This window comes from Cupressus sempervirens, chromosome 4 (assembly GCF_028749045.1).
Source record: "Cupressus sempervirens isolate cs-2001-9-10 chromosome 4, ASM2874904v1, whole genome shotgun sequence".
Taxonomy (NCBI): Eukaryota; Viridiplantae; Streptophyta; class Pinopsida; order Cupressales; family Cupressaceae; genus Cupressus; species Cupressus sempervirens.
The window spans coordinates 716311434-716383522 of record NC_143121.1 but is presented as its reverse complement, the minus strand read 5'-3'; the positions used below and the strand labels follow the sequence as shown (position 1 = coordinate 716383522).

Here is a 72089-nt window from a genome sequence, read left to right as displayed (position 1 = left end):
TAGAGTCCAAGGTATTCTATAAAAGAAAAGAATATGTGATGTTGGATGAGTTTCTTCCAAGGAAGATCTCCATCAAATATTCTTAGTAGTCATTTGGTAGTGAGGAGAATACCTTTCATATGGAAATCAAATATTCCCCTTTTTATCCTTTGATCGATGTAGTTAAGATGTGGAAGATAAACTTTTTTGTTTCCTTGATTTCTCTATATAAAGCTCCTAATAAATCATAGGAGTTGATTATATTAGGATTTAGAAGACAACTAATAAGACGAGATGTGTCATTAATAAGACTGGTTGGTTCAAATTTGTTTTATTTTAAAATTCACATTCATGAAACAAATCTTTGGTATAAAAATAACAAGAGATAGAAAAAGATCATACGGTTACATTATCTCAAAGTGAGAAGTACATATAGTAGGTGTTCAAAAGATTTTATATTTAGGATTAGTTAGTACACTGTTACCATTTTTTGCCTCTCGCCAAAAATTTGAATTCGAATGCTTAACCCCACCCAATGGCTACTTCCCATCTTTTATATAATTTAAATGGCCTCAAAATATTGACAAAATAAAATGATAAAACCTTATGGTGTTTTCTTATTTCCTAAATATGTTTTCGCTGGCCTACACTTTTTGCACCGTCAAATCTCGCATAGATCTACGGTGGGTGCTTTCTCGCATTTTGAAAATGCATTACTTTTACGTAATGCAGGGAAGCCCCTTTGTGACATGTGGATCAGTGGGTCCTTTCATTTTGTGTGGGCCGCAGAAGGGAAGAGGGTTAGTCCAACTGGAAATTCTATTGGCACCCGCTTTCTCTCATTCTGAGCTTCGTCAAACTTTCTGACAATGTGAGCAAGCGTTGTGGTGACGCATGTCCGGATGATGTCACGGTGGATATTCATAGAGGTTTAGAAGGTACAGGTTATATATCACCATCAGATTCTCCAAGATCAATGGCTGGCGCATTCTCACAATATAGTGATGCGAGGACTTTAAGCAATGCAAGTATGCGCACTTGTGACACATGACTGATATGACGCCCTGGGCCCATCTTTTTCAGAGGGTGATAACTGCTCATCCTCAGTGGTAGTTTTCAGGTGAGTTGGAATGCAAAGAAGGTATCTCATTGGTCCATCTTGCTAAAGGTATACAGTCATATGAGTTTTTTTATCCACCGTCCGATGCAATGAGATCGAGAATCGATGCTTCCCCGCATTATAAAGATGCAGGGACGTTAAGAAATGTGGGCAAGTGCCTTGCTGCCACATGTCTCTATAGGACCTATTTCTTGTATGGGTCGCCAAGGTAGTGTTAGTTGTATGTCAGGGTGATGCTAGTTGGGGCTAGGTTAGGCTGAGATAGATATTGAAGTATTTCATGGGCCTAGAATTTTGAAGGGCAAGCGCAGTATACAGAGAATCTTTCTCAATCATTGATCTTCTGCAGATCAAAGATTAGCGCTTGCCTGCAATATGGAAGTGTATGAAGATTAAACATTGCAGGGAAGTGCCTAAATAGCACGTGTCCTAGCGAGCCTAGCCAAGGTATTAACAGTTAGCATTGATAGTTGGGGTTGGTAGTTACATTGCGGTCAGGGTTTGAGGAGGTGGCGCAATTAGTTAAAAGATATGGTCAACCACGTAGAGACTCTGCAGAGTGGCAAAACAAAGAAAAATCATTGGCCCATGTGGCTCATCCTAGTGATAGAGTTAGGTTGACCTGTTGACTTCACTGATTCACTAGCTAGAAACAAGGGAAATCGAGTTTTGTTGTGCGATCTCATCCTTGTGATCAATGCCAACCACTCTTGGATGAATGTTGAACTTAGTGAACACAGGAAAACACCCCATTTCCCTAGTTGATCCATCTACCTGACCAGGATAGTTTAATGGTGTCGTTTCTGTCTTCTTAGGGCCCTGTTTCAACAGAATATTAGATTTCATTGTACTTAGGTCTGCGTCAAGGTTGGATTTGCCCTAGATCTGCATGAATGTTCTCAATATGGCTTAATGGCAGTGGTTGTAAAATAATTTCAGTTGGAAAATATCTTAGTTATGCTTGAGCTATAAAGGAAAATTTTGTAGATTTTGAAAAGGTTGACTCTTATTTGACTTCTCTGATATTGTTCTACAATTTTCCCTTTTGCCTCTGAACTATATGAAATTCTACCTTATCTCCTTCAACCATTGATGTAAAGTGCAAGAACTATTTGCCTCTCATTGGTGTATTGTAGAGATCTACAATCTTGCATGACTGTATCTCTTTCGGCCTATGAATGATATATAAGTGAACCCTCTCTTTCCTTGTATCATTCATTTGGGTTTTCTGATCTCCATGTGATTGTTAGATTAAAGCAAGTTTGGATGTATATATCTTTTGGTGTCATGATGGTTCAATAGTGCATGTATAGGCAGAGATTGGTTTGAACACTCTATTTTGGTGCATCACCCCCTTAGGTTAGAGTAGGTAGATTTTCTTTTCATGCATGCCTTCTCCCTTTTCCTCTCCAAGAGTAGTTAGGTGCACCCTGATAGTAAAGGAAGTCGGCCTTCTTCAGAGACTCAACCTCACAATTTAAGTCCCATAGCTTCGAGGTTGTTTCCATGTTTCACAAGGTTGTCCTTAGGTAAAAACTTTGGACATGGGTGCAAACCTTTGTGACAACAGTTTTTGGAACGCTCAGTGGGACTCTATTCAGAAAATTTCAAGTCTACTAGTTTCAAAAGGAAGATTTTAAGATTAATACTGAAAAGATAGTACTGACTTCGGTGTTCAAGTCTTCAAGAAGCTCTTTTTTCAAGTACTTGGCAACTCTAAGCTTCAAATACATCTAGTTCTAGACCAAAGTTGCAGTAATTCATGCCCAAAGCTAAAACAAGGGCTTCTTCTAGAGGTAAATTTTAGTACCAAGAGCTTTCATTTTCAAATCCTAGAAGAAGGAACACTAGAGTCTCTTTATCACCAGTTAGGAGTGCAATAGCAACAAATACACCTACAAGATATATCTCTACTCCTCCTACTATTAGATCTCAACCTAGATTGACATTAGTACATATCAATAGATCACTTGTCTATATGGCACAACCTAGAGCCCATACTTTTGCCACCTTTAATGGTGGAAGTCCTCTTTTATTGGCTCAAAGACATGACATACCGATAGCTGCACTCAAAAGCATACTAGAATTTACTAGTGAAACTTCTATCTCTCCCTTAGAACACATTCAAGAAGTTGTAAATGTTTGTAATATCCATGGTATTACAGAGGATGATGTTGCAATTAGGCTTTTAGCCTCATCCTTGAAAGGAAAAGCACTACAGTGGTATAGAGGTTTGGCTCATGCTTCTATAATGGATTGGAATGGATTAGGAGCAAGACTATGTAAACACTTTGAGGACAAAAGTAACCATTTGTCACTTTTAGAATAGTTGACTACTATAAAAAGAGCACCCCATGAATGTATGACTGATTTTAACTATAGATTTCAAAAGACATGGGATAGAATACCTACTTCAATAAAACCTACCCTTGGTAATGCCTTCTTGCATTACCTCAGAGCTTTTAACAGTTGCATTGCCACTACAATCCAAACTATGGGAGGAGATACCTTGCCTAATGCCTATAACATAGCAATAAAGTCAGAAAAAATCCTAATACAAGGAGGTAAGCTAGCTCCAAGGCCTCCCATGCCTTTCTTTCCTGATGTTCCAAACCACCAATCGGCAATGGCTCCTCTTCCCACAGCTTCCACATCACAATCCCTTGCCCTAGTCCCTCAAGCTTCCACATCTTCAAATGGAATAGATGAGATCAAGGAGATGATGCAATCTATGATGTTGAACCTAGAGAAGAGATTACAGGCCCAAGAGAAGAACCTGGAGGATAGTTTCTTTGTGATGCAGAAAATGAGCAATTAGGTGGTGACTTTAGAAAGATAGCAAGCTCAAGGTAGTAAGGTTCATTAATTGTAGCATCAAACTATGAACAGTGGTAGGCCTCCAAATCAAATTTATGGGAACAATTATTTTGATCAAAATAGGCAGAGTAGTCATGCTTCAACCTCAAATGTAAACCAAAGTAGGGCCATAGTCCCTCAAAACAACATGGCCCAAGATTAGGATTTTTGTCCTTCCTGTAACTACTCCTATGCATGTTGCATGTGTCAAAAGGTTGAATCTTATTTGGCTTTGACCATCCAAGAGCCTGCAATAGGACAATCATACAAGGAGGACCAATTCAAAGATGCCTCATATATGCAAGGACAAGGTGATTTCTCCTTTATGAATCATCAAGTGGAGGAACATTGTAATGTAAACCAGGATTCCATTGCTCACAACACTAGGAGCAAAAGAAGAGCTATTAAAGATGCTACCCCTCCTCTTCCCAATCAGGCCTCAACTTCAAATGCAATACCTCATGAGCAAGCAGTAAATGATCAATCAAACACCCTTCAACAGCAAAGGCAAAATAATGGCAGAAAAGATGTAAGTGATCCTCAGGTTGCCCCATCTCAACCTCCTACAAGTGTAGCCCCCAAGGTTTCTACCAAAGTACCTACTGTGCCATTCAGTTTGGTAAAACAAATGAAGAAAAAAAATGTGAATATTTCCATGTGGGATGTTGTTGCTACTATACCCATGCAAAAGAGGTTGTTGTAGCAAGAATTGGAAAGTATTAAACCAAAGGATCAACCACCCAACTTGGAAAGTGCCACAAGCCTAGTACAACCATCAAGGGAGGAAGAAACAAGTAAAAATGTTAGACCCCCTCCATTATATGTCTCTCTAATTATATGGAATAAACTAGTCCACAATTGCATGATTGATTCAGAGGCTAGTAGTTCAGTGATGCCTAGGTGTGTTGCTGATGCTTTGGAAATGAAATATGAGCCCATTGTTAAGGATGTGTTATAGTTGGATGGTAGTACTATCAAGACTGTAGGGATCCTTAGGAATGTGGAAATGGCCCTACATGCATGCCTTGGTTGTATTGTAACTCAAGATACATCCGTCATTGAAGTCAAGCCACATTTTGCCATCTGTCTGTCGAGAGACTTCACTACCCAAATTGGTGGTTACATATCTTATGATTGGTCATATATGGTTTTTAGAACAAGATATGGGGCCAAAGCTTTGATCAGAGCAGAGCCTCTAGACCTCCATCATACTAAACCCTACACCCCTAATCTCATCAACATGAATTGCACTATCCTAGAAGTGGATGAGAATGACATAATGAATGAGCCTACTACTTCCCTAGCTGAGATACCTAATTTTCTCTTAGATGAATCGGCTAATGTGTATCAATTTGATCCTTTGTTAGAAACCCTTGAGATAGGCCTCAGTACATATTGTATATTAGAGAAAGATGCTCTAGTTCCCAATCTTGTGGAGACTAAAGAAGATGTGAGTGGGATATGGAGTATGTACTTTGATGGATCAAGGAATAAGAATGGATGAGGGGTTGGTATGATGTTGGTTTCTCCTACACAAGTAAGGTACGACTCCTTTAGGCTCCAGTTCAGTTGCATTAATAATGTGGCCGAGTGTGAATCCTTGATGTAGGGTCTCCTACTTGCTCAGAAAAGAGGAATTCAAGCCTTAAGTGTATATGGAGATAGTGAGTTGGTGGTTAATCAAGTGAGAAATTAGAATATCACCAAGAACGGTTAGCTCAAGTCTTATAAACATAGGCTATGGGATTTGCTTGAGGGTTTCAATGCATTTAATATTCAAAGCATCCCTAGAAAAGAAAATAGAAATACTAATAGGCTTGCAGCAATAGGTGTGTCTCATGATGTGTCAAGGAATCTTGAGGAGAAGAAGAAGCAACAAATTAGGATGGTAGTAAGGCCTGCCATCCTTGACAACAACATCCATTGGCAAGTGTTTGAATCTGATGAACAAATTGTAAGCTTCTTGCAGAATGAAGCAGAATTTTCAGATAGAAACCAGTCAAGACTGCAGGATCAGTATAGTGATCAAATCATTAACCTTAGTTCCAACAAGTTTCCTAAGGGTCTCATTACCTTAGAAAGTGTTTTTAATCCTAATGACCAAGCAAGAGGCAGAGTCATGAACCTAGATGCTGACGAGGATGATCACACCCCAGTCATGATTGCTGATGGAAAATTCTTAAACATGGGGAAGGTATATTCTGAGATTGAGCAAGAGAGTTTTATTCATCTATGTCAAGAATTTAATGATGTATTTGCTTGGACGTATGATGATTTATAGGGTTTTGACCCAAGGTTGTTTCAGCATACCATATATTTAATTGATAATGTCAAACCAGTAAGACAAAAATAGAGGCCAATGAGTCCTAAAATTGAACCCTTAATGAGAAAGGAACTATCCAAATTGATTGAGGCCAATATAATTTTCCCCATTAAGCACTCGTCATGGGTAGCAATCCTTGTCCCTGTTAAGAAGAAGAATGGAGAAATTAGATTTTGTGTGGATTTTAGGGACCGTAACCAAGCTTCCCTGAAAGATCACCATCCTCTCCCTTCCATGGAGCGAATTTTGTCCAAGGTCAATGGTTCAAAGAGGTTTTCATTTCTTGATGGATTTTCTGGATACAATCAAGTGCTGGTCAAAGAGTCTAATAGTTACAAGACTACATTCACTACCAAATGGGGTACCTATGATTATTGTAAGATGCCATTTGGGCTAACCAATGCAGATGCTACATTTCAAAAGGCAATGGAGATGGCCTTCAAAAACATGATTGAAAAGTTTGTATTAGTTTACCTTGATGATATCATAGTGTATTCAAAGAGTGTAGAAGATCATTTTGATCATTTAAGATAGGTGTTCTTAAGGTGTAGAGAGTTTGGGATATCCCTTAACCCAAGAAAGTGTGTCTTTACTACTAATCAAGGAAAATTATTAGGACACATTGTGTTTGGGGATGGTTTAACCATTGATCCAGAAAGAACAAAAGCAATACTTGCTCTCCCTCTTCCTAAACATAAGAAAGGGTTGCAAAGTTTCCTTGGTAAGATAAATTTTGTGAGAAGATTTATACCTAATCTTGCTACCATGGTAAAACCCCTTACAACTATGCTCAAGAAAAGTATGGTTTTTGCATGGACCAAGGAAGGGAAGGAAAGTTTTGAAGAGATCAAGGTAGCCATAGCCTCGGCCCCCACTCTCATTAATCCAAATTTTGAAAAGGATTTCATCCTTTATACCCTAGGTGGTGAGTCAAGTATTTCTGCTGTCTTGACTCAAACAAATGATAAAGATGAAGAGCAGCCCATAGCCTTCTTTATTGAAGGGCTTAAATAGTATGAAGACAAATACAACTATGTAGAGAAGTAAGCCCTTGTAGTCATTAGAGCTTTAAAGAAATTTAGACACCTCATGTCTCATAATAAAATTCATTTGCTAGTACCCCATGCTAGTGTAAACGATTTCCTTCTGAGTAAAGATATTAGTGAGAAGAGAGCTGGTTGGATTACTAAAGTAATGGAATATGATGTTGACATCTAGATCACCAAGCTAGTAAGAGGAAAGGGGTTGTGTAAACAGATGATATCATCTCAGGAATCAGATGAGGAAGTTGCTATGATACTAACAGAGCAACAAGAGACAAGAAATGATGACCCAAGGAATTGGATGGATGATATGAAGAATATCTTATTAGGCAATGGATATCCTCAAGGGTTAGATAGAACTAATAGGAGACAGTATAGATTAAAGTCAATCCTTTATGTCATAGTTGACAATATCCTTTTCAAGAGAGATTTTTATGGAGCTCTATTAAGATGCATTGACATAGACCAAGCTGAAAGAATGATCAGAGAACTTCATCATGGTCCTGATGGTGGTCACTTCTCAGCAAGGACAACTACAATGAAGGTCATGAGGGCTAGTTACTACCAGTCGTCCCTATTCCATGATTGTCATGGGTATGTGAGGAAATGTGAAAAATGTGCTTTCTTTTCTGGTAAGAAAAAGCTTGCATCTCTTCCTCTTCATCCCATTTAGGTGGACCAACCTTTTGCTCAGTGGGGATTGGATTTCATAGGCCCTATCAATCCTCCTAGTTCTGGTCACAGATGGATTTTAGCTGCTACAAACTACTTCACTAGATGGACAGAGGTAGTTGCATTGAAGGATGCCATAGAATCTTCAGTTGTTGAGTTCCTTGATAGAATTACGACCAGTTTGGTGCCCCTTCAACCATTATTTAAGATAATGCAAGATCTTTTGTAGGAGCTCAGATTTGTGCATGCGCAATTGACCATAATATCTACTTGAGCACATACTCAAACTAGTATCCTTAAGGCAATGGTTTACCTGAGTCATCCAACAAAAACCTGATTAAGATTATGAAAAGAACTATAGAGGATAACCAAAGGTGTTGGCATCAAAAGTTGAGGATTAGACTATGGGCTGACAGAATAACACCTAAGAGGTCAATAGGAAATTCACCATTTATGTTGGTATATGGCAGAGAGGCAAGGCTTTCAATTTCATTAGAATTCCCATCCCTAGAACTAGCTCATTAGCTAGAGCTAATTGAAGATGATGCCGTGACAATAAGAATGGTAGAGTTGATGGAGCTTGAGGGAAAAAGAGGTCAGGCCATGCAAACCTTAGAAACACATCAGTAGCAGGTGAAAAGGAGCTTTGACAAGAAGGCTAGGGTCAGAACCTTCAGGGAGGGTGATTTAGTTTTGAAATGGGGTGCAGACAAGACAAAACTAGGGAGGCACTCAAAGCTTGATTCACTGTGGAGTGGTCCCTATCTAGTTGTCAAATGCTTTTTAATTGAGCAGGCTTGATGGTGAAATTTTGCCTATCCCAGTCAATGGGATCTATCTCAAACCATGTTTCTAACAAGGCTTGAAGTTTCCTGTACATAGGTAGCTTAGTTTTCTTCCTATTGTTCCAGCTTTCTAAGAAGTGCACAAGCACATGTGTTTGGCAGAAGGTTTTCGGTCTCTGGTTTCAGTTGCAGAGGGCAAGTTTTCAAGAGTTTCAGTGTTTTGCTATTACAGAGGTAGGGTTAGGGTTTCACCATGCATTGATCTACAATTTTACGACTCTATAGCCCAATAGATGTATAAGGTCACTGGTCATACACATAGCAGGCTTACATCCCCTCTGAGTCGCCAGAAATGTTACCATTTTTTGCCTCCCACCAAAAATTTGAATTCGAATGCTTAACCCCACCCAATAGCTACTTCCCATCTTTTATATTATTTAAATGGCCTAGAAATATCGAAAAAATAAAATGATAAAACCTTATGGTGTTTTCTTATTTCCTAAATATGTTTCTATTGGCCTATACTTTCTGCGTCATTAGGTCTCGCACAAATATACGGTGGGTGCTTTCCCGCATCTTGAAAATGCACTACTTTTACGTAATGCAGGGAAGCCCCTTTGTGACACATGGATCGGTGGGTCCTTTCATTTCGTGTGGGCCATAGAAGGGAAGAAGGTTAGTCTAATTGGAAATTCTATTGGCACTCGCTTTCCCACATTCTGAGCTTCGTCAGACTTTTTGACAATGTGGGCAAGCGCCCTGGTGACGCGTGTCTAGATGATGTCATGGTGGATATTCATAAAGGTTTAGAAGGTATAGGTTATATATCATTGTCAGATTCCCCAAGATCAATGGCTAGCACATTCTCACAATATGGAGATGCGAGGACTTCAAGCAATGTGGGTATGCGCCCTTACAACATGCAACTGATGTGATGTCCTAGGCCCATCTTTTTCAGAGGGTGATGACTGCTCATCCTCGATGGCAGTTTTCAGGTGAGTTGGAATCCAAAGAAGGTATCTCATTAGTCTATCTTGTTGAAGGTATACAATCGTATGAGTTTTTTTAATCCACCATCTGATGCAATGAGATCGACGATCGACGCTTCCTCGCATTAAAAAGATGTAGGGATGTTAAGAAATGTGGGCAAGCACCTTCTTATATGGGTCACCAAGGTGGTGCCAGTTGTATGTCAGGGTGATGCTAGTTGGGGCCGAGTCAGGCTGAGATAGATATCGAAGTATTTCATGGGCCCAAAATTTTGAAGGGCAAGCGCAGTATACAGAGAATCTTTCCTGATCATTGATCTTCTGCAGATCGACGATCAACGCTTGCCCGCAATATGGAAGTGCATGAAGATTAAACATTGCGAGGAAGCACCTAAACAACACTTGTCCCAGTAGGCCTAGCCAAGCTACTAATAGTTAGCATTGACAGTTGGGGCTGGCAGTTACATCGTGGTCAATGTTTGAGGAGGTGGTGTAGTTAGTTAAAAGATATGGTCAACCGCATGGAGACTCTACGGAGTAGCAAAACAAAGGAAAATCATTGGCCCATGTGGCTCATCCTAGTGACAGAGTTAGGTTGACCTACTAACTTCGTTGATTCACTGGCTAGAAACAGGGGAAATCGAGTTTTGTTGCGCAATCTGATCCTTGTGATCAATGCCAACCACTCTTGGATGAATGTTGAACTCAGTGAATGCAAGAAAACACCCCATTTCCCTAGTTGATCCATCTATCTAGCCAGGATAGTTTAATGGCACCGTTTTTGTCTTCTCAGGGCCCTGTTTCAACAGAATATCAGATTTCATTGTACTTAGGTCTGCGCCAAGGTTGGATTTGCCCTAGATCTGCATGATTGTTCTTTGTAGGGCTTAATGGCAGTGGTTGTAAAGTAATTTCAGTTGGAAAATATCTTAGTTATGCCTGAGCTATAAAGGAAAATTTTGTAGATTTTGAAAAGGTCGACTCTTCTTTGACTTCTCTGATATTGTTCTGCAATTTCATGTGTAAATTCCCTTTTGCCTCTAAACTGTATGACATTCTACCTTATCTCCTTCAACCATTGATGTAAAGTGCCCTATTGGAAATAGACTATTTCTAATGTTCCATACTCTTCAACAATTAACAACTTGACATAGTAGTATATACAAGGCTAGATATTGTGCATGTAATGAGAGTTGTGAGCAAGTTAATGAACAATCTTGGAAAAGAGTTGCATCGTCTTAAATTGGAAGTACTCTAATTTAATGAAGGTTTAGAGCTTATTTAATGCGAGATCATCAATTTCCCTCTCTTTCATTTCTTCTTCCCTTTTTTGCCCCTTCCCCTAGGTGGAATTAGGGTAAAGCCTAATAGATCCTCTTTAAAAGCTCCTATTTTATGGTGATAAGCTCAAGGTAGGATCTATTTCACCTAGGATCTTTCTTTCCATCCACCTTTCTACTTGAAATCTAATCATAGCATTGAAATAGGGTTTCCTCATTATTTGAACATGATTAATGGGTTCCAAGATCTATTTTAGGGTCCCTAGATTACCCTCGGGGTTCGTACACCTGATAATCAGAGGTGCATTATGCCCCTAATGCACCAAGGATACACTACACCCCTAATGAGGCCCTATTTTGGCCCTTTTTCTCTAGGTTTCAGGTTCTATATTTTGGATAATTAGGTGTTACCTTCTATGAAAGTCAATTTGTGGGAATTAGTTAATTTTGATCTTTATATAAACCCCTCCATTTTCTCCATTCCTCATCCATTCTTTCAAAAAGAAATCAAAGTGTTCAAGCATCCAAACTCTAGCTCTCAAGCATGCAAGTTTCAAGTCTTCAAGTGCTCATTCAAGCATTCCTCCATTGAAAATCAAGGATTCAAGAATTCAAGCAATCGAAGGAGTTTATCTTCAAGATCCTTTGACATATCTTCTACATACTTTCATCTTCATCTTCTTGGTCTAAATCTGCTAGTGAAGTCAAACACATTGCAATTGATTCAAGAGATCCGACTTTGTAAGGTGAATTTGTACATTTAATTTGCATTCATTTTTTTTCAATTATTTCAATTAAAGGCTAATTCCTAAAATGGTTTGACCAAGGAAAACACCTCATCAACAACAAAACCCCATTTTTTGCAAGTTGCAGATATCAAATCACTAAGTAGGTTGTAGATTGAAGTACCTTTTTTGGCTTCTTCCAAATTGTGAAAAATAGAATCAATATTGGACATAGTTAATCAGGCTCACACTACACCCTTGATGCACCAGTTTTCCCCTGATGCACAAGCTTTCTGCTGACAAATTGTCAAAACATTTTTGTATTTCATCTATCACATAGTTTCAAACTTGGATCTAAAGGTTTCCTCTCATTTTGATCACTATAGAAAGTGCAAAATAAACTTCAAAGGTGAGTTCTTTTCCCCTTCTTTATCAAGTCAACATATCTATATCTAGCATATACACACATATTAAGGGTCCTTAAGGATTTTTACATATTTCTCCTATTTTTCTACATCTAATTATAATTAGTGATCCTTATTCATTTGGCCAGCACTAATCTCTCTAGATCTAATCCTCCAGAATTAGGATTGAAAGGTTTATCTTCCTTATCTACCTAGTTCTATATCACACACTTACACACACATGTAGGTTATGTGATGAACTTAAGGTTTTATATCCTTGATTTACATCTCCTACAACACATTTATTGATGAATCCAACAATGTCAATGACACAGGGAGGGGTGAATAGAACTAGGGCCAGAGGCTCGTCTAGCTATCCAAGCCACCTATTAGAGAGAGCACAATAGAAAACAACATACAATGCAAAAAACACCAAAGATAGAGGAACAAAATACCTTCATAGATTCATCAAAATATTAGATACATGCCTAGTTGTAAGGCCTTTTGGGTTACAACCAGCATTACAATTCAATTTCAATCTTCAATTGTTAAACTTGGCATCTCAGCTTGCTTATGCTCCTACTACGCTTCTATCTTCTAACCATTTTTTTTCTAAGACTCTACTAAAGACCCCTTTAAATACATGCATGGAAACAAGTGGGCCTATTGCAATTATAACAAAATAAACTCTCATATTAAATGCTAGAATAAGCCACAAGTCGGCTCAAATCATATGCCTATCACTAAATTAAATGCAAAGGTCAGATCCAACAAGAAACCACACACAGACAACTCGGCAAATGAAGAATCCAACAAAATGTTGCAACTCGAAAAACTTAGCAACACTTAGCAACCAAAGAGACTCAACAATACTCAACAACCAAAGGAACTCAACAACCAAAGGATAACTCAGCAACCAAAGAAAGCTCGGCAACCAAAGGATAACTCAAAAACCAAAGAAAGCTCAATGACCAAAGGATAACTCAGCAACCAAAGAAAGCTCGGTGACCAAAGGATAACTCAACAACAACTATAAACTTGGCAGGCATAGAGAACTCAACAACCACTATGATGTTCGACAATGCAAGGCATTGCAACTCGGCATCAATTAAGAAAGAAAATCATGTAGGATAGCAATACGACCCAGGATGCTCTTGCATCAGACAATGAGGGTTGGAGAAATGATTCTCCTGAATCATTGAGAAGTCACAACCTAAGTCAAATCCAACTTAGATTGAGAAATCTATCAAGTATCTTCACTAGGTTTGTTCCTCCATTTTACCAAATACTCATAGTAATCCTTTCCTCTTGTGCTCTTACCAACTTGTTGATCCAATATATGTTCAATCTTTTCAATCTGCTTCTTAGGATAATCATCTAATATAGCAAATTCATCATCTAATGAGTGATATTTATACAAACTAGCAACATTGAATATAGGAGATATATCCATGTCATTAGGTAACTCAACTTCATAAGCATTCCCACTGTCAAACTTCTTCAAGATCCTACAAGATCCAAACTTCTTCATTTTCAACTTATTGTATGTTCCAATAGGATATATTCCTTTCTTCAAATAAATCATCACCTCATAACCAACTTCAAAAATATGATGTCTTCTAGACTTATTAGCATTCTCCTTGTACTTCTAATTACTTTGTTCAAATTTCAATTTTACTTCTTTATGCAAAGACTCCATAAAATCAGCAAACTCTTCTCCTACATCACTTATCTTCTCTTCACCAACAATATCCCTTAAATCTTATACTCCTCTAGGCTTCATTCTAGTAACAATGTCAAATGGTGTCTTCCCTATACTCCTATTCATAGAATTATTATATGCAAACTCAGTTTGTGCTAATACCATTTTCCAATTATGTGATTCATTTCCAAATAAGCATCTCAACAATCTACCCAAACTTCTATTCACAACCTCTATCTATCCATATGTTTGTGGATAGAAAGTAGAACTAAACATTGACTCAATACCCATCTTCTTCCACAAAGTCTTCCAAAAATAACCAACAAACTTATTGTCTCTATCAGAAATAATACTTTTTGGTAATCCATGCAGTCTAATAATCTCTTTGAAGAAAATCTCAACAATATGCTCAGCATCTAATGTCTTCTTACAAGGTATAAAATGAGCCATATTAGAAAATCTATCCACAACAACAAATATAGAATCATATCCCTTCACTGTCTTAGGAAATCCAATAAAAAAATCCATACTAATGTCACTCCAAGGTTTCTCAGGAACAAAAATAGGTGTATACAAACCAGTATTCTGACTTACTCCTTTTGCAACTTGACAAACTCCACAACTCTTTACAAAATTTTGAACATCCTTGTACATCTGAGGCCAATAATAATTCTCTTTGAACAAACTCAATGTCTTATCAATTCCAAAATGTCCAACCAATCCACCACTATTTTTTCTTAATCAAATTCAATCTCATAGAACTCTTAGGAATACACAACTAAATAACCTTAAACAACATACCTTCTTGAATAAAATACTCATTAAAATTATTTGGTTGTTCTGTCAAACTAGGTGCTCTACACTCTCTCCACATCTCATAAAAATTAGGATCAGTATCATACAACTCCTCCATCTCATCAAAACCAAGAACTTTAACTTTCATCTTAGACAACAAAGAATGTCTTCTACTCAATGCATCAGCAACTCGATTAGTGACTCCACTCTTACACATAATCACAAATGTAAAACTCTATAAATACTCAACCCACTTCATATGTCTCTTATTCAACTTATGTTGACTTCCCAAGTATTGTAAAACTTTATGATTAGTATACAACAAAAACTCCTTAGGAATCAAATATTGTATCCACTTCTTCTCTTGATCATACACATAATACTTCCTTTTAGCATCATTTAACTTCTCACTAAAGAAAGCAACAGGTTTACCTCCTTGACTTAATAAAGCTCCTATTGCACTACCACTTGCATCACATTCAACTTGAAATACCTTATTGAAATTAGGCAAAGATAATACAAGTAACTCAGCAACCTTTTATTTCAAAGTCTCAAAATTGTTATCAGCTCCATGTGTCCACTTGAATTCCTTTTTATCTCCTCTTATTATCTCAGGCATAGCATTATAAACAGAATTGAAATTCCTTATAAACTTCTTGTAAAAACTAGCCAAACCATGAAATGATCTTACCTCACCCATATTCCCAGGTGTAGGCCACTCCAAAATTGCTTTAACCTTCTCAGGACCCATCTTCAAACCATCAACTGAAATATAAAATCCCAAATACGTAATCACTTCTTGCATAAAAGAATACTTCTTTAGATTAATCATCAACTTTTCCTCTTTCAATCTCAGCAATACTTGTCTAACATGCTCAAGATGTTCTTCCTTAGTCTTACTAAATATCAAAATATCATCCAAATAAACAATCACAAACCTACCTAAGAATCTCTTTAGAACCTCATTCATCAACCTCATAAAATTACTAGGTGCATTAGTCAAACCAAAAGGCATTACCAAAAATTCATACGAACCATCTTTTCTCTTGAAAGAAGTCTTCCATTCATCACCTTCTTTGATTCTGATTTGATGATAGCCACTCTTCAAATAAATCTTGGTAAAATACTTTGCTCCACTCAAACAATCTATTATGTCATCCATCCTTGGCATAGGAAACCTATATTTCTTGTGATCTTGTTAATAGCTCTATAATCAGTACACATTCTCCATTCCCCTTTCTTCTTAGGTGCTAATACAACAGATACATCACATGGACTCAAACTTTCTCTGATCAAACCTTTTTGCAACAACTTGTGCACTTTTCTGTTAAGTTCTTCATTTTCAATAGGTGTCCATCTATGTGGTGCTTTATCCAGAAAAATAGCTCCAGGAATCAGATCCATGCAATGACTTATACTTCTCATTAGAGGTAAACCATCAAGTATATCCTCTACAAAAACATCCTTATACTCATTCAACAATTTTGTAATTTCTACTTACACTTGGTCAACACTACTAGTTTTTGTTGTCACTCGGTTACTACCTTTTGTCACTCAGTTGCTACTGACTGGCACTCAGTTAACACTATTTTCTGATAATCGGTTTCTACTAGCACAACTCGATCTCCTAGGAATTATGGAAAAACATATTTGATTCTTCTTCATCTCCTTTTCAAATTGATTTCCATTAACAATGCAAATTCTCACAGTAGTACACTTAACCTCATCTGGACTTTCAATCAAAGGCAACAATATTTTCTTTTTTCCATTTACCCAAAGAGTATATTGATTTAATCTTCCATCATGTGTAGCATATCTATCATATTGCCAAGGTCTACCCAATAGAATATGACAACAATCCATAGGCATAATATCACACAAAACTTCATCAAAGTAATGTCCAATCTTGAACTTTACAATACATTGTTCACTTACCAATATCTTATGCTCATCTTTGATCCATGAAACATGATAAGGTTTTGGATGTTCCAACCTCTGCAACTGCAACTTTGTAACCAATTCTTCTGATGCCAAATTTGTAGAACTTCCACTATCAATGATCACCTTGCAACATTTTCCAGCAATCTTACATTTGGTCTTGAAAAGACTTCTCCTTAGGACAAGTTCCTCATCACTTCACTTATTACGTAAGGTTCTTCTCACCATTAGATTTTCTCCAACCTCAGGTCCACTTGGTGAACCCTCAATGTCTCCTTGAATCATAACATTTATGTTACCTTGCCCACTTTCAGAGGATCTACACTCAAAAGATCTATGCCCTTCTTTATCACATCTGAAACAATTACCACAAAAACAACCTCTAGAATAAGAATTACCTCTTCCTCGGTAAGAACTAGTACCTCCTAAGTAGAAATCACCAACTTTCCACTTAGTCTTTCCTTTATCATCATTCTTCCATTCAGATTTTCCCTTATCTTGCACAAAACTGTCAAATCTGCCACCTTCTCCATAAGATCTACCTCTAGTACCTCTTTGGAATCTACCACCTCTACCTCTTTGTCTTTGTTTATGCTTCTTTTCCAAGATCTCCTTAGCTTTCAAGGCATATTGATATGCTTCTTCCACACTTCCCAATTTCACAAAACTTATCTCATCTTGAATTCCAGATCTTAATCCATTTATGTATCTTGCAATTTTATCAACATCATCATCCACATATCTAGATCTAATGTCCAATCTATAGAATTCCTTAGTATACTCCTTCAGAGTCATGTCTCTTTGTCTCAAATTTTGCATCTTTCTCAACAAACTAACTTGGTAATTAGCATGAAGAAACTTGTTTTTTCCGTTGTTCACCATCTTTTTCCAAGTCTTGATATTTTCCTTTCCTCTCCTTTGTTTATCAATTTGGAAATTCTCCCACCATAGTGAGGCATGACCCTTCAACCAAGTAAATACAATCTTCACCTTCCTATTATTAGGAGTGTTTTCATACTCAAAGAACTTTTCCATTTCAGAGATCTAATCTGACACAACATTGGTATCCAACTTTCCATTATAAGGAAAAACTTTTATAGTGGGCTTTGAATTTTCCCTAGACAACACTCTCAACAACCTCACCTCATCTTGATCTTCTTCAGGTTCTAGATTAGGGTTTGGTGTCGCTACTTCATCATCACTCACATCATCAAGATGTGCTCCTCTTTTTTAGGCTGTCTCTACAATATCTAATGTAGTTTCAATCTATCTCAATGTATCCAATACAACATTGCCAACATTTCCTCTACCTCAAACCATCTTGACAATTAGGTTCCTGCAAGATTATAACCCTCTACAAGTTATGGGTCAAATCCTCAAATATTCAACCCTAGAACCAAATTCCTTAGGGTTTTACATGATCCAATCTCCACAAGTATGAACCTCTGTTCTAATACCACTTGACACTGGGAGGGCTGAATAGAACTAGGGCTAGAGGCTCACCTAGATATCCAAGCCACCTACCTAAGTGAACACAATGAAAAATAACACACAATGCAAAAAACACCAAAGATAGAGAAGCAAAATGCCTTCATAGATTCATCAAAATATCAGATGCATGCCCAACTATAAGGCCTTTTGGGTTACGACCAACAATACAATTCAATTTCAATCTTAAATGATCAAACTTCACATCTCAACTTGCTTCTGCTCCTACTATGCTTCTATCTTCTAACCTCTTTTTCTAAGACTCTACTAAAGACCCCCTTGAATACACGTCTATTGCAAATAAAACAAAAAAAACTCTCATATTAAATGCTAGAATAAGACACAAGTCATCTCACAATAGATACCTCTCACTAAGTTAAATGCAAAGGTTGATTCCAATAAGAAACCATGCATAGACAACTTGGCAAATGAAGAATCCAACAAAATGTTGCAACTTAGCGAACTCAGCAACACTCGACAACTAAAGAAACTTGGCAACACTTGACAACCAAAGGATAACTTAGCAACCAAAGAAAGCTCAACAACTAAAGGATAACTCAACAACCAAAGAAATCTTGGCGACCAAAGGATAACTCGACAACAACTGTGAACTTGACAGACATAGAGAACTCGACAACCACTACAAAGCTCAACAATATAAGACATTGCAACTTGACAACAACTAAGAAAGAAAATCATGCAGGATAGCAATGCAACCCAGGATGCTCCTACATCATTTGAATCTTTCTTTTGTGGTGTTAGATTATCCTTTGCATTTGGTGGTGTGTTTTGTTATGTGTTCACCTTTTATTGGTGAACCCAATAGTTGACATTTCCACTTCTAATTTGGTGTTAGATCTTTCATTCAACAATATCTTTTATTTGTCTTTGTATTCTTTATAATATATTAGTTTCAAATTCATATCATAAGGTTAGATATCTTAGTGTCTTATTGCCTTGTTTGGTGTATGAACTTTAGTACTTTTATTCCTACCTATAGCATTCCCATTAGGAGAAGTCATAAACTTGTGACTCATTTTTATCCAAATTCTTCTTTTCCTCTTCTTTTAAACCTTAGTGACCCTATGGTTTCTCATCATCCTAATCCTCTATGGAGCATGACTCTCATCACTCATCCCATGTTGAGGATGGGGCTTTAAGAGTTCCCCCTGAACAAGTTGATAAGATTGCTATTGATATTGACAAAATGCATGATTGGCTTTTACAAGAAAATCACAATACTAAAATTATTGCTTCTTTTGATGCTCTTAAAAAAGTGTTCTATAATGGTGAATATGGTGTTAATATTTTGTGTGGTCTTAGTCACCTTGTCCATACTCATGTTAAGCCTGTGAATCAAGTTGCTTCAGAAGTAGGGATGACTCCTCTTGTTTCTACTGTTGAGCTCATTCTACCTACCTATGTGCCTATCTCTAGCATTTCCACTTATGTTCCTCATATTATAACTACTTATGCTCAAGTATCTAATCCTCTTAGTGGTCTTCCTATTCCTTCCTTTGCTATGAGTGTTTCATTGTCGACTTCATAGCCTTCATATAAAAATGTTCCTTTCACTTATCATAACCCTTCTATTGTGGTTCCTAGTGTCCTACTTGTGCTCTCTTCTATTCTAGCTAATTCATATACTTCGTCTAGTGTGTCAAATGTGCTTGTTTAATTTGTCCCTTCTAATGATTCCATTATCCTTGGTTTTTCTTAGATGGTGTCTTCAATTGCAACAAAAACTTTCTTCTTTCACTCAAACTAAATTAAATGTTCCTACATGTGATATGGGTAATCCTTTGTCTTTTGACATTATCTATACTCCTGCTCCATTACAAGCTGATATGCCTCGCCTTGACACTTACAATGGTGAAGGTGATCATGTCACACATCTTAAGAATTTCCAAGTTCTATGTACTGACTATGCTCATGATCACAAGATTTTAGCTGAATTATTTTCTCGCACTTTCCATGACAAATTTCTCTTTTCCACCGTATTCTATCGATTCTTTTCAAAAACTTGCTAATGCCTCCATACAAAAGCTTAGAATAATATTTGTCCTTCTATTTCTTTGACTGATTTGATGCATTGTAAACAAGGTCCTAAGGAGAAAGTAACTGATTTATTGGTAGATTTAAGCATTTGCATGCTCGTATTTCTTATCATGTGCTTGATATTGATATACAACATTAGTTTATTGCAAACTAACAAAAAGATATTCAAGATAAGATTATAATTACCGAGTTTACCTATTTTTGACAACTTTGTGCAGTGCTTCATCATTATCAATTACAAGTGAGTCAATTTGAGAGAAGCACTCCAATGGCTTCTGTACCTATTGATGAGTGATGCCACATCTAATCCTAATAAATTCCAAAAACCTAAAACTACATCAAGATCAATAAAACCATGAATATAGTAGATGATCAAGTAATTGTTGCCTCTTAAAGTGTCACTACTTCTTCCTCTATTTTTTGGATGAATCATAAATTTACTCCTCTCTTTGAGTCTCTGCATTCCATTATGATTGGGTTGGTTAGTGCTAATATGATCACACTTCCTCTTGTTAACCACTTTTTTATTCTACTACATCAAGTCCACATTTTAATCCTCAATCTTTTTGTCAATTTCATTGCCATCTTGGACATGATTCGGAAGCTTGTTATTCTTTGAAACATAAGATTCAGGGTTTGACTGATGCTAATGTTGTATTTGTTGAGGGTCAATATAGTGGTAAAAAATTTGTTGCACATCCTAATCAAAATCTTCCAATCTACACTAATCCTTTACCTCAACACACTACAAACACTATTGTTCAACATCCTTCTTCTTTTATTCCTCCTAACGTGAATGTTGCTTATAATACCTTACGACAAGAGAATGATACTACTACTAATATTGTGGAGCATGTAGTTCAACCTCCACCTCCACCTAAAGAATGCACTCCCTCTACATCTAATGATCAACCTAAACTGAAAAGTAAGTGTACTAGAGCCCTTACTATCTCATTCATTGATGTTGATAAGTTTAAGGCTCTGGATGGTCCTCTCTATATTGCTACTCAGATTGCTAAATATCTTTCTTATGGGTGTCTTGTTGATCCTAATTCTATGGTTAACATTATCACTGAAGAACATATTTATAATAAAGGGAAACAACATGACTTCTATGACTCAACTGATACTTCGATTCAGACTTGTAATGGTTTCTTGTATCCTCTACAAGGTTCCATCTTTTTTCCTATTGAGCTCTATGGTAAAGTGGTGAATAGTATATTTATTGTCATTCCTACTTCCAATCAATTTCAAGTGAAGCTTGGCTTACCTTGGTTGACTGTCATGTAAGCTATTGCTTCTCTTATTCATCAATGCATTAGATTTCCTTATGATGGTGAGATTAAGAAGATCAATCATAGTCTTTATCATCCTTCTAGACCTTGACATTGTGCTACTCTTGACTTATTTTGGCCTTCTCTTCCTAATACCCCTCCTACTCATCCAAACTATATGTTTCATTCTTATCAAGAATATAAATATTGAAAGATCGTCGAGTTAAGTAAGCCTTGTGGTCTTTTTCCTACAACTTCAACACTCATCTCTTCTAATTCTTCTATTTCAAATAGTCAAACACTTATTTCATCTCCTGACCCTCCTAGTGTGGTTCCTCTTATTAGCATGAACCTTCCTCTTAGTGTAATTCCTTCTTCTACATCTCAACCTTTTTTTTTCCACCTCCTGTGCCATCAAAAGGAAAGGAACCAATGGTTGTTGATCTTCCTTAATCTTCTCAACATATTTATAATAAAACTAAGTGTAACCAACATGCTTGGAAGCGTCGAAAGAACCATCAAGTTTGTGTTAAAGCCCGTATGAATGCTTCTCATGAACTCATGTCTATTGATGAGGTTAATGATATGCATATTCCTATTTTGGATTCTATTTCTATTAATTTAGATGAGAAAGATACTTTAGATAATGAGCATGATATTATTGATATTATTGTTGATTTACTTTACATGCTTTCTATGCAACTTACACTTACATCTACACTTAAGCATATTGACTCTTCTGAGAGTCCTTCTTTAGATTTATCCATTGTTCCTATTGTGTTGGACATAGATCATCTTGCAAGTTATCCACTTTCTTTGATTACTAGTGACCAGAATAAGGGATGGGGGAACATGCTTGAAGTGAGTGCTTTAACATAGTAGCTTTTTATGTATTTTCTTGTTGTTATGTGCTTCCCTTATATCATGTTTACTACATGTACGTTCAAATTTCTTTAAACAAACCTTGTTTCTCTATTGGCACAAGGTGATGAATAAATCTCCACGTTGTGACATTCTTCTATTTGTATCTTACTTCTTATATATGTTGTTCTATGTTATGTTGTACATGTGCTATTGTTCATACTTGTATCCTTGCGTTGTCTGCTTGGATTTGCGACATGGTAGCACTTGTTATTTTTTGTCTGCATAACTCTTATGTATCTTTCTTCCATTGTGTTTTAGTTCTACTTCCTTTGGGGGATTATGAAATGTCATACTTGATATAATACTTACATATTATCATATGATCCTACAAACCTCAGAGTTAATAATCATTTATGTTCTCTTGCATGTTATATTTTCATTTCCCTTGATTTGTCCACTGCTAGGGACATCTCATAGTGGAAACATCCTTTGATACTCTATTAAAGCAATTGCTAATTTATAAATGGTAGATGATATAGATAGTAGGAAAATAATTATGTGGTATGCATTTACTATAGGTGAAATATTTATTAGTTGGATTTCACAATTGCAAAAGTTTGTTGTACCTCAAACAACAAAACTATAGCATGCTATTGCTACAAAGGCTAGTAAAAAATGACTTGGTTAGAAGGTTTATCAAATAATTAAGAAAGTAGAAGGAGAATAACAAGTTCTACAATGATAGTCAAAGTGTCATTCATCTCATCAAGAACTGAACTCTTCATCCTAACACTAGGGATATACATGTCTTAGGTACCATGTCATATGATTTGTTTGGAAAGATGGATACTTGGAGTTAAAAATGGTAGACACTAGTTAAGATCTTGCACAAATATGATAATGAAAGGATTGAGTTGATATAACCTAATTTCTTGCTCAGTTTCTATTGACTTTCAAGCATGATATTGAAATGAGAACAAGCCAAATCAAAGTATGTCAATCTAAGTGGAGCTATAGGTACAACAATGTTACAATATGACTAATCTCTATGTGGAAAATTGTTTAATGTGATGTATAACTAGTCCTTAAATGAAAGATTTTTGGTATATGAAGATTGATAATGTGCTTGAGTGTAGATTATGGTGAATATGTGAATTGCATTATCTTTCCAAATTAATTAATGAGGGAGTGCAAGGGCTCATGCGAAGTGTGAAATCTATTATCTAAAAAAGGAGTTGGTTATTTCGGTATATAAATCAACCTTTATAAATTGTCAAAAGATTGACAAATAAGTGGCTATGAAATGTAAAAGACCATAATAGTTTAATTTTATCTTCATTAGATAATAAGAAGAAAGTGGCCAACTATATTTTTATGAATTGTTATTTTTACTTTTTTTTTTGTAATTTGTAATTGTAATTAATATTATATATTGCTACAATCTATCAAAACCTTAAAATTAAAATGGTAAAAGGATGATGAAACCATTCACAATAATTAAACCCATTAGGTTTTCATAATCCACGAATAGTAGTTGCATTGTTTATGGATAGTATATGTTCTTGTGTCAATATTTATGATCACATTCTATGATCCATCATTAGGATGAAAGAGACTGAAGTGAGCAACAATAAGAGATTTTTTGCATCAATGTTTTAGATCACTCTACGTGACCCTTCATCAAGATGAAAGAGAACAAAGTAAGCAACAATAAGAGTTTGGGCATCAATATTTTGGATCACACTTTTTGATCCATCATCAAGATGAAAGAGAGAAAAGTGAGTAACAATAAGTGTTTTAGATCACACTCCGGATCCATCATCAAGAAGAAAGAGAATAAAGTGAGCACAAGTAAGTAGACATATTGATATACTTATTGTTGTTCAATTTGCTCTCTTTCGTCTTGATGATGAATCACAAAGTGTGATTCAAAATGTTGATGCAAAAATATATACATAGTTAATCTAGAAATAAATAAAACCACCAATCATGAGAAGTGAAATAGCACTACCCACTTTTAAATATTCATCTATCTTGACATTTAACATTAAACAATTTTATAAAAAAGCATTTAACAATTTTACATTTTATCTTTTTCCAATTTTGTTTTTCATATTAAAGAAACCAAAAATGAGGGGTTGGCCCTTAAGTATAATACTCGAAGGTAGAAAAAGAGTGAAGAACCTTTGTCACCTAATTGACAACAACTTTCACACAAACATGTACCTACTTCGTACCAAGTGTTTGTTTATCTGCCACTATGGGCTAAACTAGCCAAAAACTATAAGTCTTTAAGTTCCTCGCAGGGCTGAACCAATAAGTATTTAAAAACCTATAAACCAAAATAAAACTAGTTACTATCATTAACAATGCCCAAAGAGAAACAAGGTTGCCAGAGTCATACACATCATCAAAATTGGAATTGAATGTAGAAACAAATTTTTTTTTTTTTTTGTTCACTGGCCTTAGAGAGCATCATCCAAGTCCACTCATCGATGAGAAATTTAATAGCTCCTTAGATGATCTTCTATTAGTTTCCTTTGTACCCAAATTCTCTTTCTGTAAGAGATGAAGAGTAGTAGTTGAATAACACATAACCTTAAGGGAAAATTTGGAGAGTGTCACAAAACTATCTTCTAGATTTTAAAATCCTTTTTAATTTTTTGAATTTCTCCTCAAGTAGCAGCATAAGACCCACACTCACTACTCGTGATAGTCTTATCATTGACAACAAGATTTGAACAAGGGAGGTGGTATCAAAAGGGGAAGTCGCTTTGCTTGCCACCTGAAGTTTGCTAGTAATGTCCAAGGATTCAATTGTAACACTCATGTACATAGACATGAGTAGAGCTACTAGAATCTTATGAGGCCTCTTTCTCAAACACTTTATTTTCAAGACTTTTAGAATCACTAGAAACCTTCTCTTCAACCAACTTTTATAATTTTACCCTTGTCCCAAGGTTTAGAAGTAACTTGTGTAAAGTGGTGGGGGTACTAGTTTCCTCCATAATTTCAACATATGAATCAATTTGATAAAATTTGGCCTTTCCAACATTTTTTAGGCTTCGAAGGGTCAAGTGGGTCCTCATTTTTTTATTAGATATTTTTAAAAGGGGCTCGTGGAGGCTGATAATGGTCTTCTTCTGACTAGCTCTAGAGATATCCTTAATACAACTAGGGGCAAAAATGAGGATGATGGGTCCCTTGGATAGAGCCAGAGGTAACAAGCACCACATAGTGGCGTGTACTTGTCATAATAATTTAGGAATTAATTATAATATAATTTTAGTTCTAAATTAATTTTAATAATTTATTCAATTAAAAATTTAATAATAGTTACCATTAGTACTAGAATAGTTAATGATTTATTTTTTCATTTTATCCAATAAAAGTTTGAAGATTAGAAATGATAAAATATTGCTAAAGAATATTTTGACTATTGATTAGTATATTTATATTATATATATTTTTGAATTATATTTTTTTAATACATCTTTTCTATATATCATAAAAAAATTTATATTATTATTATGTGCATACACATAAATTTTATATTAAATATTCAACGTACAACTAATAAAAGAAATATGTAAAAAAAAAACTAAAAGTTAATATTTTTAATTTTTAAAACTATTCTAGACCTAATATTTTGGAAAAAAAAAAAAGCAATATGGGAAGCCTCTAAAAAAAGTTCCTAAATCAGCCTATCAATTTAAAATATATATAATATATTTAAATATAAATAAATTGATAAACTTTAGAAATACTTGTTTAATTGGAAAATTGTTATTTATCATTAATTGATTGATGGAGAACTAATTCACTAATTGAACATAAGTGAATGCAATAATATTTGCCTACAACAAGTACATTAAGAGAAGACATAAAACAAGATGAAAGTTAAAAAACCTCAAATGAATAGTGTCTCCTTGATTTTTCTAGGTTATATATTAGGGGAGAGGGATCGGTAGTGAGGGCTAACTTTGTCAACATGTAGTCATTGCATGGAACATCGTAGGACCATCCTTTTTTTTAGAAATGTAAAATGGACACTTAACTACCTACAACTAATGTTTGAATGCATTACAAATCTTTTAAGGCATTAAAAAAGCAAACCTAGGGAAAGGTGTAAAAAATGACTTTTTAAACATTTGACCAAAACTTAATCTAAAACTCTTTAATAATTGAATTAAAAAATATCATTTGTTATTAATAGAATATTGTATAACTATATAAAATATAACAAATATGCAACTTAAATGGACTAAATAGTCATTATTAATCATACATATTTGTTATGTCTAACTTTTATATCCAACACAAAAAGACAAATACTTCAATATAAAAAAAATATTTGTTGTTGTAAAAATAACACATTATTATATAAAATACAACTAATATTGAACACAAAGGACCAATAGTTGAACACTATCTATTTTTATTTTTTTAACAATCTCACATATTTCAAGAGAAAATACAAGACATTTATTGTATTCACATTTTATATTTGTGCCAAGACAAATTGTTAACATGAAATATTCTAATGCATATACATGCCTATCCCAATAGTTGTACACATAAGAATAATATTTGTGCACCAAGATACTAATATTTGTTTAAGTGAGCATTCTATTTTATTTTATTAAGTGAACATATTATTTTTTAAGTAACACACATAATAAATAGCTATAATATTTTATTTGAGACAACAAATTATTTATTTCACTTACGAATGGATTTATTTGTGTTTTTACTATAACATTTATAAGTCCTCACATGTTCACATTAATATTTTTTATATCAACATTTTGATTTTTTAATTTACTTGTAAATTATTTAATTACAATTTATAAAAAAAATGTGTAGTAACATTAGATAATATGTTTACTAGTGGGTAAACCACTGTTAAGACCCTGGGCCACTGATGGCCGGTAACATCAGATAATATGTTCACTGGTGGGTGAGCGACTATTGAACCCTGCGCCCCTATTGGCCCCACTACGTGCTTTACTCTTGGACACTAGGGAGGGGTGCATATACATTGCTCCATATCCACTGGCCGCCACTGCCGGCCCCCTCCCCTATTTCGGGGAAATGTGCGTGCTGTACTCTTGGACATTACCAATTTTTGACCGGTAAAATCGCCCGATACAAGGCATCAATTTCTAGGTGTCTGATGGGATGAGTTTTTAAGTCGAGGAAGGAAACTGGACGGAAGAATCTGACATTGTGAATGCTTGAAGATGCATTTGAGTGAGAACGAAGGAATTGAAGGCCACACCTTCGTGGTTACAGGGGGCGCAGGGTTTGTAGGCACTGCGCTATGCCTCGAATTGATGAGGCGCGGGGCTGACGAGGTTCGATCTTTCGACCTCCGCAAGGACTCTCCCTGGCTCACCACACTACGCCGGAATGGAGTCGTTTGCATAACCGGTAATACCACATTTCTATTTCTTTCCAAAATCGAAGAGCAATAACCAGCAGGCTTTGGGTAATTTTAGTAAAATATAGAATTCCACCTTTGATGCACCGATTCTATCTTATAAGTAAATTTCCGTCCTTCTCTCTCTCTCTTTCCTACGCATTCACGGAGATGTACATGTTTTAAAATACATTTGTGATTTGTTAGAAGAAATGAATTCAATTTCGTATTTTTCCGCGTTAATTAAATGCTGCATTTGTTTTAAGTTTTTAATTATGATCGTAAATTTGCACCAGAATGGAAGATCTTAACATCTTTTAAAAAAAAAATCGGTTGATTCTTAGAGTAAGAAGGGCTAGTAGATTGTGTCTAAGGTTTTTGATGTTAGGATACGTGTGAAACGGAGAAATACTTGTATTTGCACGCAGTCATAATCTCATGTTGAGCTAAGCTACCTGACAGAAAGTAAGACCATTAAAGTCACTTTAAGGCTGGCATCTGGCCTGACAAGGAACAAGATTCCATCAAAGTTGCCTTGAGGCCAGTAGCTGGCCTGACAGCGACCAAGAGTACTTCTAAATAAATTACCCTTAAGGCTGGCACTTGGTTTTATAGGGGATTTCTAGAAATTAAACATTGACGATTAAAGTTACCTTAAGGCCTGGTTTGATAAGGGACTCCTAGAAATTGAACCCCGATGGTCAATGTTATCTTAAAGCTAAGTTATCTAAGGCTGGTGCCTGGCCTGACAGGGACTCCTAGGTATCGAACCTTAACGAATGGATTAACATGATATCCTCTATAACAAACATCTTCAGCTAGGACACTTGGTTTTGGTTGAAAGGAAGTAAAACTGTGGAATACAGTTCTGACAATAAGTTTTGAGAGAAGATATGTCCAAAAATCAAACTAATCATATGATTACAAGGAAATAAACAAAAAAGCACTACACTATAACACAATGATTAATATATGGAAATCCTTTTGGAAAAAATCCCTGAACACTTCAAGGAAACTCAATGTACTGTTCAATAATCAATGGTTACAATACACTTGTAACCATTCCATTTGCTAGCTGCCCCTTTCCTAAGCTGGCCGTACATCTCAGAGAGTGAAAGATCCCCAACTGGAATTCCAATGCAAATATCTGAATTTTGTATGTTTCCTTGTCTTTGACCAGTGCTTCGGCAAAGAAGTCTTTTTTTTTGTTTTTGCAATATGTGATTTTTTTGTGTTTTTTTAAAAGTGTTTTAAAATTTTTTTTGTAATTTTTTAATCTAGAAATGCAATAGTTGGAAAGTGAAAAAATCCCTGAAAGAAACTAACAACAAACATACAACTCCAAATAAGAGTAATTCTGATTTTTAATTTTTTCATCCAACGACTATTTCCATATTGTACCAGGGCTGTACAGCCAGTAATAAGAGTGAACAACAACAAATGGGATTGTGATACTGGCAATGGTCTGATTTGAATTTGCTGTTAATACTGAGCTGCCTCTGGAAGTCATAATTTTCTGAATGGCATCTGCTGCTGCTATAACTCCACGCCCAGCGAAGAGGTGGTGTTGACTGCTGCCTGGGCTGTACAGGTAGCTCTAGAAGCTCAGGAAATGTTTGGGATTGCTTTCATAGCGATCGATCTGCAACCGATAAACATATCCTGTCCTAGTCCAATCTGAAATAATAATATCCTCCAACAATGACATTAGCCCTTGCCTAGAGCCATTTGGCTGAGAAAAGACACCTGGAGCATGTGAATTTTGTCCTTTGGGCTCAGATATTTAATTATGATAAACTGATGTGCCCTTTATCCAATCTGAAATCAAAGTCCTTCTCCAATTTGCTGCCAATTTTGTTGGGATATGGTAACTCAACCTTATCATGGGAAATGTGGTACTTAGTATTATAACAATTCTCACCCAAATACGACCAATACACCCATGCTCTCTGCTGACTTGAAACGTAATTAGACAAACAACCCTCAACCTATTTATTAACTATTTTCGTCTGTCCATCTGTGTGAAGGTGGTAACTAGTGTTAGGGGTCAACTTCGTTCCTGCTGAAATAACTCTTGCCAAAAGATACTCATGAACCTGCTATCCCAATCACTAGCAGTGGTCCTAGGGAATCCATGAAGTTTAAACACCTCAAGAAAGATAGCTTTGCCACCTGAGATGTTGTGAAGTAGGATCCAATGGGGTAAAGGTGTGCATTTTTCATCAATCTATCCATAACTATGTAAATACATTCCTTCCCTTGGACTTTTGGGAGACTTGTAATAGAATCCATAGATATTCCTTCCCACTTCTGCTCTATAATGGGCAATGGTTGCAGAAGACCAACTAGAAAAGTCTGTTCTAACTTGTTCTGTTGACAAGTCACACACTCGCACAGAGGCTCCAAGACATCATCCTTGAAGCCCTTCCCTACAAAGCTCTATAATTTGCATGTATGTCTTAAAGTACCCCTGATGTGTTGCAAGTGGTATGTCATGGATAGTGCATAATATTTATTCTCTAATTTTGATTTAAGTAAATTATGTTCTTGTAATTTATATCATCAACAATCATTACCAAACCATCCATAATCTCACATGCAAACTTATTCTTGGAATACTTAACTAGAAATCGAGACTTCTAATCTACTGAAATATCACTAAGGAGCAAAGTCTTGCAATTGTAGGCCTCCTAGAAAGTGCATCAACAACAACATTATTTTTCCTCTTGACATACCCACTGTCAAAATTATATGCTTGTTTCTTGTTGACTCATTTTTGTCGGCACTTATTAAGTTCTTTCTGCTCCAACAAATATTTCAAACTATTGTGATGGGTACTGACAAAATTTTGCCAACACATGCATGATGACAAGCTTCTCCTTGTCATAGGTAGAATAAAGTCTCTTATTATCCCTTAATGTCCTACTATTGCAGGCAATAGGATGACAATGTTGCATAAGAACCTCTCAAAAACCCTCTCTGGATGCTTCACATTCTAACACAAAGGGTTGAGAGAAATCTAGAAGAGCCAAAACTGGACAACCGCTCATGACCTGCTTGAGCCTATCAAATACAACCTGTGCCTGATCTATCCATCTAAAAGTGCCCTTCTGTGTGAGTTTTGTTAAAGGAGCTACAAGCTATGAGTATCCCTTCACAAACCTCTTGTAGTATGCACATAAGCATATGAGATCCCACAATTCTAAAATGTTCCTAGGTGGTGGCCAATCGTGAATTGCCTAAATCTTCTCCCTGTGAACCTTAACTCCATCATTACCAATCACGTGCCCCAACCACAAGATCTTTGCAACTCCAAATTCACACTTGGACATCTTGGCAAACAAAGATTGTGCCTCCATAATGCCAAGCACCACATCCAAATGTCTTGTGCGCTCCTCCCAAGTCTTGTTGTATATCAATATGTCATCGAAGAACACAGTACAAACTTACTCAATTACCTATTGAATATGTGGTTCATGCATGATTGAAAAGTAGCAGGTATGTTAGTGAGGCCAAGTAACATCACTAAGATGCTTAGTGCCCATAGTGACATTTGAACGTGATGTAGGAGCATCTAGGGTATGTGCAATCCTCATCAGCCAAAAAAATAAATCTCAGTTTTGTTTGGAATCAGTCATCGAGAGTAATTAGGAGCCATCAAGAACTATCAAGAACCATCATGCTAATTACAATTTTAATTTTCCGTTTTGGCTTTGTTTGGGTTCAGTTGTTAGTATTAGGAGGAGCCATCAGGAGCCGTCAGGAGTGATCCAGGGCAATCAGGAGTTTTTAGGTGTTGTCTAACATAATTAATGCATTAAAATTAGGAAATAAAAAATATATAATCTTTGTCATGGTTGGATTTCTTTTCAATTCATCAATTTAAAGTTGGGAAGACTGTATATGTGTGTGTTTGTGTGTGCGTATGTATTTGAATGCAAATGAAAGAGGTTTCTTTTTGGAGAAATATTTCTAGATTTTTGTTAAATTTGGAGGCAAAACATTGAGTCCTTTTTGAAGGCAAAGTGTTTCTTCATGTCTCATAGGCTTCAAGTTTTTTTGTGGTGTTAAACCTCAATTTATTGCTGCAATTTATTTATGAGTTGCTACTGGTAATTTCTTGCTGCGTGTTTAGGCTTATCTCTAGGCATGACTGCTCCAAGTGGTATTTGACTAGGTTTGAGGAGAATTGAAGGTGTCAAAAACAAATTATAAAGGAGTTTTTGTTGTGGGTAAGAAGAAGACGAGCAATCCTACAATTGCAGAGAACTTTTGTGAAATGGCACGAGGAGGACGTAGAGGTGTGGATCTTATCATGATGGAGATGTTGAGAGGAATAACAGGTAGACATCACAGCGCAGAGGTATTCATGTTGAAGATGTAAGTGAGGAGGAAGATGGATAGGCTGAGGTAACAGAAGAAGAAACCCAACCTAGGCTCGACCAAGGAGAGGAAAGGAAATACCATATCTCATTTCGACCCTCCAAGCTATAATGGTAAGTTGAATCCAGATGAATTAGTGGAGCGGATCTTTGAAATGGAGAAATATTTTGAATTTGAAAGTACAAAAGAAGATAAAAAGGTGAAATATGCATTTACAAAGTTGAAAGGTTATGCATACCTTTGGTGGGATCATTTGCAAATTGATAGACAATGAAGAGGAAAAGATGAAATAAAATCATGGGATAGAAGGGTAACAAAGTTGAAGGTAAAAATTTCTGCCAGCAAATTACTAGATGAGTTCATTTCGAAAATTGCAAAATTTGAAACAAAGAGAAACAACTATCAAGGATTACACAAAAGAAGTCCATTGATTAAGCATATGAGTAGGCCATGTTGAAGATGATTTATAACAAATTTCAAGGTATTTAAATGGTTTGCATATGTCAATACAAGATGAAATAAGTTTATTAAAGATGCATATATTGAAGAGACCTATCAACATTTTTTGAAGGTTGAAGAGAAATTGAATAGAAAACAATAAACCAATAACAAAGGAAGAGGGAGAAATACACATAGTAGAGGTCAGCATAGTGGTGGAAGAGGGAATTCTATCAATCAAGATGAAGTTAGTACCTCTCAGGCAAGTTCACACATCAAGAAATGAGAGGTGGAAGTAATTTCAAAGGAAGAGGAGAGTTCTTTAGCGGATGTTGAAATTTTGGAAGAGGAAGAGGAAGAAACTTCACTGCTACATGCTAGTAATGTGGAGAAATTGGCATAGAGCCTTTGAATGTCCACAGATACAACAAGGTGGAGGTAAAGGAAAAAAGGCCAGACTTCATGTGCACTAAGTAGAAGATGCAGTTGGAGAAACTTGAAGAGAAGGAGAAAATCTGGAGGATGGAGAATCTTTAATGATGAGAGCCTTTGAATGTCCACAGATACAACATGGTGGAGGTAAAGGAAAAGAGGCCAGACTTCATGTGCACTAAGTAGAGGATGAAGTTGGAGAAACTTCAAGACAAGGAGAGAATCTGGAGGATGGAGAATCTTTAACGATGAAATGGATATTGTAAAATCCGGAGAAGAAAGAAGCTGAAACAATTCAAAGGAGAAATTTGTTTGGAACCACATGTACGGTTGGTGGAAAATGGTGTAAAGTGATTGTAGATAGTGGTAGCATAGACAATATTGTGTCTGAAGAAAAGGTAAGGAAGCTGAAGCTAAAATAATTGAAACACCCCAACTCATACACAGCTCAAGTGGGTTCAAAACGAGCATCAATTGTTGGTAAGAGAACATTGTTTGGTTAATTTTCAAATTGGTAATTATAAGGATGAAATATTATGTCATATACTGCCCATAGATCCATGTCATATCCTATTGGGTAGGCCTTGGCAATATGATAGGCAGGTTGTTCGTGATGGGGGAAATACTACATTTACTAATAAAAGGGATGGTTAACAATTTATTTTGAATCCCATGAAGAATAAAGAAGAAGATGTTGAAGGAAGTTCAAGAGTTTGTTTAGTTTTTGAGAAAATTTACTTGAAAGACTTGAAGAGAGAGGCAGTTTGTTTTCTATTGTTTCCTTGCCATTGCAAAATCGGACAACTGTTAAATTTTAGATCTCTGCAAATGTATTAACAATTGCCATTGTAATTGATTGTTTTCCAAATGCATATTGAATGACTTATAAATATAAGAGGAAGAGACATGTCTCATGAAGAGACATGTTTCTTGTGGTTAATCATCATTAGATATAAATAACATATTAACAATAATCTATAATATATAACTAAATGATGATTTATCAACAATAATGAATCTCATGATCAATCAATCTGACTGTAACTACAAACTTAACACTCCCTCTTAGTTAGAGAGGATTGATATATAGCACATTATGCTCGAGTATATGAAAAGATACTCCTAGAATGACATATTAAGGATATCAACATGAATCCATCAACACACACACACACACACACACACACATATTAACATATTTAACATATGGAATTTACTTCAATTCACTATGAGGCTAAATTCCTCAACACTCCATCTATAGTAAAGAGGCAATTGAAGCAAATATAATACAACATTAAATACCACCTTAAGTGTGGTCTATGATAGATTTAAGTTATGGTGTCCAACAATATCTAGCCTAAAGAACCATAACAAATGATTTTCATGGTGTCCGGCAAAATCCGGCCTAATAACAATGAGACAATAGTTTTCATGGTATCTGGCAAGATCTAGCCTAATAACCATGATGGATATCAATGTGTCCGGCAAAATCCAGCCTAATAACGATGACACCAATAACCTTCAACACTTTTGGTGTTAGAAGGCTGGTAATCTATTGATAAGATCGTCACTTCATAATAGTTACCTTCTATTCATTATCATAACTTTCGGCGCACCGGGACAACGACTCAATGTAGTATGTTATGATAACAGGTTCAGTTATTGATAATATCGTCACCTTTCAATAACTCCCCTCTAAATATATACATCAATGAAAGATCGTCATCTTTCATGACATAATTACAACAACATCATATAGTAACTCACATGATATCCACCATTAATCAAGTGAAATGGTGGACCCATCGTAGCTGCTACTAGATGGTGGAACAAAAGGTTTTCACCTCATACTTATCTCTCATAGAGGAGATCATATTATAAAGAATTTCTCTTAGAACTTCTCCTCATAGATAAGAATTTCATCTCAAAATTTCTCCCTCTGAACATTGATCCTGGGAAGTCAGGTCCTCTAGTTACTTCCTCAAAAACCCAAGGATGCCAATCGAACTCATTTTGAATTTGATATGAATTTTGTGATTTCCTAGTGATAAGTCATCACTTCCTCATTATATACGTAGGAGTAGGCCCATAAACATCATGCAATCATACACATGTTTTTCTAAACTCCCTCTGAGTATTAATCGTCTAAGCTCTTGTGTTGGCTTAGGAGAAGTTTCATACTTCCTCTTGAGGTAGAAGAATCTCATAATCTCAATCATCAAGGATGTTTGCTTCAAGAGCCTCACTAATCCATCTTTATCATCAGGGTCTTTGGAGCTACTGTCATTAGATTGAATTTGCACAATATTGGTAGCATATGTAAAGTACAAACTTTCTTTTCTTGTAAGAATATCCTCAAACACAAAGGGAAATATCGAGGCAAATAACCCTTATAGTATGTATAGAATTACAATTAAGAGAGAGACTACAAAGAGTAGATAAATGTAAAGGATAAGAATACTTATCTGCACATGAAGATTTAAATTTTGTCTTTTTAGGTTATTTGAGAATGGAACATCTCCCCTCTAAATAGGGATCAAGTAGGAATGGAACATTTATTATTCCCCCCACAATGTAAAATTTCCACTCATTCTTATATTGTTGAACAATTTTGTATCAAATATGACAACTCCTTTCTAAGTTCCAACTTGCTCTTTTTGTCCATTGAAGGCCCAAACATTCATTTTAGCTTAATAGTATAAGTGAACACAAACTTGTCCACAATACGCCAATATCTTGATTGAGTATGATTGTGCCACTTGAATGACTCCATAACTCATACGTCAAGTTTCATTTATCATTTGTTGTAGATGGTTCAATTTAAGTCACCACTTTCTTATGATGTACACAAGGGTTAGGCTCATTGAAATCACATAGTTGCATGAATTATAGTCCTATTACAATTTATCGATCATTGAAGATTCCATCACAACATGGTTTACTCCCTCTGAATCAATATGATTGAGATCACTCAAGTTTGACGAAACCATATCCACTATCTGCTCCCTCTCTTTCAAGGTTGCCTCTAATAAAATGTCAGGTTCCCTCTGAATCTCAATCTCTTGAGCTCTTCATCCAATAATGCTTCTGATGGAGTGTTAAGCTCCCTCTGAGCTTGACATTAATCCTCCTTTTCATGTATATACTTACCTTATAATCTTTCTTGCACTAGCTGACATGGGAGAAATCGGGGAGGGTAAGTTTCATTAGAGTCTTTATAATTACTTTCTCTTTTCTTTTTAGCATAACCTCTAACGAAAGGGTAGACTAATAGATAATGTGTTTAGTCGACACATATCATTGATGACTTCACCACTATTACGAAAATTTGGGACACCTAGACTAATCCCTTTAGATGTTGATATCTCAGTTTCTTGGATTTGATTAAGCCTTCCATTCACCTATGTAGGTTCTCTACATTCGATGTACTACTTCTCACATCATAGAGTGAGTATACATTGGCTTTGATAGTAAATTATTCCTTGCTAACATTCATCATGTCACGGTGGTGGTATTTAAACTATTCAAATTTCGTTCCAAGGCTCCAGGGTTGGGAGGCTTTACATATGCATGTCACATTTGGTAGAAAGTATTCTAGTTTCTACTTGATGTTCTCCATAGTTCTTGAATTCATTTTGTTCACTATCACCATGAATCTCTATTTACCTATCTCGACACAATTCAGGAGCTATGAGCTCTCATGACAATCAAAAGGGTACGATCAAAGTCTTATGACAATTGCGTCAATGATCAAGATTTTACTAAGAAATGAAGCTCGTATGGTAAATATAGTGAATCAAACATCCCAACAAGAATACCCAAAGCTCGTATAACATCGTTCAAAGCGGAATGCACCAAGTATATATATCGGGTGCATACGAATTGTTTGCTAGAATGGATTGAACTCTACCATGACAACAAACCTTCATCCAAATAGAAATGCTTAGACTGAAGGCCTTCACATAGACTCAAAGCTATTGGGGAGTTTTAGTTTGGCAGATTTTGTGAGCTCTTAATTGTTAGGAATAAGGTGTCTCAACCTTGGATAATTCCTATTCTTATTATTTGTTTTGTAAATGTATTTTTACAAGGTGTTCGACAAGTAGGAGAATGTTAGGAATAAGGTGTCTCAACTTTGGATAATTCCTATTCTTATTATTTGTTTTCTAAATGTATTTTTTGCAAATAATGTAATCAAGTGTGAGTGTAAATGTCTAGTTGGCATTTTGATGTGTCACTCCACTTGCATGTGTCAGCATCTTGAATTGTGTAAAGAAATCATGACCGAAACGGTTATGACAGATTCCTATGACACGTAAGAGCTACCTTTGGAAGATTTAATTGTGTGTAAAGAAATCATGACTAAAATGGTTATGATGGATTCCTATGACGCGTAAGAGCTATTTTTGGAATATTGCCTTAAAAAATGGAAAGTGCATTATATAAGCACTTTTAGGGTTGTAGATAAAAGAGTGTGTGAATAGTGTATTCTTGGTAGCTACTGGATAAGTCTTCTGTGTCTTGAAAGAGCTTGCACTTGTAACCTTTAAGTTGAAGATAATACATTGTGCAAGTTTTGGAGAGGTGGGGTTGTTTTACTGAAAGGTTTTTCCCCACCGACAAATCTTTGTGTTTATGTATTTTCTTTCTTTCTCTGTTTTCTGTATTTATGGTTGACTACAATATTATTGTTTTCATAATATCGAATCTGAAATTGTAAGGATTTAATGGGAATTTGCATAATACCATCCTTAAGAGATTAGTGTAGGAAGCTGTTTCCTCACCTGAGTCTTACAAGTGGTATCAGAGTTTGATCAACTTTCGATTCTAGTTGTTGGGTAGGGATTTTTGAGCTAATCTCAAGTTGAGTGGGAGTTTTGTGCAGAGCATTTTGAATCTTATTTGCAGATTGAGATGGCTAGTTCATCATATGGAAAAGTGGAGGTGGAGAAATTTAATGGCAGTAATTTCGAGTTGTGGAAACTCAAGATGGAAGACTTGCTTGAAGATCGTGATCTATGGGAGGCGACTTCACTTGATGTGAGACCCACAACAATATCTCAAGTAGATTGGGATCTCAAGGATCGGAAAGCTAAGGGTCTCATTAGACTCTCTCTAGCTGATTCAATTCTCTTGAATGTCCTTGATGAGAAGACCACAAACGGCTTGGGTTTGTGTATCAGGCCAAATCTCTGGTGAACAAGTTGTTCCTGAGGAAGAAGTTGTATTCTCTAAGAATGGAGGAAGGAGGATCTTGTTATAGATCATCTAAATGCTTTTAATTTACTGATTGCACAGTTGACATCATCTGGTGCCAAGATAGAGGAGGATCGATGTATGACCTTGTTATGTTCCTTGCCGGATTCATGGGACCATCCTGTGATGGCTCTTAGAAGTACTTTAGTCACTTTCAAAATGGATGATGTGGTGTCTTTGTTGTTATCTAAGGAGACAAGGAGAAAATCTTCAAATTCGACTAAGGAAGCTCTTGTTGTTCGCGGTAGATCCAACCACAGAGGCAAGCAAAATGACAAGTCTCGAAAGGGTAGATCCAAATCTCGTGGAAAATCAAAGACTCCTGGAAAGTCCAAGGCAATGGGCACTTCCGTAAAGATTGTAAAGAGCCAAAGAAAAAGAAGGCCTCAAATTCAGGTTCAGAAAAATCTCAAGAAGATGGCAATGCTTTTATTGTAGCCTTGGCAGCGCATGCATCTAATGATGTGTGGTTGATAGACTCTGGTGCTTCTTTCCACATGACCTCTCATCGAAGCTGGTTCTCCAAGTATGAAGTTTTTGATGGTGGAAAGGTGTACTTGGGTGATGATTCTCACCTAAAGATAGTTGGACGAGGACAGGTCACTATTAGAGTCCCTGATGGATGAGTAAAGGGGATCAACGGGGTAATCCACATCCTTGGTTTGGCACGAAACCTATTATCTATAAGTATGTTGAATGATGTAGGTGTGCAAGTTATTTTTTCTAAAGATGGATGTACGATGATGAGAGGAGCTATGGTGCTTGCTAAGGGTACTAGGAGAGGTACTTTGTTTCAGCTTGATGCATGCATTTCTTAGTGCAATAGTTCTTCTGTTTCAAAGAAGAGAGCAACTATCACTTCATCCCCACCATCTGAACGAGCAATAAAGAAGACTGTGGTTATTGGTTCCGATGGCAGTGCAACATGTGTACCTAAGGGTGCAAACACATTGGAAGGAAAGCTTCTTGCAAAAAAGACAATGTTGTGGCATATGAGATTTGGCCACATTGGTGAGGAGGGTCTCAAAACCCTGAAAAACAAGAACCTCATTGAAGGGTTAAATGATTGTAATCTCAAGTTCGACTTCTACGAGCATTGTGTCTATGGTAAACAAAATTGTGTTTAGTTTTAATCTAGTTCTCACAAATCTTCTGATGTTTTGGATCTTATTCATTTTGATGTATTTGGTCCTGTAAAAGTTCCTTCGATCTCCAAGTTTGTATTTTTTGTATCTTTCATAGATGATTACAGTAGGACATGGATTTATTTCCTAAAAAGTAAGACACAAGTCTTTAGTTGGTTCAAGGAATTAAAGCCCTTGTAGAGAATCAGACTAGTAAGAAGATTAAGTGTGTGAGAATTGACAATGGTGATGAGTTTTCCTCAACAGAGTTCGAACAGTTTTGTAAAGAACGAGGTATCGAGAGGCATAAGACAACTCCTTATACTCCACAACAAAATGGAGTTGCAGAAAGAATGAACAGGACACTGATGGAGAAAGCTAGGAGTATGCTTAGTGGAGCTGGTCTTGAACAAAAGTTTTGGGCTGAAGCTGTGGCCACTGCTTGCTATTTGGTCAACAGATCTCCTACATCAGCTCTTGTTGGTAAGACACCCATGGAGGTGTGGTTTGGTAAGAAGTCTTCAATTAGACATCTTCGTGTTTTTGGTTGTGAAGCTTATGCACATGTTCCAAAGGAGAAAAGATCTAAGTGGGAAAACAAAGCTGTTAAATGTATTTTCATCGGATACGGTGTTGGTATGAAGGGATACAAGCTTTGGGACCCTGTGACTAGTAAGGTGTTGTATAGCAGAAATGTTATTTTTAGAGAGCTAACATCTTCTATTGTGCTACAACTAGATGAAAAAGAAAAGAAGGAAGATATTGTTTAGTTGCTTCCTACCCCTGAGAAGACTGAATAGAAAGACCATGTTGGGTCTAATGATGAGGAGAGCTCTAGTAGTTCTGACAGTTTAGAAGAAGAGGAAGAACAACCTTAACCTCAGCCCTTGAGGAGATCCACGAGAGTAAGAAAGCAACCAGAAAGGTTTGGTTATTCTATGTTAGATTCCAGTTGTGCTTTTGCTTTGATTATTAACACTGATGAGACTAGATCTGTGAAAGAGGCTTTGGATATGGAAGATGCAGGTTCCTAGATTGAGGCCATGGATGATGAGATGACTTCATTGGATAAAAACAAAACTTGGGACCTTGTACCTTTGCCTAAAGGATGAAAACTTGATGGTAACAAATGGGTGTTTAAGAGTACAAAGTTAGATTGGTTGCGAAGGGGTATTCATAGGTAGAGGGAATAGATTATGGTGAAATATCCTCTCTTGTTGCAAAGTTGACATCCATTAGATTTCTGTTATCTCTTGCTGCATCATATGATTTAGAGATAGAACAGATGGATGTGAAGACAACTTTCCTTCATGGTGATTTGGAGGAAGAGATTTATATGTCAGAGCCTGAGCACTGCATTGTTAAAGGTAAAGAATCTTTGGTTTGCAGATTAAAGAAGTCTTTGTATGGTTTGAAACAATCTCCTAGGATGTTGTACCTTAAGTTTGATGCCTTTGTGTTGTCAATTGGATTTGTAAGATCGAAATCAGATCATTGTGTTTACTTTAGACTTGAAAATGATCGCCTTCTTATCGCTGCATTATATGTTGATGATATGTTGCTGTTTGGGAAGGGTAAGGATATGATTTCTGATTTTAAATCTCAATTGTCAGCACAGTTTGAGATGAAAGATCTTGGGGCAGCAAGGTACATCTTGGGTATGGAAATTAGTAGAGATAGATCTAACAGAAAACTTTGGTTGAGTCAGAGTAAGTATGTGAAGTTTGTGTTGGAAAGGTTCAGCATGGCAGATTGTAGACCATTGTGTGTTCCTGTTTCTATGGGAACAAAGTTATCTGTAGATGATTGTCCAAAATCTCCTAGTGAGGTGGAGGACATGAGTAGAGTACCTTATGCTAGTGCAGTTGGCAGTCTTATGTATGCTATGGTTTGTACTAGACCAGACATTGCCCAAGCAGTGGGAGTTCTGAGCCGGTTTATGGCTAATCCTGGACGGGTACATTGGGATGCAGTTAAGCGAGTATTCAAATATTTGAGGGGTACATTAGATTACTCCATTTGTTATCATGGTAACTCTTCTAGAGCTCCACATTCACTTTGTATTCGTGGATTTGTGGATTCAAATTGGGCAGGAGATATTGACAGCAGGAGGTCCACCAGTGCTTATGTGTTCACTATGTTTGGTGGTGCCATCAATTGGATGAGTAAGCGACAACCTGTGGTTGCTTTGTCCACTACAAAAGCTGAGTACATGGCTGCTACTCATGCTTGTAAGGAAGCCATTTGGCTTAGGAGATTGTGTTCTAATATTGGTGTTGATGCAGGACAGATTACTATTTGTTGCAACAGTCAGAGTGCTATTTGCCTTGCAAAGAGTCCAACTTTCCTTACCAGAACGAAGCACATTGATGTGCAATTTCACTTTGTGAGAGATATGGTGGAAGATGGAAAGGTAAATTTGGAGAAGGTAGATACTATAAAGAATGTTGCAAATGCATTGACGAAACCAGTGGGCATAGAGAAGTTCAAATGGTGTTCGAAGTCTATGGGCCTTTCGACCTATAGCAGTTAGTTCCTATTATGTCTGTTGCTCTTACAAGGTGTTCGACAAGTGGGAAAATGTTAGGAATAAGGTGTCTCAACCTTGGATAATTCCTATTCTTATTATTTGGTTTGTAAATGTATTTTTACAAGGTGTTGGACAAGTGGGAGAATGTTAGGAATAAGGTGTCTCAACCTTGGATAATTCCTATTCTTATTATTTGTTTTGTAAATGTATTTTTTGTAAATAATGTAATTAAGTGTGAGTGTACATGTCTAGTTGGCATGTTGATGTGTCACTCCACTTGCATGTGTCGGCATCTTGAATTGTAAGGAAATCATGACCGAAACGGTTATGATGGATTCCTATGACGCATAAGAGCTATCTTGGAAGATTTAATTGTGTAAGGAAATCATGATTGAAATGGTTATGATGGATTCCTATGACGCGTAAGAGCTATTTTTGGAAGATTGCCCTAGAAAATGGAAAGCGCATTATATAAGCACTATTAGGGCTGTAGATAAAAGAGTGTGTGAATAGTGTATTCTTGGTAGCTATTGGATAAGTCTTCTGTGTCCTAAAGGAGCTTGCACTGCAAGTGTGTTGTAACCTTTGAGTTGAAGATAATACATTGTGCAAGTTTTGGAGGGGTGGGGTTGTTTTACCGAAAGGTACCGACATATCTTTGTGTTTATGTATTTTCTTTCTTTATCTGTTTTCTGTATTTATGTTTGACTACAATATTATTGTTTACATAATATTGAATCTGAAATTGTAAGGATTTAATAGGAATTTGCACAATACTTTCCTTAAGAGATTAGTGTAGGAAGTTGTTTCCGCACCTAAGTTGTTTCCTTACATTAATGAGGGGTTCGAGATCTTTGACTCATCAAAACGACTCCAATTGATGGCTATGAGCAAGCATCTTGCAATGTATACGAAAGCCAAGATTGACATTTTAAATTTGACCTTTAGCGGCTCAATGTAGGAAGTCAAAATTGACATTTTAAAATTTGACACTTAGTGGCTCAAACCTCGATTATTGTCCTGAAATGGTGGGAAATAAAAAGTGCAGAATGTAGAATCCATACATAACATCTAGTTTGTTGAATCAATTTCTCTTCATCTGGTGATTATTCACAATTAATTCACATTTTTTTATCAATCAGTAAAGAGATTTCATATGGCAATGTGGATTAAATGCTTTATTCTAACGATCGTCAGTTGCCAAATGAATGGATTTGTTGAGAGCCACAATGATGATGGAGGATTTCATTGTTTCAGACGACGATGCAAACATCCAAGCATATTAGATGCCTAGATTTGTGACTCTAGATGGAAAGGGAGATGAATGGGGTGACCCCAGTACAATGGGGTACACTTTTCCCTTGATGCCTGCCCTCCATCCCGATGACCATGATAGTAAATACGAGAAAGGTGAAATGACTCTCAAGATCATTTGAGAGTAATATTACCTGTTTTTCTTCTTCATCTTCTCTTACTTGAGTTTGATTTTATATTGATCTATTTGCACGATGGACACATCTTTTTCCTGCTACAAATGTTAGGGGACTATTGTTTTGTGAAGGGGTATGCTTAATTCGAAACCATAGAATCAAAATATTTCTCAACAAACTAATAACTAACAGAATGAATCTGATTATAGAGAAAAAAGAGGGAGTCTTTTATGGCCTCATTCATGTGGGTCGTGCTTCTTTTCATTCCTTTTGCGGTCCAATATCTCCCGGTTTGCCAAGAAGAGAATAAAATCAAATTTTGCTTCTCTTTCACGATTGTGATGTTGGCTTGTTTTGTCTAAGATATAATTTCGAACTTTTCATTCTATGCATCACAAGTTGCCTTGTCCTTTTGCCATCTCAGAACTAAAATATTTGAAAGACCAATTGGTAATTTTTCTTTTCAACCTTCTCTTTCATACATTTGCAGTTGGCTTTGATACCATGTTAAATTTTAGATCTTTGCAAATGTACTAACAATTGCCATGTAATTGTTTGTTTTCCAAATGCATATTGAATGACTTATAAATATAAGAGGAAGAGACATGTTTCTTGTGGTTAATCATCTTTAGATATTAGTAACATATCATAGTTCCAAGAATCACGGCGATTCATGCGATTCACGCGATTCGGCGATTCGATTCAAGCCAAACGATTTTTTGTGAATCAATGAATCGAATCAGCGATAAAGGGTTTATGAAATAAGTTGTTCACTAAATTTCAAGGGTTTTTTTAATTTGCCGATTCGTGGGCGATTCAATTCCGATTCATGGCCGATTCATGATTTGATTCGGCCTTGCCGATTCCGATCCGATTCCGATTCTTGTTACTATTATATATATATAAAACTAAATGATGATTTACCAACAACAATGAAACTCATGATCAATCAATCTGACTAACTACAAACTTAACAACAACAAATAAAAGAATTTTCCTATGGAAATTCAAGAGCTGATTGATGAATATGTAGAGATTAAAATGAAAGAATTACCAAATGAATTGCCACCAGTAAGAGAAATCAGTCATTGTGTGGATTTAATTCCAAGCTCAAGTTTGCCAAATAAAGCACCATATAGAATGACACCTCAAGAAAATGAGGAAATAAATAGACAAGTCCAAGAGTAGTTTGACATAGGGCTAAGTAGAGAAAGTCTCAGTCCATGCACTGTAGTGCCAAAGAAGGGAGGTGAATGGAGGATTTGCTCAAATTCCAGAGCTACTGATAAGCTCACCATTAAATACAAATTTCTAATATGCAGAATGGATAACTTAACGGCTTGTTTGAGTGGCGCAAGGTATTCTACAGAATTTGATTTGAAAAGTGGGTACTCTCAAATTACAATTTGTGAAGGAGATGAGTGGAAAACAACATTTAAAATAAAAGGTGGGTTTTATGAGCAGCTGGTCATGCCATTCAGGTTGATAAATGCACCCAACACGTTCACTAGATTGATGAATCATGTGTTGAAGCCTTACCTAGGTAAGTTTGTTATTATTGTATATCTTAATGATATTTTAATTTTCAGCAAAACTAAGGAAGAACATTTGGAACATGTTAAGATGGTATTGCAAAAATTAAAAGAGGACAAACTAATGGTGAATTTGAAAAAGTGTACTTGCATATAGAAGGAATTAATTAATTTGGGATATGTAGTTTATAGAAGGAATTAGTATATTTGGGATATGTAATTTATAGAAGGAATTAGTATATTTGGGATATGTAATTGATTGGCCATCTCCAAAAAGTATGTTTGAAGCCCAAAGCTTTCATGGGCTGGCAAGTTTCTATAGAAAGTTCATAAGAAATTTCAGTGTGATATGTGCTTCCATAATTGAAACAATGAAAGGGAGTAAGGAAAGAATTAAGGTGGACAACACCAATAGAGAAGAGTTTCCAGTTATTAAAGAAGAAAGTGACAGAGCAACCAGTGTTGGCACTGCCAAACTTTGGAAAAGTATTCCAAGTTGATTGCGATGCAAGTGGAACAACAATAGGAAGGATTCTCAATTAAGAGGACAAGCCAATAGCATACTTCAGTGAGAAGTTGAATGAGCAAAAAGAAATTATTTTATATATGATCAACAATTTTATGCAATGATGCAGACACTTAAGAAGTGGAGACATTATTTGTTACCAAAAGAGTATGTGTTGTACACTGATCATCATGCATTGCAATTCCTTAATAGCCAAGATAAGTAAAAGCAAAGGCATATGAAATCAGTTGAATTTCTTCAAAGCTATTCTTTTGTTTTAAAACATAAAAGTGGTAAATCTAATAGAGTTGTTGATGCAAGTAGGATTTTGTTGTTAAATGAGCTGAAAGTGAACTTTGTTGGATTTGATTCTTTGAGTGAGATGTATGAACAAAACTCAAATTTTAAAGAAGCATAAGTAGTGTGTAAGAATCCAATTGGAATGGATTGAAGCCCATGGTTGGAGTATTTTATGCAAGATAATTTGTTGTTCAAGGGCAAGAGGTTGTGCATGCCTCAAGGTTCCATGAGAGATATTTTGATAACAGAGAAGCACAATTTGTGGATTGGGTGGACATTTTGGCATGGATAAAACTATAGCTTTGTTGAGTGAGAGTTATTACTGATAGGGATGAGTGCTAATGTCTAGAAAATGGTTCAAAGATGTAGAATATGCCACAATATGCAAAGTGGATGAAACAAAATACTGGGTTGTATCAACCACCACCAATACCAAAGAGGCAATGGGAACATATTAGTATGGATTTTGTTTTGGGATTGCCTCAACATAGAGAGGTAATGATTAAGTTTTTGTTGACATTGATAGATTTTCTAAAATGACTCATTTTCCCTGTCAAAAGACTAGTGACGCTTCCCATATTGGCAATTTATTTTTCAAAGAAGTAGTTCTGTTGCATGGTTTGCCTAAAAGTATTGTTTTAGATTGGGATACAAAGTTTGTTGGCCATTTTTGACATACATTGTGGAAAAAGTTAGGTGCACGGTTGAGTTTTAGTTCAGCATGCCATCCACAAACAGATGGCTACACTGAAGTTGTGAACACAACGTTCAGGTAATTTGCTGCAATTTTTTAGTTGGTGAACAAGCAGACTTCTTTCTGTGTTTTTTATGGGTACAGCTAAGGGGTGTGGATGAACTCAGAGATAGTGCAGATATAGTGAGGAAGAATGTTGTAGTTGTGATTTGTACAAATTGGAAAAGAGTACTGCCAAATATAAGACTATGTTGATGTGCATAGAAGAGAGCAAGAATTGCATGTTGGTGAGCTGGTATGGGTTCATCTGAGAAAAGAAAGGTTTCTGCATGGAACCTGTAATAAATTAAAATGGAAGAAGATAGGTCCATGGCAGATCTTGAGGAAGTTTCCAGCTAATGGCTCTGAAGTGGACCTTCCAGAGGACATTGATATCTCACTTATATTCAGTGTTAGTGATTTGTAAAGACATAATGAGGGAGACTAGTATTACAACACATATACCAACAGGGGCAGGTAATAAACCAGCGTGGATTGAGCAATTGCTTGAAGAGAAAGTTGAGAATGTGGATGCTATTTTTGATTCTAGAGTCGTAAAGAAAATCTGAGGAAAGGAATACATGGAATATTTGGTTTGATGGAACTATAAACCTGCTGAGGAGGCATCGTGGTTGAAGGAAAATGAGTTGGCTAAGTATGGAATTCCACTTCCAAATTGGCCCAAATGATCACGAGTTCATTCTCATGAATCATTTCTCTACCTGGGGTGTCTGATGAAGGAGCATCTGAGTGTATGTGCACTCCTCATCAACCAAAAAATATATTTTGGTCTTGGTCTCAATTTTGGTTTTGTTTGGAATTGGTCATCAGGAGTAATCATGAGCCATCAAGAGCTATCAAGAGCCATCATGATAGTTACAATTTTGATTTTTCAGTTTTGGTTCTGTTTGGGTTTAATTGTCAGGAGCTATCAGGAGATTTTTGGAGTTCTCCAGAGTCCAGACCAATCAAGAGTTGCTGGGTGTTGTCGACAGTCTAACATAGTCAGTGCATTAAAATTAGGAAGTAAAAGTTATATATATTCTTTGCGGCCATTGTACTTCTTTTCAATTCCTCAATTTAAACTTGGAAAGACTATTCACTTTCCTTCTCCTAACTATTCATTTTCTCCTCATGTATGTATATGTATTTGAATTCAAATGAAAGGGTCTTCTTTTGGAGAAATATTTGTGATTGTTGTTGAATTTGGAGGCAAAATGTTGAGTTCTTTTTGGAGGCAAAGTGTCTCTTCATGTTTCATGGGCTGTAATTTAAGTTTTTGTGTGTTGAAATTCAATTAATGGCTGCAATTTAATTGTGAGTTGCTGGTGGGTAATTTCTTGCTGTGTGTTTGGGCTTACCCCAGGCTTGATTATTCCAGAACGCTGTCTTATGTATGTCTTCATCCCAAACATGAAGTTGATGGTACCCCGATCGGAGATCAATCTTTGACAAGTACACTGCACCATGAAGTTTCTCCAACAACTGATCTATGTGTGGAATAGGATTTCTATTCATAATTGTTTTCTTATTCAATGCACGGTAATCAATGTACATGTGCATAGTGCCATCCAAAGTACTTCTCTTTTCTAATATAGAAACAATACAAATCTTGTATTTTAAACAGAAATAATATTAAACACCACAAATTGTGACATCTGAATGCACAAAGAATTATAATAGCTACATTAGGCTTAATAAGAGTATCTCAAATCATGATGTCCATTATATTCTGATTAACATGTATTATGTTGTAGCATGGTATTGGTCCATAGTCCTTTTCCTTCAAGAGATAGAATTTTTTTAGAATTTTCAGAATGTTGATTTTTTTTAAAAACCTATAGGTGTGTAATAAGCTGAGCATAAGCCCAAGTGGCATTCTTATTTCAGGTTTCTTAAGACATTCTTGTGGGCATTTTCACCTTTTTTGCACATTTTAAATGCTATTTTGGTATTCAGCTACAAGTCGAAAAAGAAAAAGAAAAAATCTAATAACTAAAAAGCTTCTTATTCTTCTACACACCACTAGAAAATAAAACTATCTTCAATATCATTATCTTTAAGCAAATGATTGCTTATAACTAAACAGCGTAGAATGCTTCTTGTCATTTAGGTGATGTGAGTAGGAACGAGGATGTTGAGAAAGCTCTGCAAGGAGTGGACTGTGTTTTCCATCTTGCTTCCTATGGCATGTCAGGTAAAGAAATGCTTCAAGCAGGCCGGATTGATCAGGTGAATATAAATGGAACTTGCCATGTGTTGGAGGCCTGCAATAAGCATGGTGTGAGGAGACTTGTATATACAAGTACTTATAATGTTGTGTATGGTGGAAAAGAGATAGTTAATGGTAATGAATCCTTGCAATATTTTCCACTGGACGATCATGTTGATCCATATGGACGTAGTAAAGCTCTGGCTGAACAGTTGATCTTGAAAAGCAATGCTAGACCATTAAAGTATGTTTACTGACAATCTCAGAGCACTTTTTTGCTGATTTAAACAGTTTCAGTCTTTCTTATCCATAGCCCAGTTGATCAGGATATGAAAGTAAATTATTAGGGAAAACAATAGCTAAACAATTCAATTTTCTTACTGAAGCCAAGTGATCTTAGATACCAATGAATGTTTTTATTGCATGCTGAAGTATTTTCATCTATCATACAGAGCCCAGAGCTGAGATTGTATGGATTTGTCAAGCCAATATATTTAATTTAAGCATCAAGATTTTTGCTGTTAGTTGTTTAACATGACTATTCATTTCAGTCATCTGCTAAAATATTTAGATCATGCAGTTCGATAAAGAATTTAATGAATATCAATAGACTACTCTTGCCTTAGAATTCAATTTTCTAGCAATATCTAAAATTGATACTGCAAACGTTTGCTTTTACATGGGCCCAAACTAAATCAATCTGATGGTTGATGTTCAACATTGCCAAATGGAGTGGATGCTAAATAAATAAAATCTTGCCTTATTTTAGGTGCCACTTTCAAATCTATTTTCACGGGTTCAGAACTTGCCTAATTAGTTTATGTTTCAAGTACATATAACATGCAATTTTATGGCTATTGTAAGCATTTAACTGCCATCCGCCAGTGTTCACTCAAAAAAAATTGAAGTTTCTTATTTTTTGGTTTGATTAACTATGATACACAATTGTTTCTTTGAATAGTTTTTCCCAATCCATATGGGTATTCTTGTTTGACATCCTGTTGAGAGGCATTAAACTATATTTGGGCTTCAAAATACACGAATAAATGATTTTGAGAAAATGCAAGCATTTTAATACTGGCATAATATTGCATATCAAATATCCGTACTAATACATTGCCTATCCTATCTTTGATATATTATAGCATGTACTAAATATCATAAACCTCAACTCGTTAGGGTAATAACCTAATAAAGTACGAAATCTGCATTAGTGTAGTAGAAAAGAAAGCAGAACAATGATTTTCAGAAATCATCTCTTGGTCTTTCTTCATCTCTAATTAGTTGCTTCCAAAATGATGTTGTCTTGAGATTAGCACTTCCTCCCCACTTAATTCTTGCTTATGTATTTTAATTTAATTCATGATATGCTTATTCTTATGAAATGAAAACTTGTTAGGGTGACACAGGTTGAGTTGATTTTACGAAGGCTCACTGTTGGTTTTTCTTACTACAAGTTGGCTCACTGCTTTGTGGGCTAGCTACCCTTAAAAAAGAATATGGTTAATCACCAATACATATAGGCTCACTGTTATTACATGTTGGCTCACTACTTGAATATATTGAAAGAGATTGAATCTACCAATGAGCTCACTATCAACGTTTCTCTGCAATACAAAAATGATATAACAGTCTTCTATCAATTGCATCCACATGCACAATTATCAACACATTTATCTCCTGTAACAAATTTGTAATCACTTCGCATGCAAGCATCACATATGCCACTCAAACAATTGAAGACCTCACTCTTCTTATATTGCCTGATTGTATCAACCACATTGGCCAAAAAATTGGAAAAATTCCCATGATGGTAAGGAATGAAAGATGGTCCACCTCGATCAATGTAGCACGCCTCGCACATACCAACATGAAACACTATCTTTAAAGCCATCCATATGGGTACACTTGTTTGGCATCCTGTTGAGAGGCATTAAACTATATTTGGGCTTCATAATACATGAATAAATGATTTTGAGAAAATGCAAGCATTTTAATATTGGCATAATATTGCATATCAAATATCCGTACTGATACATTGCCTATCTTATCTTTGATATATTATAGCATGTACTAAATATAAAAAATTTCAACTCATAAGGGTAACAAATGTACAAAATCTGCTTCATTGTAGTAGAAAAGAAAGCAGAACAATGATTTTCAGAAATCATCTCTTGGTCTTTCTTCATCTCTAAATAATTGCTTCCAAAATGATGATGCCTTAAGATTAGCACTTCCTTCCCACTTCTATCTTGCTTATGTATTTAATTTAATTCGTGATGCCTATTCTTATGAAATGAACACTTGTAGGGTGACATAGGTTGAGGTGATTTTATGAAGGCTCACTGTTGGTTTTGCTTACTCCAGGTTCGCTCACTGTTTTGTGGGCTAGCTACCCTCAAAAAAGAAAATGGCTAATCACCATTACACATAGGCTCACTGCCATTATACGTTGGCTCACTACTAGAATATATGAAAATAGATTGAATCTACCACTAAGATCACTATCAACGATTCTCTGCAATACAAAAATGATATAACAGTCTGCAACAAATTCGTAATCACTTTGCGTGCAAGCATCGCATATGCCACTCAAACAATTGAAGTCCTCACTCTTCTTATACTGCTTGATTATATCAACCACATTGGCCAATACAATTTGAAATAGGTCACATTGAAAAAATTCCCATGGTGATAAGGAATGAAAGGTGATCCACCTTGATCAATATAGCGCACCTCACACATACCAACATGAAACACTATCTCCAAAGCCATCTGTTCTAATGGATATGATGAACACGTTACACAGTAACTACTTGGACCGAAACATAAAAGAATACAATCCATATAGGACCAAACCCAAATAATCAATCCACCATATGTTGCATGCTAAGTAGATCCAACAGTAAAACAGATAAGGATAAACATTTGAAGCACATCCTTCGGTGAACACCTATATTAATACACTAGGGCTATTGGTACACATGAATTGGAACACCAAACTATGAATATGCATAGGATATGTTGACATCAATGACGACCATTAATGGCAACAACATGAATAGCATAAACTTCACATTCTAACAATCTCCCCCTTTGTCATTAATGCCAACATTCATGAATAACAATGCAAAGCGCTTTAAAAGATATCGACAACTATTGACCTCTAAACCAAGTTGACCGATCCACATCTGTCATTTTTCACTAGACACTTAAATATTCTTATGGGAGGTAACCAATCGGTCAGAAAGAGGCCATAACAAGAAGTGCACCAATAAGAATGCTTTGATAGTGGAAGTGAGGAGGAAGGGAAAAGTCACCATTGAGGTGTCTTTAGCAAGTGAAAGTGTTTCAAACGTCACCCTGGCAGTTATTAGTGAGGAGTATGACATATATGAGAACATTTCAGCCACTTTACCTATCACATCTAGTGGTATTCCAACTGGCAACACTACCAATACAATCACTCACAACAATTCCAACACCACTTCCATGACACCAATAGAGAAAGTTACATGTTAATGTACAATATCATAAGCACCACAAATGATGCCACACCTTCACCGATAGTAACAATGCACCGATATAACAATGGAAATGGAGGTGTCACCTACAATGAGATTAAAGGAGGGGGAAGTGTCACCATCCCTAGAAGTACTACACTCACTAGAGCCTCCATCTCGAAAACCAATGACAAAGGTGCCACTTGTATGGAAGGGTGAGATAGTGCAAGTTGAGGGTGATGAGGTTAAGCTAGTGCTAGTAGAGGGAGGCAAGAGTGAAATCCATGCCACGACTCATGGTTTATTTGCCAAACTAAACTAATAACTATTGAATTTAAAAATAAAATTGAAATTTGTAACAAGTTACAATCAAACGAAGGAAACTAAATTCTTATCTTAAAAATTTAATAAAAGCAATCATGAAAGAAGCTATTTTTCTTATAAAACTAGTCATAGAAGCCTATCTCTTTGCTTGAAAAATGCTTTCAATCCATTGAGCTAGCATCATTCCTCTTCTTGCTCTTATTCGACCCAATTGCTCTTCATTCACTTTTTCACCTTGCACTTGTAGGGTGGTTGTCTCACTCACTACTATTAGTGTTTTGTTTCCTTTTTTCGTCGAAATGAGGTTAGAATTCAGATTCATAGATTTTTGTAGGTTTTGGTGGGCCCCCCAGGCCATTTGGGCTTAGGCCTAGGTCCTTAGGGTTTAGATGTCTCAAGGATGTCCCTACATATTCTAATAGTTTCCTAAAAATAGTTGCTCTAGGAATGCCCCTTTTGGGAGGGAGAGGTCCTAACTCCCGAGAATAGTGACGTGGGCGGTGGGACAATAGGAAGGCACCCCCTCCAAGTCCCCACATCTTAGAGACATCCTCTTTCTAGAAATGTGACGATTTGGTGGGGGGGTGCATCCATGTGGAAAATTGGTCACTGCAGTATTCCATATCCATTGTAATATTCCCTTCCAAATTTACCTTAGAATTTGCCCTTGAATCACAAATGCAATTAAGCAAGAGACAAGTTAGGGCTAGGATTAAATCTTTACCAAGTAAAATATCTCAAGAATGTCCCAACATCTCCTAGTAGTTCCCAAAAAAGAGCTTCCCTAGAAATGCCTCTTCTCAGAGGGAGAGGTCTTGACTCTCAGGGATAGTGATGTGGGTGGCAGGACAATAGGTAGGCATTCCCTCCAAGTCCCCACATCTTAAAGACATCCATCCATGTCAAAAAGCGTTTACTGCAATGTTCCATATCCATTGTAATGTTCCCATCTTGATTTACCCTAGAATTTGCCCTAGAATCACAATTGCAATTAAGAAAGAGACAAGTTACAGTTAAGATTAAATTTTTACCAAGTAAAATATCTCCTTTAAACAATATGAGCTTTGATTTAGATCCTACAACCATGACCAAGGATGCTCTCATATGTACATACAACAAATTAGGGTTAGCTAATAACATTTGATAATCCTAAATCAACATATAAACAATATCTATATTACCCTCTACTATTCAAACACATTAGGGTTAAAAAATAAAAGCATTATAGGTCCACTGATGCCTTCCTACACTAAGCCCAATAGGCGACACTCACCCTCTTGGCCCCATCAATAAGTATCATAGCCATCTGCTTGGGGTGGTCTACTTAATGGTGGTGGGTGGATGCATCCACATGGATCACTAATTATTTGGTATTCCATATCCGTTGTTTTGTCCCCTTCTAGATTAGCCTAGAATCTGCCCTAGTATCACAATTAAAATTAAGCATGAGATGAGATAGGGTTAGGGTTATATTTTTAGCAAGTAAAAAATATCTCTTCTAAACAATATGAGGCTTGATTGAGATCCTACAACCATAACCAAGCATACATAGATACATGCATATGAGGTTTGATTGAGATCCTATAACCATAACCAAGCATACATAGATACATGCATATATGTTTAGGGTTAGATAATAACATTCGATAATCTTAAATCAATGCATAAACAATAGCTTTAGTACTCCCTACTATTCAAACACATTAAGGTTTGGAGGAAAAAGCATGGTAGATTCACTCGAAGCCATCCCCCACATCTAGCCCAACAACAAACACTCACCATCTTGGCCCCACGAGCAAGCAACATGGACATACACTTAGGGTGATCTTCCTAGTGGGGTGCTTGTACCTACTTTACCTATCCATGCCTCATCCCCTAATGTCAATAGTCCATCATAGTAGAGTCAAAGAGATAAGAATAAGGGGCTTCTTGATTGTTCTATCTAAGCCCAAGAGCAAAGTTTTGCCATCTTGGCCCCAGTGGCAGGCAACACGGACATCCACTTGGGGTGAATCAATTATTCCCTCACTTATTATAAAACTTTTACTTTGTCGGTTGACTTTAAACAACAACAATATCAACTTCTGATTTATCAATTTACTTCATTAAGCATTCATAACATATGTAAGCCTGAAAGCACAAACACAAAGAATACCAAGATTTATGTAGAAACTTAGACTGGGAAAAACCCTAGACAAGCTAATTCTTATGAAATGAACACTTGTTATGGTGACAAAGATTGAGGTGATTTTTACGTAGGCTCATTGTTGGTTTTGCTTATTGGAGGTTGGCTCACTGCTTTGTGGGCCAGCTACCCTTAAAAAAGAATATGGCTAATCACCAATACAAATAGGCTCACTGCCATTACATGGTGGCTCACTGCTAGAATATATGAAAGGAGATCAAATCTACCATTGAGATCACTATCAATGATTCTTTGCAATACGAAAATGATACAAGAGTCTGCTACCAATTACATCCACACACAATTATCAACACACAAATCTCTTGTTACAAATTCGTAATCACTTCGCATACAAGCATCATACATGCCACTCAAACAACTAAAGTCCTTACTCTTCTTATATTGCTTGATACCATCAGTCACGTTGGCCAAAACAATTTTAAATAGGTCATCGTAAACATTCCCACAGTGCTAAGGAATTAAAGGTGGTCCACCCTGGTCAAAATAACACTCCTCGCACATACCAACATGAAACACTATCTCCTAAGCCATTTGTTCTAATGGATATAATGATCATGTTACACAAGAACTACCTGTGACCAAAACATAAAAGAATACACTCCATATAGGACCAAACCCAAGTAATCAATCCACCATATGTTGCACGCTAAGTAGATCCAATACTAAAACAAACAAGGATAAACATTTAAAGCACATCCTTCGGTGAACACCTCTACTAATAGTAATACACTAGGGCTATTGGTAGACATCAACTGACCATGAATATACATAGGATATGTTGACACAATGACAACCATTAATGACAACAAAATTAATAGCATACACTTTACATTCTAACTTTCTCCCCCTTTGTCATTAATGACAACATTCATGAATAAGAAAGCAAAGAGCTTCAAAAGATTTCAGCAACTATTGACCTCTCAACCAAGTTGACCCATCCACATCTGCCATCTTTTACTAGACTTGCATAGATATATTTATGGGAAGTAACCAACCAGTCAAAAAGAGGCCATGAAAAGAAGTGCACTAACAAGAATGCTCTAACTGTGGAAGTGAGGAGGAAGACAAAAGACACCATTGAGGTGTCTTTAGTGAGTGAAAGTTTTACGGACCTCACCTTGGCAGCTATCAGTGAGGAGGATGACATGGATGAGAACATTTCAGCCGCTCTACCTATCAGATCTGGTGGTATTCCAGCTTGCAACACTACCAATATAGTCACAACAATTCCAACACCACTTCCATGGCATTAGTAGAGAAAGTACATCTTCGTGTACGGTATCATTAGCAACCGATAGTAGCAATGGCGATGGAGGTGTCACCTTCAACGAGATGAAGGGAGGGGGAAGTGGCACCATCCCTATAAGTACTACCCTCACTAGAGCCTCCATCTTGAAAAAAATGACAAAGGTGCCACTTATATGGAAGGGTGAGACAATGTAAGTTGAGGGTGATGAGGTTAAGCTAGTGCTAATAGAGGGAGGCGAGAGTGAAATCCATGCCACCATCAACTCATGGTTTATTTGCCAAACTAAACTAATAATTATTTAATTTTAAAAAATAAGATTGAAATTTGTAACAAGTTACAATCACATGAAGGAAACTAAATTCTAATTTAAAAAAGTTAATAAAAGCAATCATGGAAGAATCTATTTTTTTATAAAACTAATCATAGAAGCCCATCTCTTTGCTTGAAAAATTCTTTCAATCCATTGAGTTAGCATCATTCCTCTTCTTGCTGTTATGTGACCCACTTGCACTTAATTCACTTTTCACCTTGCACTTGTAGGGTGGTGGTTGTCTCGCTGACTACTATTAGTGTTTTGTTTTCCTTTTTAGTCAAAATGAGGTTAGAATTCAGATTCATAGATTTTTGTGGGTTTTGGTGCCCCCCTAGGCCACTAGGGTTGAGGCCTAGGTCCATGGGATTTTGATGTCTCAAGGATGTCCCAACATCTCCTAGTAGTTCCCCAAAAAGAGTTGCTTGAGAAATGTCCCTTTTGAGAGGGAGAGATCCCAACTCCCAAGGATACTGATGGGTGTTGGGACAATAGGGAGGCATCCCCTCCAAGTCCTCACAACTTAGAGACATCCTCTTTCTAGAAATGTGATGATTTGGTGGTGGGGAGATGTATCCGCGTGGAAAATTGTTCACTATATTATTCCATATCCATTGTAATGTTCCCTTCTAGATTTACCCTAGAATTTTCCCTAGAATCACAAATGCAACTAGGAAAGAGACAAGTTAGGGCTAGGATTAAATCTTTACCAAGTAAAATATCTCAAGGATGTCTCAACATCTCCTAGTAGTTCCCCAAAAATAGATGCCCAAGAAATGTCACTTTTCAGAGGGAGAGGTCCTGACTCTCAGGGATAGTGATGTGAGTGGTGGGACAATAGGGAGGCATCTCCAGTCCCCACATTTTAGAGACATCCTCTTTCTAGAAATGTGACAATTTAGTGGTGGGGGAATGCATCCACGTGGAAAATTGGTTAGTGCAGTATTCTATATCCATTGTAATGTTCCTTCTAGATTTACCCTAGAATTTGCCCTAAAATCACTTGCAATTAAGAAAGAGACAAGTTAGGGCTAGGATTAAATTTTTACCGAGTAAAATATCTCTTTGAAACAATATGGGCTTTGATTTAGATTCTACAACCATAACCAAGGATGCATACTTACATAGATACATACAAATTAGGGTTAGATAATAACATTTGATAATCTTAAATCAAGATATAAACATCTATATTACTCCCTACTATTCGAACACATTAGGGTTTAAAACTAGAAGCATGATAGATCCGGGGGAACCCAACTAACTTTGACGATTTTCTTCAAAGACTAAAGAGGATAATCTCACTTGGGCCCATTAACGGGCTAGATTACCCTAGAATCTGTCCTAGTATCACAATTGCAATTAAGCAAGAGATGAGTTAGGGTCAGGCTTATATTTTAAGCAAGTAAAAAATACAGCTTCTAAACAATATGAGCCTTGATTGAGATCTTGCAACCATAACCAAACATACATGGATACATGCATATATATTTAGGATTAGATAATAACATTTGATAATCTTAAATCAATACATAAACAATATCTTAATTACTCCCTACTATTCAAATGCAATAGGGCTTGGAAGAAAAAAGCATGGTAGGTCCACCTGAAGCCATCCCCCACATCTAGCCTAACAATAAACACGCACCATCTTGGCCCCAATGGCAAGCAACATGGACATCCACTTAGAGCGGTCTTCCTAATGGGGTGCTTTTACCTACTTTCCCTATCCATGCCTCATCGCCTAATATCAATAGTCCATCATGGTAGAGTCATAAAGGGCTTCTTGATTGTTCTATCTAACCCCAAGAGCAGAGTTTCGCTGTCTTGGCCCCAGTGGCAGGCAACATGGACATCCACTTTGGGCAGCCTACTTAGATGGCAATCTTCCTTACACCTCCTTCCTTCCTCGTATTATATGCATTTTATATCCAATTGTACATATATGTATTGTAAAAGATAAATGTTGACAAATAATCCATAGGCAATATGTATACCACAAGAGCAAATTTTAAAATGTTAGATGCTTGTTATAACAGTTATGAAATGACCAGAGGTCTGCTGCTTTCCTATGCCAAATCTGTGTTATCTTCCTGATCGATCACTGTCATTTTTCTACTTTGTGATTTTTATTGCTGTCTTTGATGATCTACTCTCATCGTGGTCATTCCAATTTGTCCCTTATAGTCTCCATGGAGAGAGAGGACTACTGGGAAGTTGGTGCTGTTTCAGAAAGGGTTGTGTCTCTTCAATTATACTCCCTCATAGCCAATCGTTATCAGTAATGACACTTATTAATGTTTCTTCCATTGCTGATGTATAATGTCTAATTATTGCTGCTGTAATGATGGCCACTGTCTAATATGTATTTTTCCATTAATTGCTGTTCCCAATTGATGATTGTTGGTCTCCCTTTTATACCTTTTTATTGAGGGAGTCACAACCTTTCACAATGGCTACCTTTTTGAAAGACTACAACACTTCATCCTTCATCACTGAATTGAACTCTTAATTTATATTTTAATTAAATCCTCAATTGCTGATCTGGGCATGTGAATTGGATCCATGGATTCGTGATTTTTTTCCCCAAATTAGGATTAATGAATATATATACTAAAAATGAGAGAAATATACATAATTCTAAAACTAAATCATTTCATAGCATGAATCTATGAATCAAAGCCATTACGGTCATAAGAAAATAAAAAAAATAAAAAATCTGGACAAATCCAGATCCGGATCCAGCCTCTAGGGCACGAATCCGGTACCTAGGATTAAATCTCTTTTATTTAGGAAATCTCTGCCTTTGATAAATTCTTTAATTTAATTTTAATTAACTTCCTCTATGGATCGCTTAGCGCCATCATCGCTTAGCACCATCTTTGGTGCCATCTTTATTGAAATCTTCTCAGTTAGACTTTTAAGGGGCTGCGATTATATACAGGTTGCAATCTGATTATTTTAGCAGGGACATGACATCCATATTTGAATATATGGAGATGGAATAGTGCGAATAAAATTTCTAGATTCTATTTGGAAATGTTAGCAACTTGACCAATATAATTGAATAGAAAACAAATATTGAGGTGTATCGCCTCTATTCCTCTATTCTTTCTTCAACCTTGCAGCTATAATCTTCTCTAAACTAGAGACCTGGAAAATGTCAAATGAAGATAAAAGTAAATCCACTATTACAAGTAAAACTGAATTCTCAAAGAAAATGATTGCTTCTTTAGGAAACTTGGAGACGACATATAGGAAGAGGAAAGTAAATTCTAAATAAAAACAATTGTCAGTCTATTTGGATACTCAGATGAAAAAGAACTTTTCTTGGAAACAATCAAGGAAAAACAATTAATTTAAGAATTGAAGTAAAGACTATGAAAGATGAAACTGATCAAATGATCTAATTAGAAACTCAATTCAGTTCTGGAAGAATTGAAAATGGCTTGTTATCCTTTTGATAGCAATGGAAAAGTCTAGCTTACCTTACTCCTTTTTTGGGTTTTGTACTAAAGCTAGGAAAGGGGCTGATTAGATTGAACTTTGCATCATCAATAAGTGTGACTGTATAAGTGCGTGTTTATTTGTTTCTAACATGGTCAACTTGATCTATTTATTGCTGAATTTCCAACTTAGCAGGTTTCTGACATTTGAATGAGCATTTATCTTGCATGACAGAAAAAGAGATGGAAAAAAGCTTTATACATGTGCTATTAGACCAGCAGCAATTTATGGGCCTGGTGAGGAACGACATCTTCCAAGAATACTCAGCTTAGGTCAAATGGGCCTTCTAACATTCAAAATAGGGGAGCCTAGGGTGAAAAATGACTGGGTTTATGTTGATAACTTGGTACATGCTCTGTTGCTGGCAAGTATGGGACTTTTAGATGATATTCCAGGAAGAGAAGGAACTCCAGTTGCAGCTGGCCAAGCATATTTCATTTCTGATGGTATTCTTCAAGTCTCTTTGCTATTAATGTAGGAGTTTTGATAGTTGATAGTTTTCTCCATTGGTAAATTATTAAATTCTCTTTGCAGAGTGTCCTTTGGCTTAGATGCCACACCTCAATTATTTCTTTGTCAAGATCATCCATGTTCTGTCTCTGGTCCCGTCTGTGGGAATTCAATGCCAAGCATTGGCTGTGCTAGTTTACCAATTGCTCAAGCTTGTATATTAGAAGATACCGAACTGCCTCCAGCTTACCCCATTGATCTCCAACTAACTCTCCCTTTGAGGAAACCAGACCAGGAAGATGAGATCCTGCATAATGTAAAGTATAATTGGATCTCAAGAAAAATAAAATAGAAAAGCATTTCATTTCACAAATGGAGAATTTTTTCTTATAAAGTCTGGATGAGGATTAGCTAAAGTCAAGCCTCACTTTATTTTTTGAATTCCTTTGACATGCTTGAGAGGCAATCAAGAAAGCAGTAGAGAATCTCTCCAATCGTCTAATCAATTCAGTGATGCACATCAAGAGTAACTATTAATAAGTAACCAAACAGGCACATGAGCCAGATTTGAGTGCTTCTTCCAAACTCTAGCAATCTCAGGATATAGCTTTATATTTAAATTCAACCTATTCTTATTTGGCTACAACCTAATTTAGATAGTAAGATAGAATCTTTATATATGGTTGGCAGTTAAGGGATTTGGGATAGTTTAGTTTGCAGATTGCAAGAAATAAATGATGTGATTTATTTCCAAGCATAATTTCTCTACATTGTTTTTGAGTAGATTTATGTATAATAACAGGTTATGCAGTTCCGATGTAATTCAACATCCAATTTTAACATGTTTTATTAATGCAATATTCATTACAATTCATGATGTTCTAAATGATGTATTTGAAATTTTTTCAGAAGGTAAGAGATTGCGTTCTCTTTGATCAAGGAACTTCCACGTTATTAATGTTTTGCCTGCAATTTTTTCAATGGATTTAAAGGTGGATCTCAAAGCTTATTACCATTTGATTTGTTTCTGTATGTCTGTACCCATACTGGCTTTGTAGGGTACATTTGTATAGGTTTTGGCATGGTATGGTGTGTAATAGCCTGCTCTATCATTAATGGACAAGATTGTGACTACACGGTTTTTTCTAGTGTAATAATAATCAACACTATTCTCAACATAGTTACTAGTTTCCAAATATTTGTTCTATAGCAATATGGAAATCTGGAAATCTAGATTCCAATTTATTATTCTCTAGCATGGTTACTTGATTTCAATTTTCTATTTTTCAATTTGGAGGTTAAATTTTTTTGGAAATCTGGAATTTAAAAATAAATTCAGTCAACTTTTATAGCAACCAGAAAGTTCAAGTGAATCGGGCAAGCCCAGCTGGTCCAAAAAATCAGATCAAACCAGATTTAGTAACTATGTTTCTCAAATTCTTACCGCAAGCATTCAATGAGCTGAAAGGCTATCCTAAGCTTTTTGATGGGGTTGCAAAGTGTTTCCTGGTGTATCCTTTGGATGCCATGTTAATAATGGAAAATATAGTTCTTCCTATTCATTTGTAAGCTAGTGGTACAATTTTTCTAACTGTCCCTCTTCTTTCTACACATTTTAATTCATCTGTATGTATAATAGTTGGCATTTGTTAGTCTCATGGAAAAATGTTGTTGCAAATAATTAACTTCCTATTATATGTTTTCAATTGTGAATACTTAATATGTCAATTGTCTAGTGCTTGCTTGTTTTATATTTATTATTATTTAATTCTCTGGCTAAATGTTTTTCAAAGTATTGGAAAATGTTTTTTTTTGGAAGGTGCTCCAGTAAATTCATTTGAATTTCTTCATCCGTTAATTGTAAGCTTGGAGTACACTTTCCCAAAGATAACAATCAGCGTTCCAACTGCTCTTACAATTGCCTGGAGTTTTTGGGGCATCTATAGTCTCTGTTATCCTTGGTTGAACAAGACATGGTTTCCTCGACCATTGATTCTTCCTGCAGAAGTATACAAGGTAATTTGATCCCTTCTAGTAAATGAGAGGATATAAGAAAGATATTTCTTTTTTTGCACACACATTCAAGTCATTTGCACTCATTTTTCCAAAAGAGTTTTCCATAATCTATTGATGAAACAAAATAACTTCAATCGCTTCAATACATATAAATAAAAATGGGCACCTTTTAAAGAAAAGCAATTTAAATATAATTTTAATCTAGATGACAATTATCTTTGTGCACAGTGTATGCAATGCATAATTGTGTGTTTTTGGCTCTTTGAAACTGAAACAAGTTGCTTAACATAACGACACAAATATTCACGGCAGGCAAAATTAATGACATGCTTATCCACATGATATGCAAGATTGAAGGTTTTATTGATAGTTAAATGATCGAGTAGAAGCGTTGATGTGCTTTGAGTTTATGTACTAAAGACTGATTTTGATGTGTGTGGAGTGAAGAAAAAGTAGTTCCATTGGAAAATTTCCAAAAAACACATAGTTGAACTTGAAGATTTATGTGCTGGTCTGTGATCAAGTGTATGGCTTGAAACTTCTTGTTATCATCAGATGTGGAAATGAATGAAAGACCATCTCAACAGATGGGCATTTTCCCATAAATGATAAATAACATCTGATATTAACTTGCAAGAGATTAATAAGGTGAAGGTGTAGTGGCTAGGTTAGCATGCAAAAACAAGATCACAACTACATGTCTAAAATAAATAGATTATAAGTTATTTCAGTTTCAACCATGCTTGATGGCTTCTTTGTTTAAGTCAGCATTATAGTGATCACTCAGACCATATCCTCTTGTAAGTTTAGAAACTTGGGGCATTATATTGGCCCATTAGAACATTTCTTTATTATGTGCCCAATTACTTACCATTTCAACATTGATTTGTAGATCTACTTTTATTAACTCTTATTAGTGATGTACTCAGACATTTCTTCACAAACTACTACTGCTATTGTTTGATGACCTTTAGTTTCTATTATTATGGAAATCCCACTTGATAGTGATTGCGGTACAATCATGCTTGGCTGTTTGCTCTATTTTTCATGTTAAACGAGCATTCATTTATATTGTGTATTCACATTTTGTAGACTGCACTCTTGACCTGGGTATTTTCCCTTGTGCGCTTAATTAAGCCTCTTAAACACCACACCCCACTTTTCTCCATTTCACCTTTTTATCTTCTTTCTTACCCTTGAATGGTATGGACACTTTAGTTACTCTCATGATCTTATGCTGAATTTTGATTTTGCAAATATTGCTTCTGTTTCACATCTAAAGTCTCCAATATGTTTCATGATATTTTAGGGTTGATACAATCCTCAAAACTTATATTCAAACAACTGGCATAATCCATGACAGAATATAATTGTTATAAATCAGATAGTCTAATATTTGTACCAAACCTGGGATTCCCTGCTTTGTTTTAACTTCTCATTTCATTCAAAATATAGTATCTGCATGCCACTTTTTTATCTTCTTATTGAATGGCCACTTACTGGCCTCTGTATCAATGCTCCCACCCCTTCAATTGAACATATCAATTGATGGCATAAAATTGCAGTTTTCTTGTGAAGGAATCATGGCAGTGCTGATAATCATTAATACCATTTTTCTTCAGTAATACTCCCAATTTAAGCAATTTATGGTTGGGCTGTGATTCTTTCCACGTCAGAACTTGAGGGTATTGATATCTTGAAACTCTTGTGGACAGTGAATCAGTCCAAGCAACATCTTGTTACTCTTGTAAGTATGGACTGAGCACTGTAAGCTTTGCAATGATTGAAATCCTTTCTGACCCTTGAGAGTCCTTCCTATGATGCTTAAAGCTGTCAAGGCAGCATACCTAACCTATATACTCAATGTTTCTTGCATGGCGATTTGGATGATTTTAACATAAACTTTTCTTCCTACACAACCCTGCTTATCTTATTTTGCTAACCATCATAATACTATTTTCCTCCAGTAATACTCCCATTTCAAGCAATTTTTGGTTGGAAAGTAATTCTCTCTCCACCAAAACTTGATGGTTTTGATATCATTGAGTGCTACTGCTTGAAACTTTTGTGGACGGCAATTGGTTCAAGCAACTTCTTTGTCCTCTTTTAAGTATGACAAGAGTACCATTGGGAACAGTTCTTTTTGCTTGATATCTATTTAAAGTTTCTTGTACATGGATTTGGCCGATTCAATATCAACTGGATGATTCATCCTCCACAACTGTGCAGATCTTATTTCTCTGACTTGCTGCTTCGTTCCTTTGCCTCTGTGAGGTCAAATTACTAGTTAGTTATCTGTGTCCACTGGCATATAACATTTTTCTACATTAACATTTTGGTTCATCAATGATAACATACACCAGGCCTAACCTGTTTCTTCAACGGCTTATGTGATATTCAGTAACAGTTGAAGTCAATGTATGAGAACAATTAACTAATGAAAGTGAATAAGAACTACAGATATCAAAGGATGGATATTTCATTTCTTCAATCTTCTCCATACAAGTACAATTAAAGGTTTCTCACCAGAAGTTGTGGCTTTGGTAATTCCCTTTCAAAAGAAACAATTAATCTTACTTGTTGGTATAATAAACTGAGGACTAAATAATTATTCATATTCAATAAGTACCTATCATGGCACCTACATAAATTTAAGTCAGAAAAAGATTGGGTGTTGTACCCTGACATTTTCCTGGGCCTCCATGGTAGAATGTGATATTTTTTCCTCTTGGATTCTAGAAAGAAGATTATTTTTTGAGCATTTTGCATTTGGAATCTATAGTTTCCTATAACTAACCAGAGACCATTTTATCAATATGATGAATTGTTAGCTGATTGCCTTTTGTAATCTTTAAAATATTGTCTGACAGGTGGGGGTCACTCATTACTTCTCTATCTTGAAAGCCAATCAAGAACTAGGCTACATTCCAATTGTAAAACCAGAAGAAGGCATGAAAACAACAATCACATATTGGAAGGAGAAGAAAAAGACGCAGTTGGACACACCTAATATCTTCATATGGTTGTATATCACTCTTGGAATGTTTCAATTATTCTGTGTTGCATTTATACCACTACCATATCTTGGCCCCCTCAAGTGGGTAAGGTGGCTTGGCATTCTTTTGTTCCGCTCTGTTAGAAATTTACAAATCCTTTTTTATGTTGCAACTCTACTTCATGTTGGAGAAGCAATTTATGCCTATTTCTTGGCACAAAGGGTGGATCAAGCCAATACAAGAGGTTGGTTTTGGCAAACTTTCACTCTTGGCTTTCCATCCCTCCGTTTGCTTTTGAAACGAGCCAAACAATGATATGAGGAATATAAGTCGAGAAGGATTGTTGAGGTCCAAATTTTTTCTGAGAATCACAAGGTCAAAAGCTAAGAGGGTTTCATACTCTGATTGTGATGTCTAGTTGGACATAAAGACCTTTATTACTATTTTCTTAATAAGGATCAATGCACTAAATATCAATAGAGAAGAATGAACGGATATTTTCTGTACTTGAGATCTGTAACTTGAATTTTCAACTTGATCTCATTTTTCGTGCTTCCATTCATTAAATGTTATTTACCAGTAAAATATGATGCATATTTAAACATTATTCCGGAAAAAAAATGAGGACTCGTTAAAGAAAACCATATATAATTAGTTTTACACATTGATTTTGATTGAATCAATGTATTCCTCCAATTAGATTTACAGAAAACCAGTATTTTGAAGTAGTACATAAATTTCAACGCAATGAATTAAATCATCACCATCATCAAATTTGGTAAGTTTATGAACTGACTTAATGCCTAGTGTTAATTTATTTTAAAGTAAAATTGCAAATTGAATCCTTAACATGATAAAGTTTGGGATATGAATTGGGATCTTTGCGTTGCCTCTAAAATGATCTAGAATTTAAAGATCACGATTGTTTTGACCTGAACTTGTGGCTTCAATAAAGGACTAGTGAAACTAAGATAAGCCACATGAAGTGAAATGTGCATTTACAAAAATCACTTCACCACTTACAATTATATGGTTCTTGCAAGACTGAAAAAATGGTGGCACTAGAAACAGCACACCACTGCAACCATCCTCTCTTATGAGGACACCTTATAGGTTTATAATCTAGCATTATTTTCATAGATATTTTATCAATGTCGAGCGACTCAATATCCAGTTTCCTAAACGTGTTGAAATGCTCAACTGAGCATTTTAAAATGTGCCTAATTGATAGTTAGGGAAACATTAGAAATGAAAACCCATTAGGAAGAGAACACGCCACTTTGTGAGGTAACATGCTTCGTTTCATACCTATTTTAGGCAAGGAGTTTGAAATTTAATCTGATAATCAAGGGTGTTAAGCACACACCGTGGCTTAAATGCAAGCCTCTTTGCCTTGTGAAACCCTGCCTCAAACATTCAACCGAAGTTGGTGAATGTAAGATGAAACCTTTTACATGACACTTTAATGGATGTATAATACAAAAATGATGTCATACCATGCAAATAATTAATTCAAATATATGATTAAAATCTCCAATGATGTAATCGATGGGAAAAAAGAGAGCTTAAGATTCTTTGATATTTTTCACATTTTGTAGTATTGAAGTTCAATTTTGATGGAATTTCAGAAGTTGATTGTGGTCCACAAAGGCCTTGATGGACAACCTATTTTGATCTTGGTGATTGATATTGGCAAAGACCATATAACAAATCAAAGCCATGGCACTGCTAAATGGGTTGCAAATTACAATGACCTGATGTTGGAAGAATCCTTTGCGGAAAATCAAATTGTGATTTACACAACAAATGTCCTAAGGTGTGACCATGGAGGTAACTCAGTAGCAAATGGAACAAGGTGATTTAGTAGTAGTTACAATGAAACATCTTCATTCACGTGAGAAGCTCTAACATTATATATATACTTATTGTTCATAAGCTTCATTTGAGGCCTTTGTTAACTAATAGATTGCATTATTTAAACGATTTTTAGTGCAATTGATTCATTCTTACAACTCACTATCTTCATTCATTGGCTTTAAAAAGGAATTCCTTTTTATTGCCTCTCTAACCGTTAATCATTTTTAAAAATAACACTAAATTTGTACCCTTTTTGAAGTTAATGGTTTCACAAAAACTAATTAGTGTCCTTTAGCATCCTTGTTAAGAATTAAATACATGCCCTTGCATAAGTATGATATCTCATTATGGGGATGCAAAGAGATGTAGTTTTCAGACTATAATAACTGACTTGGTTGTCTTTGGAGATAAGATAAGATAAATCTATTAATTTCCAACAAAAGAGCACCAAGAGTCTAAGGGATTGAAATCATACAAGCAAGGAAGCAACGGACTACAAGACACCAAACGGTCTAGGAAAGAGTAAGTGAGATCAAAATAAATAAAATGACAAAGGGGCCAACAAGGAGGCAAGAACTAAGGACCCTTCTTCCGCTAAAAGAACTCCAACACTGAACAAGATGAATCTGGGCATGGACCTCTGGTCTATTGTTGTGACTTGTCGGAGTGGTGCCACTGAGGAGTGAAAGTAGTAGTAGTAGTAAATCTGGTTTTGGGTCTCATAGATTGAGAGTGGCTAGCCATGGGGGTATTGTTGGTGTTGGAGGTTCGCTTCACTGCCCTTGTCCGAAACAAGGGGGAGAAGAAGAAGGTGGTGATGAGGGGCTGATTCGTGACCTTCTAGGGGGTCAAGCGCTACAAAGTGAAGTCCCAGAGCTACATCGCCACCTTGAGATAGAGCACCAAGCATCTCTAATCCGTATACATGAAGAAAGTTGTGAGGGAACTATACTCTTTGTATAGGCAATAGAACCTTCCCCTGATCTCATAGTATGACGACCAGCGGAAGATGAAATGGGTCTTTGTCTCGGCCTCAGACAAGAAGCATAAACGATAGATTTGGTCCTCTATGCTCATATGATGATCAGTCTGTATCTGTAACTGGTGGGAGCCGACTTTGAAAGATCCAAGGGAGATGCGTAGGGCATGGCACCGGTGCCGCAATAAGTAGCTAGGTCATGTAATAACCCCATCAGTGATAACAAAGAAGTGCTCAACATAAAAGGCCATCTTCGGACGTAACCCCCTAACTGGGTTACTCCAGGTCGTGGTGATATGCCATCTATAAATATTTGTCTAACATGCCCCTTCAACACCTGTGGTGATGGGAGAAGATGGGCAAGAGCATCCAATGAAAACTAGAAGGGAGGGAGGTGGTCAATATCAATCCCAGTAGAGCTCAACAAAGAGGTCGCCTGAGCGTACCAACATGGACCCCTACAGGAGGGATCTGAGGTAACAACTACAATAGAGGAGCAATAGGCCAAGTAAGAATATCGGTGACGACTAACCGCTGAGTCTGCAAAGCCACGGAGACAGTGAAGAAACTGGACCAAATAAAAAATGGCACTAACTCTGAAAGGATGAGATCTGAATTCTGCCAAAATAATGTCACCGAGGATGAATCTATGGTATCTAATAATGTGTCTAAGAAGCAAAGTCTGAACATGCTCAATAAAGGCCCAATCCGAGTCAAGAAGAGATGGTCCCCAAACCACTAAACCATAAAAGCACTGTCGGCCTAACCAAGGAGTCCGAAAAAGACAACTTGGACATCGTGTCCTGGAAGTGGTGTCTAAAGCATTGTCGCTCTAGCATAGCAAGGGAGCACATCCCCTTGTTAACTCTGGGCTAGATGGTCGATCTCATTCTGAAGCGATGCCTTGAAAAATTGACACCGAGATATTTGTAAAAAGAAGTGATCTCAATCTCTTGTCCCTGAAAATAAAAGTGCAAATCAAAGCTCTTAAGATGGTTGAAGACCATAACCCGAGTCTTACTCAGGTTCATAGTCAGCTATCGTAGGAGCCCAGGTCATCAAGGAGCCTCTGAAGACTATTGCAAGAAGATGCTAAAAGGACCACATCGTCAGCATAAAGGAGAATGGAGATCAATACCTGGTGTAAGTAGCAACCATCACCTGGGAGCAAAGCCTCTCTGAGGAAGGTCTCGAGCTCATCAATATAAATGTCAAACAGTGTGGGGGAAAGAGGGCAACCTTGTTTCAGCCCAATAGTGCTCTGGATAGGAGCCGAGAAACCCTCAAGGGTCCTGAATCTACCCACAATGTTCTCATATGACCTCATAATAGTTATCAATAAGATCTCTGAAATCTCGATTCTGAGCCGTTGGAAAAGAGCCCCCTGCAGGACGGTGTCAAAGGCCTTATGAAAGTACGAAATAATAGTAAACTTTCGCAACATCTGAGAAACAAAGTTTGAACATGCTCAATAAAGGCCCAATTTGAGTCAAGAAGAGAGGGTCCCCAAAGCACAACCATAAAAGCATTGCTGGCCTAACCAAGGAGTCCAGAAGGGATAACTTGGACATCGTGTCCTAGAAGTGGTGTCTAAAGCATTTTCGCTCTGGCATAGTAAGGGAGCACATCCCCTTGTTAACTCTAGGCTAGATGGCCAATCTCATACTGAAGTGATGTCCCAAAAACTTGACATCGAGATATGTGTAAGAAGAGGCAATCTCAATCTCCTATCCCTGAAAATAAAAGTGTAAATCAAAGCTCTTCAGACGATTGAATACCATAAGCCAAGTCTTACTCAAGTTCACAGTCAATTGTCGTAAGTCACAGAAGGAGTCCAAGCTGTCAAGGAGCCTCTAAAGACTCTCGGGAGAAGATGCTAAAAGGATCACATTGTTAGCATAAAGGAGAATGGAGATCAATACCTGGTGTAAGTAACAACCATCAACTGGGAGTGAAGCCTCTCTGAGGAAGGTCTCAAGCTCATCAATATAAATACCAAACAATGTGGGGGAAAGAGGGCAACCTTGTTTCACCCCAATAGTGCTCTGGAGAGGAGCCGAGAAACCCTTAGGGGTCCTAAATCTACCTACAATGTTCTCATATAACCTCATAATAGTCATCAATAAGATCTTTTAAATCTCGATGTCTTTGAGCCGCTGGAAAAGAGCCCCCTCACGGGACAGTGTCAAAGGCCTTACGAAAGTCTACAAAATAACAGTAAACTTTCGCAAAGCGATGTCAAACATCCTCAATAATAGCTCGTAATGACAAGGGAATAAAGTGCGCCAAAACAACTTGGGATTCTAAGAAAGCATGGCGAACAAGGAGCAACATTGGGAGTTAATGAACGACTGTTTTCGAAGGAAAGGACGGTAAGCAGGACAAAGGCTGGTGTAAGGAGTGATGCAAGTGTCAAAGGTCGAATGCAAGTGGTGATGATAAGACTTACATTCATAATTGAACCATTGGTTCATAGGGCATGTATTACACCGCTTGGAGCAACGAAAAGGACAATGGGGGATGGAAAGGAGAGTGGACTCCCATATCACAGCTGTCAGCAAGTCAAACATAGCGGTAACTTGGTTGATCACGGAGAAGCTACCAATGGGAAGAAGTCGTGTGAGATGGAAGGTGAAGAGGGCAGGGTCACTCTCGGGAAGTGAAAGTAGGCAGGGGAGCAGGCTAGGGAAACAAGGGGTGGGGAAGGTGAAGCGAGGGGGGGAATAAAGCTGACGGCGGGGGAGAAGCTAAGCGAAAGGCTAAGGAGAGCATGATCGGCCAAGGGAAGGTGAGAGATGGAGAAGTGGCGAACTGATTGAATGTATGGGGTTGAAGCAAGAGCGTAGTCCACAACACACACCACTAGAGTGTGGCTAGCAAGTGAAGAGCTCGGAACTAAGGAAGCATGAGAGGTTGTTCAGAATCACCATGTTGAAGGACTCACACATTTGGAGGAGGTGACGCCCATAACTGGATAGAAGCCCATCACTGTCTTTGAAGGTGCGTCGGAGCCCAAGGCTGGTTGTATAGTGCAAGACCAGTTTGAACCACGGTCATGTAAAGGTGTTTGCAAGTCTCTAGTTCGGGCATTAAAATCTCCTAAAATAATGTCACCCCTATCCGTAAACATGGAAATGCACTCTTGTAAGTCCGAGAAAGGGTCTTTGTCCTCTATACTATGAATAGCGTACTGAGAAGAGGCAGGCGGTAAGTAACAAGTAGCGATGAAGATATCTCTCTGACGATGTCTAGTGTGACTAGTATGTCTGATGCGGATCCAAAGGAACCTAGTATGTACATCAATATAGATGATCAAGGTAGCCTTGAAAAGATTGTCCTTAATTAGAAAAGCCACGCCTCCAAAACCTCGAACCGCACCAGAACTACGAACCTCCTCTCTGCATATGGATAATCATTGATAGCTTGCAAACCCCAAAAGGGGACGATTCAGACTCTCATGAGTCTCCATGATGATAAGGATGTCTGCTGAGCCAACTACGTCTTGAAATAGGCCAAGTAGGGACCATAGCGAGCCATTCTAACAGTTAACAAGAATAGAGTCAAAGGAGGACCCACTCTTGTCAAACTGTTGGTATGTGCGTCATTTGGTCTTGTCAGTCAGTCTTGATGCCCAAACACTAAGGGGGGAATCACATATAACTGCCTTGAGATTCTGAATCACAACCCACTTCCCACTACTCCTAGCCTCGACAACTAGGCCCCTCGAGTGTTTCAACTCTGCCACCTATGATTAAGCGAGATCTTCGTCCAAATAAGTTTTGGTAGGAAGAGAGAATAACATCTTCTTTGCTCTAAGGGCTCGTAGCCTATCTGAGAGGGAGTGAAACCAGATAAAGAGGGTGTCGTTTGGGCCTAGCCAACATCTGTCTAGTGAAATATCTAAAATGCCAAGTTGGTCTATAGGGAAAGAATGTCCAGCAACAAGAGGGTTAGAAGTGGAATGGAGACCATGCACCCGCAGGTTTAGTTCCCAAGCACATCTCGTCCACTCCTCATCTATCTTACCTTGGACCAACTTCTCAACACCTGAGACAAGTGTTGCAGTAGTAGTGTTACACAAGGCAGCCCAAATTTTTACC

The 72089-nt window shown here is 36.6% G+C and overlaps 1 protein-coding gene across 2 annotated transcripts; it reads left to right on the top strand.

The window, feature by feature from the left end:
• Window positions 1–27270: 27270 nt before the first annotated feature.
• On the top strand, window positions 27271–65659 carry LOC149563280 (NAD(P)-binding Rossmann-fold superfamily protein). 2 transcript variants are annotated; one of them, XM_089826629.1, is made up of 5 exons: window positions 27271–27728; window positions 48494–48836; window positions 59866–60137; window positions 61961–62157; window positions 65028–65659. In XM_089826629.1, exons 1-5 carry the CDS (start codon window positions 27539–27541, stop codon window positions 65466–65468), a joined length of 1443 nt encoding a protein of 480 aa, XP_089682755.1. In that variant the 5' UTR covers window positions 27271–27538; the 3' UTR covers window positions 65469–65659. The 2 variants fall into 2 exon arrangements, with proteins under 2 accessions (XP_089682755.1, XP_089682756.1); XM_089826630.1 differs by having other exon boundaries at window positions 27335–27728; window positions 61970–62157.
• The last annotated feature ends 6430 nt before the right edge of the window (window positions 65660–72089 follow it).

Bases quoted from the DNA above. Each gene is read 5' to 3' on its own strand.
- LOC149563280 (XM_089826629.1), top strand. From the start codon at position 27,539: ATGCATTTGAGTGAGAACGAAGGAATTGAAGGCCACACCTTCGTGGTT. The intron at 27,729-48,493 runs GTAATACCACAT...CTTGTCATTTAG, and splicing joins TGGAGTCGTTTGCATAACCG to GTGATGTGAGTAGGAACGAG. The intron at 48,837-59,865 runs GTATGTTTACTG...CTTGCATGACAG, and splicing joins AGCAATGCTAGACCATTAAA to AAAAAGAGATGGAAAAAAGC.